At 44.8% G+C, this 72,089-nt stretch overlaps 1 protein-coding gene across 1 annotated transcript; it reads left to right on the top strand.

The window, feature by feature from the left end:
- Nucleotides 1–9,027: 9,027 nt before the first annotated feature.
- On the top strand, nt 9,028–46,644 carry LOC141134662 (interleukin-1 beta-like). Its single transcript, XM_073624105.1, has 5 exons — nt 9,028–9,175; nt 14,432–14,632; nt 26,644–26,817; nt 31,670–31,788; nt 46,006–46,644. The coding sequence occupies exons 2-5, from the start codon at nt 14,452–14,454 to the stop codon at nt 46,375–46,377; spliced, it is 846 nt and encodes a 281-aa protein (XP_073480206.1). The 5' UTR covers nt 9,028–9,175; nt 14,432–14,451; the 3' UTR covers nt 46,378–46,644.
- Nucleotides 46,645–72,089: the final 25,445 nt, after the last annotated feature.

Here is a 72,089-nt window from a genome sequence, read left to right on the forward strand (position 1 = left end):
CCTTAAGATAGGCTTTAATTTTCTCCTGTTTCCGATCTACCTCTTATTTGGTGCCTAGTTTGTTTACTGAGTAGAGTCTACTATAGTAATCCTGAAAAGTCCTGGCAATCTCTACTGTTTTGTGTACCGGTTCCCCTGTGCTTATTTGGATTTTCTCGATGTAGTTAGCAGCTTTTTTTTCCCCCCTAACAACCTCGCCAGATGTTTCCTGGGCTTATTCCCATATTGATACCTTTCTCTCTTAACTAGGTTGTAAGCCGTTCGCGTTTCCTGTTCTATTAAATCTCTCATCGCCTCTCTTTTACTACTGAGTTTCAGTAAGAGTTCTGTATCTCTTTTGGTTTTATGCAACTGTTCTAACTTGTGGATTTCTTCCATTAAGGCTGATTTATTCTGCTTCATTCTCTTCTTTCTCTCTGAGCCGGCCATAATCAGGATCCCCCGATATAGGCCTTATGGGCCTCCCACACTGTAGCCTCTGAGATACCCTCCGTGTTATTAATCCTAAAAAACTGCACTAGTTCTTCTTTAATTCGCTCTTCTATTGCTTTGTCTTGTAAAAGGTCTTCATTTAACCTCCACTTATTACTCCTCACTTGGGCTACTCCTGACTTCAGCTGTAATGTCACAGACGCATGATCTGAGAAGGTCATTATGCCGATGTTGGTGCTGACCACAGCCTCCAGCATCCTGTGCTCTATCAAGAAAAATCCCAATCTGGAATACGCCCCATGCACAGGGGAGTGAAATGAGTAGTCTCTTGCTTTAGTATGCTGCAACCTCCATGCGTCCACCATTTGATATTGATGTAATTTCTTTTTTAATGTGTTCCTTAATCGCATTCCAGTCTCCCGTACATGTGACGTACTATCCATCCTTGGCTCCATCCAGAAGTTGAAATCTCCTGCCATAATGGCCCCCCCTATCTTAAATTGCATAAACTCCACCATGACCCCCAATAAGTATCCAATGGGGTTTTTATTAGGGCAATAGATGTTTGCCAGGGAATACTCGGCCCCATTTAATTTGCCTCTCAGGAAAAAATAGCGCCCTTTTGGGTCCGTCTTTCTCTCGTCCAAATCAAACCTCACTCCCCTGGCGAATCCTATGGCCACTCCCTTGGCTCCTCTAATAGGGGAGTCCCCGTAGTACCACGTCGGATAATCTCTAGAGGATATTCCAGTATTTGAGCCCTGGAAGAAATGGGTCTCCTGTAGCAAAACCACGTCTGCTTTAAGATATTTTAGTTCATTAATTATATTCGCCCTTTTTAAAGGAGCATTCAAGCCTCGTACATTGTAGGAAATTATATTTAGGCTAGACACCATTACCCAGTTTTATTTATGAGAGTTCTTGTGTCACACAGCGGGCAGACAAGTGAGCGTGAGTGGAAAAAGGAATCCGAGCGTCCTGTCATACGAAAGCCCGTAGATGCCCCCTATTACCCGGATACCACCCACCTCCCCCATCCCACCCTCGCCCACCTCTCCCACCCTCCCCCCCTGTCCCCCCCACAGTGGGGCAGCTGGCCTCCCTATGGCCCCTATGACCGTGGCCCTCCACTCTCCACGTGGCCCTATGATCCACCCCCTAGAGGTTGAGCTCAGAATATGATCGTCAGGCGGGGCCAGTACTCGCCCCAAATTGTTCGGGGGTGCCCTTGCTTACACTACTCCCTCCGCCCCCCTCCTCCCACCCCCCCATCCCCGATCAATCTCCCCCAGTCCTATTGTTTTCGATCATCTTTCACTATTAATTTTTCCTGTTCTCTTAAATCTTATTCCTCTCCACTATCATCGTTTTTGGTTTAATAACTGGTTGCCATAGCTGCTGTTCATCTATATTTTCTGTATTCTCTCGTTTTTCCCACCAGCCAGGGATTTCCATCAATGGAACCTCTAAGCAGTTACAAAATTTAGGCGTGTCTTCGGAGAATCTTAAGATTGCCGATCGACCCTCTCTACGTCCAATAAGACAAGCAGGAAAGCCCCAAGTATATTGGATATTATGCATCTTCAACTGTTCCAGGAGAGGTTTAAGGGTTCTTCTTCTAGCCAAGGTCTCCGCGGACATGTCTGGAAAAATTTGTAGGGTAGTCCCTTCATAATTGACGGGTTGGTTAGATTTCATGTATGCCCTGATCTGATCTTTATCCTGAAAATTATGGAATCTAGCGATAACGTCTCTTGGGGCATCTCCTGTCACTTCAGCTGGCTTCCTGATCCGATTAATTCTGTCAAACTTGATCATAGTGGTTACTCCAGGTGCGTTTACAATATGGCCGATGATTTTGTCCGTTTTTCTTTGTAGTTTTTCTTTTTCCCCTCGCATTTCCGGTAGACCTCTAATCCAAAGGTTTTTCCTTCTGTCGATTTTCTTGGTCCTCGATTTTATATAGTATATTCCTTTGATCTCTTTGCATCTCAGCCATCTGTACTTTAAGCTTTTTTATCTCGTCACCCTGTATGACCAGCCTTTCTTCTGTATCCTCGACTCTTTTCAGCATGTGGTTCATACCTTCGTGAAGGGATGCTATCTCGCCTTTTATTGACGTTTTCCATTTCATCCTTTGTTGGTAACTGTTTTTTTTTGTCTAGTTTCCATTGTGTCTTCTTCCTCAGTCACCTCCCTTCCTCCCGTAGGGTTGTCTATTTCATCTGACTGTTTGCTCTGTCCGTTCTTTTGTATGCTATTTGAGGTGATACTCTTAGTCCCAGTATGTCTCCCCGGGCTTACTCTTGAACCCTCCTGAGTCATATATTTTTTAATAGTTCCCGGACTGGTGCTTACTCTGGGTGGGTTTGCTACTGCCCCCTGCGCTGATTTATCCCTCATTTCCCCCCCGTACTATGCGCTATGGTGATCGATGAAAATCGCCAGACTTTTCTATATATGCAATTCAGATATTTTTTAATAAAAATATATAAATATATATTTATAAATATACAAATATATAAATATGTAAATGCGACCCAACTGGTAACCAAATAGACTTTCAGCAGTTTGCCTTCTGTGTATTATATACTTCCAAACCTTATTAGCTACAGCAACTTATCTGCTACTACTTTCTATACGGTTTACTTGTTATGTGTCACAGTAAATCACACATTAGATCACAGGAGAGAAAAAAAAGCCCCAAGTACATTATTGCAATACCAGATCCAAATTTGGGGTTCCTATCCCTAAGTGGCCCCAAGATATGGGGCCCCAAAGTCGGGTTGCAGAATGTCAAGCACTTCTGCAGCAGAGAATGACATTTTGTGGCCCGACTTTGGGGCCCCATAGTGCTAGGAACGCCAAATTTGGTGTGCTAACACAGTGGAACTAGCAGTACAACATATCCAAATTTGTTATTTTGTTAGTCCAACTGTGTGAGCACACCAAATTTGGGGTTCCTAGCACCAAGTGGCCCCGAGATATGGGTCCCCAAAGTCGGGTCACAAAATGTCAAGCACTTCTGCAGCAGAGAATGACATTTTGTGGCCCGACTTTGGGGCCCCATATCTCGGGGCCACTTGGTACTAGGAACCCCAAATTTGGATATGTTATATTGTCAGTCCAACTGTGTTAGCACACCAAATTTATTTGGGGTTCCTAGCACCAAGTGGCCCCGAGATATGGGGCCCCAAAGTTGGGTCGCAAAATGTCAAGCACTTTTCTGCAGCAGAGAATGACATTTTGTGACCCGACTTTGGGGCCCCATATCTTGGGGCCACTTGGTGCTAGGAATGTTTGGCTGCATTTGGCGTCTGGAACTTGGAAAACGTTTGCGTCTGAACCCATTTTTTTGCTTCTGGAAAAAAGAGGTTAAACGCAACTGCCTAAAAATGCCAAAAAACGAGACTGTGTACATGGACACATAGGATAACATTGAATGGGTTCAGGGGCAGTTGAAAAAAGTCTCCAACTGTCTCTGAACACAAGTTTAACAGCGTTTCGTGTGCATGAGGCCTAACAAACAACTGGCCACTGCCACCACCTATAACTGGCCTTCACAGCAAAGAGCACACGGAAGGGCAATGCAGACAAAACCAGAGAAATTCCCAGCTCAACTCATTAACCAGTCTGCTTACCAACCAAATTAACCTGTTTAATGCCATGTACACTCGGAATTTCCGTCAGAAAAAGTCCGATGGGAGCTTTTCATCATATATTCCGAGAGTGTGTATGCCCCATCGAACTTTTTCTGTCGAAAATTCAGACGGACTTAGATAGAGAACATGTTTTCAATCTACACCTCTTCCCTGGGTCAGCTGATAGCCTCTCATGGCTTTCAATATCATTTCTATGCTGATGACACACAAATCTATCTCTCCACCCCTCAACTCACTCCATCAGTCTCCTCACGCATCACTAACTTACTAACCGACATATCTGTATGGATGTCACACCACTTCCTCAAACTCAACTTGTCCAAAACCGAGCTTATAATATTTCCTCCCCCACGTGCCTCTTCCCCTGACTTCTCTGTGAAGAGCAATGGCAAAACCATCCACCCGTCCCCACATGTCAGGGTGCTAGGTGTTATTCTAGATTCTGAACTCTCCTTTCAGCCCCACATCCAATCACTTTCCAAAGCTTGCCGCCTCAACCTCCGCAACATCTCTAAACTACGTCCCTTTCTAACCAGTGAAACTACAAAGCTCCTGATTCACTCCCTGGTTATCTCTCGCCTTGACTACTGCAACTCACTCCTCATTGGCTTACCTTTAAATAGACTATCCCCCCTTCAGTCCATCATGAATGCTGCTGCCAGACTCATCCACCTTACAAACCGATCAGTGTCTGCTACCCCTCTCTGCCAATCCCTCCATTGGCTGCCACTCACCCAACGAATTAAATTCAAAATACTAACAATAAGTTACAAAGCCATCCACAACTGTGCCCCCAGCTACATCACTAACCTAGTCTCAAAATACCAACCTAAACGCCATCTCCGTTCCTCCCAAGATCTCCTGCTCTCTAGCTCCCTCATCACCTCCTCCCATATCCGCCTCCAGGACTTCTCCCGAGCCTCACCCATCCTCTGGAATTCCCTACCCCAATCTGTCAGACTGTCTCCAAATTTATCCACTTTTAGGCGATCCCTGAAGACTTTCCTCTTCAGAGAAGCCTATCCTGCCTCCATCTAACAACTGCATTATTTTCTCCATTAGCTCATCCCCCACAGCTATTACCCTTTTGTATAACTTGACCCTCCCTCCTAGATTGTAAGCTCTAACGAGCAGGGCCCTCTGATTCCTCTTGTATTGAATTGTATTGTACTTGTACTGTCTGCCCTAATGTTGTTGTAAAGCGCTGCGTAAACTGTCGGCGCTATATAAATCCTGTATAATAATAATAATAATAATAATGTTCTAAATTTTTCTGACGGAATAAATTACTATCAGAAAAACCGCTCGTCTGTATGCTGTTCCGATGAGATTAGCAGAAGGAGCCCAAAGGGTGGCGCACTGGCTATTGAACTTCCTTTTTCTAGTTCCATCGTACGTCACCGCGTTCTTGACATGGTCGGAATTTGGTGTGACGGTGTGTATGCAAGACAGCTTGAGCGGAATTCCGTCGGAAAAACCTTCAGAGTTTATTCCGACGACAAAACTGGTCATGTGTACAGGGCATTACAGTATGCGTTAAAACATATACTGTTAGGTTAATTCGGTTGGTAAGCAGTCTGTATACATACTATGCACAGTAGCACTTCTATTTTTCTGTATTCTGGGTGTAATTATCAGTATTTGTTCTTATTCTGTATGTATTTACTATGCATGATAGCATTTCTCTTTTTCTGCATGCTGGGATTGATTCTCAGTATTTGTTCTTATACTGTGCGTATGTACTATGTACCGAAGCATTTCTCTTTTTCTATATGCTGGATGTCATTTTCAGCATTCATTCTTATACTATTTGTATGTACTATGCCCAGTAACATGTATCTTTTTTGTATGTTGTGTGTAGTTTTTAGTATTTGTTGTTATACTGTATGTACTATGCACAGTAGCACTTCTCTTTTTTTTTGTATGTTGTGTGTAGTGGCGGCTGGTGCTCAATATTTTTGGGGGTGGGGGGAGCAAACAAACCTCTCCCCCTCACACCGCACCGCTGCTGCCATCACCAACATCCCCCGGGAGATGGGAGGCCGCGATACACTGTGCCCCATGTCCACCGTTTTTCAAGCAAATTAGAGCCTCCAGCTCTAATCACATACTTAAAAAAAAAAGTCATTGAAATCCATGCGTCAGGTGCCCTGCATATAGATTGGGGGCCGGATGCATGGATAGGGGGTGCAGCGCCTGTGCGCCCCCTATGGATGATCTGCCACTGGTTGTGTGTAATTCTTAGTATTTGTTCTTATACTGTATGTATGTACTATGCACAGTAGCATTTCTCTTGTTCTGTATGCTGTGTGTAATTCTCAGCATTTGTTCCTTTACTGTATCTACTATGCATTTCTCTTTTTTTGTATGCTGGGTGTAATTCTCAGTTCGTTCTTATACTGTATGATTAGACGATGCAGAGTCACACTTCTCTTATTACAGCTGAACTCTGGATACAAAAACTTAATATATTTGTCAATAATCACAAAGAATTTAAATCGATTTTGTGTGCACCAAATGTCTTTTCAAACCCAGATATAACCTTGTAAAAGCAGCGGTGACATCATTATCATGTTGAATATGCCTGTGCAGAGAGCAGAGCTGTGGGAGGGGCCAGCAGGCTCCACCCACTGCAGGCTGCCTGCAGAAAACTTCAGAACGGGGCGGATACAAGACCAGTCTGTCTGCACAAGGAGAGAGAGGAGCAGCAGTGACTGGTCTTTATTACTGGAAGCTTGGGCACAGAGGCACATTTTCACACTGGATTACTGCACAGGTCTGGAAGAATAACACAAAGTACATCAAGATTCAACTAAGAATACACATAACTCTTGTATTTAGACAATATTTGCTTATTCCAGATTTCAGCTTTAAATATGCTGGGTGTAATTCTCAGTATTTATTCTTATACTGTATGTATGGATGTTGCAAAATCCCATTTACCTTGTTGCGTATGTTGGATTTATTCTTCAGTATGTTTGGCGCGATGTGAGTTTTCATGGGTAATTTGTCAGGGCAATTGCTGGTGTTGGTTCTTGAGACATCATGGCACCATGGTTGTTATGGTGTCAGGAGGATTGAAGCGCATTATTTCTATTATTACATTGTAATATAGAATGAAATAGTTCAACTCACCATAATGTAGAATCAGAGATAGCTCTGATCATGTTACTTGCCACCATGGCCTAACACCAGATGCAGCTTGACACTTGCCACATCACTTGCCACTAGATGCAGCTGGTCACGTCACCTGCCACCAGATGCAACTACTTGTCACATCACCTGCCACCAGATGCTGCTTGTCCCTTGCCATGTCACCTGCCACCAGATGCAGCTTGTCACGTAACCTGCCCCCTAATTCAGCTTGTCACTTGCCACCAGATTCAGCTTGTCACTTGCCACCTTACCTGCCACCAGATTCAGCTTGTCACTTGCCACCTTACCTGCCACCAGATTCAGCTTGTCACTTGCCACCTCTCCTGCCACCAGATTCAGCTTGTCACGTCACCTGCCAGCAGATGCAGCTTGTCACTTGCCACGTCACCTGCCGCCAGATGCAGCTTGTCACTGTTACCTGCCACCAGATGTGGATTGTCACTATCCTGCCACCAGATGTGAATTGTCACTGTTACCTGCCACCAAATAGCAGTTTGTCACTAGTTTATGTAAATGTAAAAATCATGTCCCCCCCCCCAGCATTGCAGAGTACAGTACAGGTGCCAACAGCCTCTCCTCAGGGTGGGTAAACTAGCTAGTGGTACTGTCCCAGACTTAGGGTGGGCAGTGAGAGGTGACAGCATTCTCTCTGTGCTCGGCCGTGGCTACTCCTCTGTGTAGAGCAGTCTTCACAGCCCTTTAAGTAAGGGCGGAACATCGGTGCGGGCAATGAGACATGTAGTTATCTCTCTGTGTGGCCGCCGCACCACTGACAGAGTCTCTTTCACTGCGCGGCCGTGGCTCAGGGGTTGACGACTTCTGTTGTACATTATCTGCACACAATGAAAAATATTTCACTAAGGCCCCTTTCAGACAGGTGGAGTCTTCCAGCGGATCCACCTGCTCACTAAGGAATCTGTCTATCCATGTTCACTCACTGATGCAGAGGTCTGAAGAAGGAGCCGCATGTGCTCCGAAACGCGTTACCTCCCCTTCTCCCCACTGACACCATCAGCCTTGTGTCCCGCAGTGAACCCGGAACACAGGCTTCCCTGCTGCCTCCTCTCTCCAGCACGTACGAGAACGCTTTACAGCTGCTGGACGGCTCTACACTGCTCTCTACCACCGTGCTGAGGATGGACACTGGCCACAGATGAGGACTCCTGATTTTATCATGTTTTTTAACACTCAACAATCTTGTAAGTGCTTTTAACCCTTTGTACACTTTATTAAATTTTGCACACTGCACTTAGAGGCACCTTTTTCCTTTTTTTCCCCGATTTCCTTTATGGGTGGTTGGATGGAAACGGACCACCTGTCTGTCATTCGATCTGCCAGATGGATGGGAAATCCCATCCGTCTGTTTTTAGTGGACACAATCTGATCGGATATCGATGGGTGTCAGCAGACACATGTTTGTTTACATCCACCGCTCAATAGAGGGCAATGGATGGTCCGATCGGTCCACCTGTGTAAAAGGGGCCTTAGGGGTTTTGTTTTGCCCCTGGACATGCTGACAGTAGTGTAGAGGCAGAAAACAAAATCCACTATGTGTACATAGACACATAAGCTAACATGGGAGGAGTGTTTAGAGGAAGAAAAAATGCTTTAAAAATGTGTATGCATGAGCCCTTAGGCATACATAAATATTATCAATAAGGTTCTGGTTATAAGTCACATATCTATAATTAGGTGTGACTTTATGAATAAACTGCCTCCATAATTATGGAAGTTACAGGAAGACAATAAACCGGTAAGACACAAGTTTTTCCGGGCAGAATTGGGCTGTGTGCATTCTTACATGGCAAAATAATTTCCAGCATGAGGTGTCTCAACATATAAATGGGTGTGTGTACACCCAATAGTACAGGTGATTGTCTTCCCAGCAAAGGATCAGACGGTTCAGGACGCTCTCTAGTAAACAGGTAGGTGTCTGATTTAACATTGTTTTTGTTTGTACATTCAGCAGCAATGGTGATGATTTACTAAAGTAGTAAAGTGAATGTTGGCTTTGAAAACTGTATATTCAATGTGTAAAGTGTATTCCTATTCTTAAAGGGTAATGCCACTTTTGTGGGGAAAAAATAGCTAATAAAAACAAATATATAATATAGCACATACATTTTCTACACAAGCCATGTTGTAACTAAATGTTATTAAAAATGACCTTTCTTTTTTAGTCTGCAGTGCTGTGATTTTCGATAAAATTCAATGAAATATGGCAACCTGCAGGCAGTCTATACAAAGTTGGTGTATAGAACTTCCCCAGATATTTATTTCCTGCTTGTGTGATTGGCTCACTGATTTTCCCAGAAGTCTGCACTTCAGCCTGTTTCACATGAGCTTCAGTTTCTACAAGAGCAGTGTGAACAGCAAGCTTTGATAATGTATTGGCAGAGCATTCAGCAAGGTTTGTTGAAGCCATTCAGATCTGGCTTGTAAATGCTGAACACAGATACACCTCCCTTCGATAGCTCAGTTGGTAGAGCGGAGGACTGTAGTGGAAAATGTTGAACACAGATCTAATGGGCGTGCTGATTGCCACTTTAAGCAAGCTGCTAGGCTTTCAGCAAGCTTGAACAAATGCTAAAGCCTGCTAGAAGCTTGCTTAAAGTGCCAAATCAGCACTCCCATTAGGATCTGTTTTCAACGTTTACAAACTGCCGCTGTATGGAACTTTAAATGCTTCAACAAAGCTTGCTGAAAGCTCTGCAAATGCTTTGTCAAAACTTGCTGTTCGCACTGCTCTTATACGCTGCTCAGAAGCCCGTGTGAAACAGGCCAAAGATACAAGTCAGATTTTAGGCACCCCTGCAATAGAAATGCAAGTTTTGATGAGATGCTCCCCAAGGATCAATCACTTCTAAAGGGATGCAGAAACTGTAACTTTCCTCATTACAACACAGAAAAATCAACAGCTGATTAATAATGAATCAGACCCTCTTAAAGAGGAATTCTGGCCTCCCTCCAAAAAATTTAAAGTCAGCAGCTACAAATAATATAGCTGCTGACTTTTACTATTAAGGCACTTACCTGTCCTGGCATCCAGCTGTGTCCTCACCCGCGTCTCCATCTTGAATAACGGAAGCCTTGTGGCTTCACTGCCGGTTTCCTATTGCGTATGCGCAAATCACACTCCGCTTTGTGAATGGACCGAACTTCTGGCTCACTTCGCTGTAGCAGTCAAAACCAGGTACCCTCTTCCCCCCCAAAAAGTGCGAAATGTGGCAGAAGAGGGGAGGGGGGGAGGCAGACAAGCAGAGCTTCCCCTTTTGGGTGGAGCTCCGCTTTAATTGAACAGTCTGGTGAACCAAAAAGCTTTTTCTTCACAGCTAACAAAAAGTTTAGACTCTTCTAAAAAACTTGTTAAAATCTTTGCAATGTACATTGATTACCCAGAGGGGTTTGTATGTTAACAACAAAAGCGGAGTTACACTTTACCATATAAAATCATTCACCTTGAATAGGAGTGATTTCTAAAGCAGGCTAGGTTCTATGACACCAGATATTCCATGATTAATTCAAACCATATTATGTCACTATATTTCATTCAATCTATATTTTTAACAAAATCTTTATTACTTATAAATTGCAAGCCAAGCTCCCACTGTTAGCTTAAAAGCTGAAGTTTAGTAAAAATGTTTTGGGGACACGGCATCAGGGAAATATATTACATCATAGTTCAGAAAGCATCTTTTCACATATTTAACCATTTTATAAAATCTCATAGGATTTGAGTTAGAGTTAGACAGTCATAACGGTGATCACACAATCATTTCTATGTATCCTTATTTCATATGCACATGATACATATTCTCAACTTGTGGTCAGAATGTTTTTCCAGATTCACAAACCTATACAGTGTTTTCCCCAAAGTTTAAATGCCTTTGTCTCGCCTTACAATCCCTATAGAACAGGGGTAGGCAATCTTTCAGAGGTTGAGGAGATCTACCTGGGCAGCATGTGGGAAATCAAAGCTCCCCAGCAGGGGGGGACGGGGTTGGGGCATTGGCGTCATCCTTTAAAAAAAAAAAAAAATAAAACATTCAATAAAAACACTAAGGGCCGGTTCCCACTGCGGTGTCAGACATCGCATGTGATTCGCATTGCACTGCTGTGCAAATCACATGCGATGTCTGTATGATGCGAATTCAGCCAGAGTGTATGGCTAAATTTGCATCGCATTCATGCAGGAAAACTCGTGCAGGACCCCTTTTTGGTCCGCACCAGAATCGGATCGCATGGGTGTTCACACCCATGCGATCCGATTCCTGTCCAAATTGACAGTTCGCACTGCGATATGTGAACCAATCTGGGGGTGTCATTATCTTTGTATTGAGACTCCCAGCGGTTCGCATAGGGCAGTGTAAACTGCCGGCGGGAGACATGCGATGCAGGAACCGTACTGGATGCGCAGGGTTCCCGCATCGCTGCAGTGTGAACTGAGCCATAGTGTGTCACAGTAGTGTCTTGTGCCCCGCTTCAAATCACTCACCCCCATCACAGTTGTATCCTCTACCATCTCCTCCTCCACAGCGGTGTCCTCTGCCTCCTTTCACATCACCCCCCCCTAGTAATATACAATGCCCCCCCATAGCAGTGCCCTCTGTCCCCCTACAGCAGTGTCCTCTGCAGCTCCCTACCCCCCCCCGCAGTGCCCTCTGCCACCCCATAGCAATGTCCTCTGCCATCCCCCCAGTAGTGCCCTCTCCTCTGCCCCCCCGCATAGCACTATCCTCTGTTTCTATCCCCCAGTAGTGTCCCCTGCCCCTCTATAGCTGTTTCCCCTGTCGCTCCCAACACACAGCTGTGGGTAGCTCTCTCCTACCTTACAGGGTCTGTTCATCACAGAGGAGTTGAGAGGCTGCACAGTGCTGAATGGAGGGCAGGACCAGGAGCTGCTTTAGTCAACTTTTCATGCTAACAAGCTCATGATTGGTTGCTAGGACTGCCTAGCAAACAATCATCGGCTAGTTAACTTGCAAAAGGTAACTAAAGCACCTCCCAGTCCCGCCCTCCATCCAGCACGGGTTTGCCTCTCGCTCCTCTCTGCTAGTGAAAGGAGAGCAACGTCAGTGTTTCATCAGATTAGGCGACCCGTCAGAATTTGTAACGCAAGTTACGTTCTGTCGCCGCCATCTTGCTACACCCCGCACACCTCCATAGTAAGGCTACACTGAGAAGGGGCTGTTCTAACAGATAGCCGCTACCCGGCTTACTGCGTATGCGCAGCCGAAAAGACGTTGCCTTGTGGCCACCTTGGTACACCCGCACTCGTCCGCAGTAAGCCTAGAGTTCGAAGAGTTCGAAGTCGGCAAGTGGACATCCATATACTGGAGTCTTGCTTTTCACAGTTATTTTTAAACGGTAAACTCAGCTTATATAGTGAAATGCAGTATTTAGAACGCCGTAACACTGTTTTGATGTTAGATTTTAAAAGCAGCAGTGTTCAGTCACATCAGCAAACCTGAGAGATCAGCAGGCTTGCTGCTGCTTTTACAATTCAACATCAAAACAATGTTACAGACTTCTAAATACTGCATTTCACTATATAAGCTGAGTTTACTGTTAAAAATAACTGAAAAGCAAGACTGGGTGTGTGTATAAAGATGTCCGTTTGCCGACTTCTAACTCTAGGCTTACTGCAGATGAGTGCAGGTGTACCAAGATGGCCACGAGGCAACCTCACTTCGGCTGCGCATCGCGTATGCGCAGTAGGCTGGGTAGCGGCTATCTGATAGAACAGGGGCAAGCAGACAACTTGTTACACCCACCAGAGTTTTGCATGTCACACCTTTTTTTAACAGTAAATGGAGCTTAGAAGGTGAAATACAATATTTAGAAATCCGACTGACTTTTTACATGTTCAATTTTAAAAGCAGCGGCAACTCTGTAGATCTCACAGGTTTGCTAATCTGACAGAACACCTCTGATTTTATAATTCAACATGTAAACAGTCTATAAGGTGAAATACAGTATTTAAAAATCCGACAGCTGTTCTGTCAGATTAGCAAACCTGTGAGATCTACAGATTTTACATGTTCAATTTTAAAAGCAGCAGGCAAATCTGTAGATCTCACAGGTTTGCTAATCTGACAGAACAGCTGTCGGATTTTTAAATACTGTATTTCACCTTATAGACTGTTTACATGTTGAATTATAAAATCAGAGGTGTTCTGTCAGATTAGCAAACCTGTGAGATCTACAGATTTGCCTGCTGCTTTTAAAATTGAACATGTAAAAAGTCAGTCGGATTTCTAAATATTGTATTTCACCTTCTAAGCTCCATTTACTGTTAAAAAAAGGTGTGACATGCAAAACTCTGGTGGGTGTAACAAGATGTCCGCTTGCCCCCTTCTCAGTGTATCCTAATGCCCTGTACACACGATCGGACATTGATCGGACATTCCGACAACAAAATCCATGGATTTTTTTCCGACGGACGTTGGCTCAAACTTATCTTGCATACACACAGTCGCACAAAGTTGTCAGAAAATCCGATTGTTCTGAACGCGGTGACGTAAAACACGTATGTCGGGACTATAAACGGGGCAGTAGCCAATAGCTTTCATCTCTTAAATTATTCTGAGCATGCTTGGCACTTTGTGCGTCAGATTTGTGTACACACAATCGGAATTTAACCGATCGGATTTTGTTATCGGAAAATTTTATATCCTGCTCTCAAACTTTGCTTGTCGGAAATTCAGACGGAAAAAGTACGATGGAGCCCACACACGATCGTAATTTGTGACAACACAATCCGATTGCACTTTTTCCATTGGAAAATCCGACCGTGTGTACAGGGCATTACTGTGGAGAAATGCGGGCTGCAGCAAAATGGCAGCGACGGAACGTCACTCCCGTTACAAATTCTGAAGGGTTGCCAAATCAGGTGGAAGCATCGGCACAGCCCTGATCGAGATCTGCCATGTTTCTGTCCGGCACAATGTACACTCAGGGATGCATGTTAAGACCCACGAAGATCTGTGCGGTTGTCTGCTTGTCATGGATTTAAACAGGCTGGCTACACGCATCACCTGTGCATCCTGGGTGGGTAAATGCGGCACTCTGCATCGGTGTACTGACCAATATGTCCATGTGAATGAGGCCTTACAAAAGGGTTTTTGGAAGACAAGTCTTATTTTAAAAAGCTAACAATATTTTCACTTTTCCCTTTAAAGCTTTTTTTAGCAATAGAAAAATGTCTTCCGTTCAGCTACAGCTCGAATATTTGATGGCCTACTGGAATATGCCTCGTGTAATCACATACCCAACTCCTCCATACATAACACTTCGGATGAACATAGGTTTTCATCAGGGTCCTCCGTTGCCAAGACCTAGATTGTTTTTGGATACGATCAGGAAGCTTTCGTCAGCAGAAGGTAATATAATGACTTATACCATATATATACACACACACGCACACACACACACACACACACACACACACACACACACACACACACACACACTTCTGCAAAATATTACCACACAAATAATGCTATGCTTTTTAGTGTTATTGTGAATTTTAAATGAAATTCCAGCCAATGACATTCTTTTGTCTTACAGTGTAAAGTGAATTCATAAATACAAATAAAAATACTCAATGGGCAATGAAAAATTTAAAATAATAAAGCTTAGCCATGGTGTCCTCTGTCATACAATCCATTTAGTGCTAAGCCTCGTACACATGATCGAATTTTTGTCCGGTAATTGTGTGATGACAGATCGTTTGCCTAAAATCCGTCCGTTAGTACGCTCCATCAGACAGTTGTTGTCCAACTTTCCAGCCGACAAATGTTGGTTAGCAGGCTAGTAAATTTTCAGCAGACAACGGTCTGTTGTCAGATTTTTGTATCGTGTGTACACAAGTCCGTCACACAAAAGCCCAAAAGTACAAACACGCATGCTCGGAATCAATGCTCAAACATGACATTAGCAGAAGGTATCCAATGGGTGGCGCTCAAGAGCTGAAATTCCACGTAGTATGTCACTACCTTCGTGTTTGTTGGCCAACAATTGTGTACCGTTTGTATGCAAGACAAGTTCACGGCACACGCCCTTCGGGCAAAAGTCTGATGCAAGTCTGATCGTGTGTACCAGGCTCAAGTCTCCAAGCACTTTTTGAAAAAACATGGGATAGAGATTGTACTAATCACAATTGGAGAGGAGGGGATAGGGTGAAGAGATCTCAAAGAAAGAGACTAAGTGGATTCATGAATTAGAAACTCTACAACCTGGAGGTATGAACATCGACATTGGTCCCAATTGTTTAAGTAGTTTTTAGAGACCATTTAGCGTTTCAATATTTAATACTCAGTTTAGTAATATATTGGGGTAGATCAGAGCATAAGTTTTTATAGTATTTAGGTTCATATTTACTCTTCGGACAATTTTTAGATAGGTAGAGTTCCCCTTAGGAGGGTATGTCTCTTTAAAAGTTTGTGATTTTTGCTAGCAAGAGAAGAGAGGTGTTTTTAATAGATTTAGGTAGGATATACTTTGTGTAGATAGGCTGTTGCTTTATTGAATAGTTATATTAAGCTACAGTTGTAATATATGTAAAATTAATAAAAATATAAGACACGGGATGAGCCACCTCCATTCCATTCCTGATGACGACATCACATCGAAACGCATAGGGTGGGGCTTGTCTGGAGTGATGTCATTCCATTTGTGCTTGTCCGCTCGCAGCCTGAAGTGTGTGGATACCGGAGAGGAATTTTTAATTTTTTTTATTTTAAGTAAAGCCTGATGCATTATTAATCTGGTGAGTGGTAAGTGTGACAGTTAAAGGAGGCTGGCTGTGGTGAATAAGCAGTGAGGAGGATGTCCTTTATGGACACGTTATTTTGGATGCACTATTGCACTTTATGTATGTGTTTCACACAGGATATATTGCAAATATTTTGCACGGGACACTTAATGCATTTGAATTATGAGATGTGGACACTGATGGATGAACTTTATTGCACAATATGCATTTTATTGCACTAAATAGATTGCACGACAGTGGACACCTTAATTCATTTTTATTATTAGTTTACATTTTTCATTGCACATTGAGTATCTTTATTTGTATTATAGGTGCTCTGTATTTCCATCCTTATCATTATGCTTCATTATGCTCCATGATTTTTATCAACAAGTTTATATATATATATATATTTTACCTCTTATATTTATTAAAAGGACTAGCGTCAAATGTTGAGCTTTAAGGACACCGCCACTCATTGTTTTGTTTCTTCTTTTTAAGGACTTTGTTTGCCCATTTTTATTAAAAGCAAGTTCAGCAAACACAGGTTTCCCTCGCAGGGGTTTCAGCATTCTTTTTTCCATGAACAAAACGACATTCAGCCTAGTTGGCTCTCACTTGCAGCACTGCTGCTCTGGCCTTACACTCCAGGCCTTTGTCTGTCTCGTATAGACTGTTTTACAGACCATCTTGGTGCATATAGCTAGCAGCCTCTTGCTGCATTGGCTCCCCTGTGGAGCCTTCCTGACTCCTGGTACTCAGACTTCCTATCTGCTGGGATGGAGCCCACAACTATGGTCAGGTTACTACTAAAAGCCCAGCACACACCTGACCAATCAGTATGCTGGCTATTTTCAAAATCAGGACCAAGGACTTGGGGATTTCCTCTCTCCCGGTTCTCTCAGACATCCCCGGGCTCCAGGTCCCAAAGTGGACTTTTCTAAAAAAGGAGGAAACTGAAAAGCCAGTTTCCTCTTCATGTTACAAGCTCCCTGGAGCCCCTCAACCCGTTCAATTGAGAATTCTGGGTCACAACCTCCTTCTAGACCGTGGCAGGGCAACGCTCTGCCACATATCCCCCCCCCCAGTTTCGACCCCAGAGGGGGCGTAACACACCAGCCAAACCTCTTCAAATTGGCGCCTCTGTGCCAGCTATCACCCACAAGGGCTAACCCCAGTTTTATCAGGTGATTTTCCCTATGTCCCCCTGCTACACTGACTTGGGTACTTCAAAGACACCCCGGAGACTTTTTACAGGTGCGCTTCCAAAAATGCCATCTGCCCATTTTCTTCGGGTCCACATCTTCAAACACTTTAACACTAGACAGTGGCAGCCCCCCAAGGCTAGTCACCATAAGAAAGAAAAAAAGTCCTTTAAGTGCACTGTGTACGGGCGCCGGACACAGTGCACTATGAGTAGCATGACGTTTATGCAATCGCGTGATTGCATGTAAGACGCTTCATTTGCAGGGTTTTGTGAGTCATTGCGGCGCAAAGCACTGCGCCACAACACTTCCGTCCTTCAGGCATTCCCCTTGCTGTGGGGTTTTCTATTGGCAGGTGGGCCGTGCTTTCCCCGGGCAGCAGTCTCACTTCCGGGTTCTGTGCCAGTGGGAAACTGTAACCCTGACTCCGCAGCTCCATGGATGGAGAAGCCACACTGCCAAAGGTGCTATCTATCTGCCTGTAATGTGATGATCTGACACCCTGTCCATAGCAGCAGTATCCTGTGATCGGACTGAAGGTGGAGGGGGGGGGGGGTACGTCCTGCTTCACCTCTGCCCCCATCTATTCACTCGCAATCAGACAGTGACATGTGCCTGGCAGGAGAGGAGAGGGGACTGCTGATCGGAGCAAATGCTTCTCCCATTCATCACTAAATCCCTCTCTCATCCGTCTGTCCATTCTATCTATCTCCCTCTCCCACCCAGTGTCTGTCTGTCTATCCCTCCCAACCAGCGTCTATTCATCTGTCTCTCCCTCTCCCTCCCTCCCAGTCTCTCCCTCCCTCCCTCCCTCCCTCCCTCCCAGTCTCTCCCTCCCACCCAGTCTCTCCCTCTCCCTCCCTCCCTCCCAGTCTCTCCCTCTCAGTCTCTCTCCCTCCCAGTCTCTCCCTCTCTCTCCCTCCCAGTCTCTCTCTCTCCCTCCCACCCAGTCCCTCTCTCATCCAGTGTCTCTCACCATCTCTCTCATTCCCTCCCTCCCACCTTGTGTCTCTCTCTCTCTCTCTCTCTCATCCAATGTCTATCTATCCCACCATCTCGCTCTCTCATCCTCCCCATCCCACCCAATATCTATCTATCCCTCCCACCCAGTGTCTGTCTATCTCTCTCTCACCCAGTGTCTATCTAATCTCACCATCTCTCTCATTCTCCCCCTCCCACCCAATATCTATCTATCCCTCTCATTCTCCCCCTCCCACCCAAATATCTATCCATCCATCTATCCTTCCCATCCAGTGTCTGTCTATCCCACCATGTCTCTCATTCTCCCCCTCCCACCCAATATCAATCTATGTGTCTGTCTGCAAGCCGAATCTTTGCAGCGCTGTAGGAGCGGTGTATACATCGCTCCTAAAGCGCCCCTGCCAATTTAAAACAATGGGGCAGTGCTGCCAAAGCACCGCTTTTCCGGCAGTTTTAACCCTTTTTCAGCTGCTAGCGGGGATTAAAACCGCCCTGCTAGCGGCCAAATAGCGCAGCTAAAACGGCTACAAATAGCGCCGCTTTACTGCCGACGCCCGCCCCAGTGTGAAAGTAACCTTACTCTTGCAACTTGGGAGGTTCCTGGACCACTGGAAATCTTTCCCAGAATTACACTCCTGAGCCTGTAGGGGGCCTAATTCTACTGCACCTATTCCCTGTTCAGTGTCTGTCATACCATTATTCATCTTCCTGTATTTTTCAAGATTAACAGCAACCACGTCACCTTGACCATCAGGTCTACCCTTATTTTTGTTGTTACCCATGGTAAACGAAACATTTACCAGTGCGTTGCACTTTTCTTCATTGTCCGAAATATAACCACATTTATCAGAACTCATTTCACTAGTGTTCTGCAAGGCAGTGTCTGGAGGAGAATCGCACAAAGTGGAGTGGTTGTCTACCATGGCAACGTCACTAACCACCAACTCCATTGCCACATGATCCTCTTCCAGCAACTGTCCTGATACCTGATCATCATTATCCAATGTCACCTTTGGGTTGATAACCACATTACATATACTTGTGCCCTCTGGCACGACCGCCCAGACTTCTGTCCTGTCCAACAGTACTCCAGAGTGTCTCTTATACACAACCTCTGTATGACGCAATCCAGCACACTGTGAGATGACTTTCCATATTAACGATGATTGCATTAAAAGAGAAGCACCAGAGTGGGACGCAGGATTAATGGAGGGCTTACATGACATGGGAGCCGAGAAAACCGACAAGGATATGGGTTAATAGAATGGGAGGGAATAGACTAGAGGAAAGGGGGGTGGTAGGTTTAGTGTTCCTGGAGGGGGTAGGAGGAGCTAAGGGCCTTTGCTCAGTCTCTTGCCACCGGATGAGGAAGCAGCTCCCGCCCTCCAGCTCCTTTTTTAAGTTTTTTGTGGGTTGTTCTTTTGTATATGCAATAGGTTTGCGTGGCGCTGGGGATCTTTGGAGGCATTGGAAATTAAGAATAAAGTGATGGAAGTGAGGAACCATATCAGTATGGTATCCTTGGTTGATGCCAGTTAATTAAGGTTTAACTGCCATTGGGAGATGGGTATCAGCGGGTAGGTTTGAGTAATGTCGTTTGAGTCAGACTCGCCGCGACTGATGGCCGGGTGTGGACACGCCGATACGGTAAAATGTGGTCGGTGCCTCCAGAGATCCCTGACACTGGTTTAAAATGTTTCTGATGGAATATCGTGTTTTTACCTAAGAAAAAGTTATGGTTAAAGAAATGTTTAATAAAGTGGCCAAGTGTGGCCAATTTACTCCAAAATGGGTGGTCTGGGTATTTTAGTGGTTAAGTACGTTATTGGGTATTTAGAAGTTTAAGATAGGTTTGGTATAGGTCATATCTTAGTCATGCTTCCAACATTGGCAATCTCTGCATAGTACAGCCTGTAATATCCAGCTCCATTTCTGCACACCCCGTGGTACAAGTTCTCCAAACGCAGGAGAGGACGGCAGGATATACACCGGCTGTACACTCCAACATTCTAACATTTATCTCAGCATATCTGTCATAAAAAAGGCACCGTGATTCTACACCTAAGACCTTCCTGGGGTCCTTCGTGTTCCCGGGGATGTGGAAAGACTCATTTACTGATGCCTTAGAGGTGGTGCTTCTTAACCACTTGTCGACCAGCAGCGGTCACTATACTGCGGCAGGTCGGCACGATCCCGCAAACCGTCACAGCTATACATCGGTCCCTTTAAGCGGGATAGCAGGTGCGCGCTGCACAGCGGGGGTGCCAAAGCTGATGACCGTCGGCCACGAGTGATCACGGGCATGAGAGACAGAACAGGGACGTGTGTGTGTGTGTGTGTGTAAAACACACACATCCCAGTTCTGTGAAGAGAGGGAAAGGGAGAGATCGTGAGTTCCGACGAACTGGGAACCACGATCTCTCATCTCCTATAGTCAGTCCCATCCCCCACAGTTAAAACACACACATAGGGAACACAGTTAACCCCTTGAGCGCCCCCTAGTGTTAACCCCTTCCCTGCCCGTGACATTTATACAATAAAGGATGCATTTTTATAGCACTGATCGCTGTATAATGGTCAATCGACCCAAAAACGTGTCAAAAGTGTCAGATGTGTCCGTCATGTCACAGTCTCAACAAAAATCGCAGATCGCCGCCATTACTAGTAAAAAAAAAAAAAAAAAAAATATAATAATATAATAATAATAATAATGCCATAAAATCTATCCCCTATTTTGTAGACGCTATAACTTTTGCGCAAACCAATCAATATACGCTTTTTGCGATTTCTATTACCAAAAATATGTAGAAGAATACATATCATCCTAAACTAAGGAAAAAATTAGCTTTTTTTAAAAAAATTGGGGCTATTTATTACAGCAAAAAGTACAAAATATTGTGGGGTTTTTTTTCAGAAATTGTCGCTCTTTTTTTGTTTATAATGCAAAAAATAAAAACTGCAGAGATGATCAAATACCACCAAAAGAAAGCTCTGTTTGTGGGAAAAAAAAAAAAAAAAAAAAAAAGAAGAAGGGACGTCAGTTTTGTTTGGGTATATCGTCGCATGGCCGCGCAATTGTCAGTTAAAGCGACAGTGCTGTATCGCAAAAAATGACCTGGTCATTGAGCAGCCAATTCTACTGGGGCTGAAGTGGTTAAAGGGGCTTCCTCCCCGCTGGAGGTATCCAACGCAATAACCTGGTGCTCTCTTAGAGCGCAGCCAGGTGCGGGAGTCACCACAAAATTCTCAGGCTCAGTGTCAATGATCTGTTCCAGGTCTTCTCTGTGGATAACATTAGTTTGGTATACCTCCTTTATGGGTTGTGGGCACAACCTCTGCTATGTGCTCAATCTCTCTTGGCCCTTCCATCTCCTGAGGAACATCCTCTGCAACAGCAGCAAGTGAGCCTTTGTCCAAAAGCTGCTCTGCAGTCCTTCCATTTAGCACAGCAGAAATTGTGTCCACTCCATTGTTACACACTGAGCCTTCTTTTAATAAAGCCTACAGACTTGTCGCCCATCTGTCCCAGTCTACTTTCTCTATGCTCCCAGAGGTACTACGCAGTACCGCTCCAACTGAGACACAGTACAGAGTGGCTTCACAGCAGACACATTGCACATATCACTTTTGTTTAAACTAACCTATGGCAAAACATTTTTAAATACAGCAGGCTGCAATACCATAACTTCACCACCTTGCTGGGGTGGCGCTTCATTAAACTCATGAAGACTTTTGCTGTCAGCAGTGACAGACCACAGTAACCCATTATTTCCACAAGTAATTTGACACATTTTAGTTTTACCATTTGACACATTCTCATCACCAAGGTCAAGTACCCTCTTATTCATCAGAGCGGCACCACAGTTGTCAAGGGGAAACTTCTGGCTCCAACACACAGAGGTTTCTAGAGACACCTCTGCAGCCTTATATATTGTGGCTAAGGGGAATAGCATATCTTTCCACTTCAGTGTGAGCAAATCACACAGTCAGTCTTTCCCATGACTTCAACATCAACAGCCTTACCATTCTCTTTGGCAGGTGTTAAAAGCTTCAATTGAGGGCGTCGTCCCTTCTTTGCTGTACTTTCATAAGCTGATGCCCCCTCATGGACATGGGGTAACATTGCATCCTTCTTGGATTTTCCAACATCTCCTGCAGGCCAAACAGATTTCCTGTTGCCAGGGGTAATAGCAGACCCACACACCTGGTCATAACCCCTTGCAGGATGCCGGATATGATGCCCTCTTCACACAAGCAGCCATAAGATGAAATCACTGGTTTCTTGTGCTCTCTGTCACCCCCTGCAGGCTGAACACAATTTTTACCACGGTTGCCAGGGGTGACAACAGACACTTCTGCACCAACATCTTCACTCAAAATTTGAGCCACATCTCCGCTGCGGCTCCTTTCTGCAAACACACTTTCTCCGGTTGCTATGGGATACCACATTCTCCCCACTGATTTTTTTCCAGCACTCCTTAGATTGGAATGCTCCTGGGAAATTGTCGTAATCCTCAATTATGACCCATTCAGCGGTACACCTCTTGGTGTTCTTCCTCCAGAAAAGGCTGTACCAACTCAACCCAGCGACCTTTGGGCCATCCTCTGTAGGAAGCAATCATCGCAAACTCACCCAAAAAGTCTTCAACATGTTCAAAAGGCAACATAAGCCGTATGAAGTCATTAGCACAGATTTCTCCTTTGTTGCCATGGGCAACCGCAGCCATCTGTTTGCTCCTTGCACTGAGTGATGGTTTCCCAAACACAGATGCAGACTTTGGTGGACTCTCCATACTCATAGTCACCTATGCACTCATTGCACCAGTGTTGCTATGGACAACTCCAGTCCTCTTTCTCCTTAGCAAACTCTATTCGGGCATGTATGGGGTTTGATCAGGCGGTAACAACCCCTCCAGCCACAGAGCTCTGTCTCTCATTTCAGTGATCCTTGCTTCTTTTAGGATCTTTGATCACCCCATGCTCACAGTCACTCCAGAACAACTTTGCACAATTAAGCAACAAATTGGAGCACTGTCTCTTTAAGGCTAGTTACCTTTCTCTTGCAGGTTCTGCTCACCTGCACACAGATTATGCAGTCTCATTCACCAAAACACAGTTCATATAACAGATGAACTTAGTTGATTGCAGGGATCTCAGATTGTGCCCACAGCACTTCTCCACCACCTGTAAAGGACTAGTGTCAAATGTTGAGCTTTAAGGACCCCACCACTCACTGTTTCTTCTTTTTAAGGACTTTGTTTGCCCATTTTTATTAAAAGCAAGTTCAGCAAACAAACACAGGTTTCCCTCGCAGGGGTTTCAGCATTCCTTTTTCCATCAACAAAACGACATTCAGCCTAGTTGGCTTTCACTTGCAACACTGCTGCTCTGGCCTTACACTCCAGGCCCTTGTCTGTTGTCCAGACTGTTTCACCGACCACCTTGGTGCATATAGCTATCAGCCTCTTGCTGCACTGGCTCCCCCCGTGGAGCCCTCCTGGTCCTCAGACTTCCTATCTGCCGGGGTGGAGCCCAGAACTATGGTCAGGTTACTACTAAAAGCCGAGCACACACCTGACCAATCAGTATGCTGACTGTTTTCAAAATCAGGACCAAAGACTGGGGATTTCATCCCACCCGGATCTTTCAGAAATCCCCGGGCTCCAGGTCCCAAAGTGGACCTTTCTAAGAAAAGGAGGAAACTGAAAAGCCAGTTTCCTCTTCATGTTACAAGCTCCCTGGAGCCTCTCAACCCATTCATTTAAGATTTCTGGGTCACAACCTCCTTCTAGACCCTGGCAGGGCAACACTCTGCCACAATATATATATATATATATATATATATATATATATATATATATATATATATATATATCCTTTTCCTACTGTATAAAACATTTTGCGGGGGACCCCACGCCTTTTTTTAAAATTTTGGCTTTGGGGATCCCCTTAAAATCCATATGAGACCCGAAGGGTCTGGTATGGACTGGGGGGACCCCACACTGTTTTGTTTTTTTTTTAAACATTATTGTATTGCTGGCATTCTTTGCTTTACATTCATCTGTCAGTGGGGAAGCCCGCTGACAGATTATGACTCATCGATTGTTAAGGACTCGGGCGGCCAGCTTCCCAGCCCACTGCTTAACAACCAGCTATTCTTCACACAGAGTTCTAATTGTTCTGAAAAGTTGGAATTCATTAGAAAACGAATAAACAAAACTAATTTTAATGGATTTCAACGAAATTCGTTACTATTCTTTCCTATTGCATTCTGAGATTCAGATACATCCGAATCTCTACATGACCAAAAATTTGTCTGAATTTGTATTTGGACAGAAACTAATTGCACATGTCTTATTTCTAACACACAGCATGTACAAACAAAAAATGACACCATAACATACATTCTGCTACTCCTCCTGGTTATGGCGATACCACATGTGTGAGACTTTTACACAGCCTGGCCACATAGAGGCCCAACATGGACGGAGCATCGTCAGGTGTTCTAGGGACATAAATTACATATCTAATTTCCTGACTACCTATTACACTTTTGAAGGCCCTGGAGCACCAGGACAGTAGAATTACCCACAAAATGACCCCATTTTGGAAAAAAAAACATTCCAATGTATATTCTATGAGGCAATAATAAATCTTCTGAACATGTAATTTTTTTCCTTACATTTTTTGAAAATGTGGAAAGAAAATGGAAATGCTTTTTTAAAACGCATTTTTAAAAAAAAATTACACCACTGATGAGCACTCACTGATGGGCACTGTAGAGGCACTGATAAACACTCACTGATGTGCACTGATGAGCACCCACTGAAAAGCGCTGTAGGGCACTGTAATGGCACTGATGAGCACTGTAGTGGCACTGATGAGCAATGTAGTGGCACTGATGGGCACTGTAGTGGCACTGATGAGCATTGTAGTGGCACCGCAGGGCCCTAATGAGCACTGTAGCGGCACATTTGAGCACTGCAGTGGCACTGATGGACACTGTAATGACACTGTAATAGCACCGATGAGCACTGTGGTGGTACTGATTGACACTGTAGTGGCACTGATGGCACTGTAATTACACTGATGAGCACTGTGGTGGCACTGATGGACACTGTAATGACACTGTAATTACACTGATGAGCACTGTGGTGGCACTGATGGACACTGTAATGACACTGTAATAGCACTGATGAGCACTGTGGTGGTACTGATTGACACTGTAGTGGCACTGATGGCACTGTAATTACACTTAAGAACTCTGTGATAGCACTGATGGACACTGTAGTGGCACTGTAATGGCACTGATGGGCACTGTGATGGCACTGAAGGGCACACAGGATCATGACAACTCACGCTGCTGCAGTGTTTCTTCTCTCCTGTCCTTACACTGATACAGCATATAACGGTGTCCCAGAACTAGCCGGCCGCGCTGTAGGCATCATAGTACAGTCAGGAAGTGGTTAGATAAAAAATATTACAGAGCTGTGTTAAATTGTGTCTAATATATGTTTTTCTTGCGTCTATCTAGCAAGGTTACTCTGTGCTATAAGCAAGGAAGCTGAGACTTCTGCAGTGTGTAAATTGTGCTTTTACTATACAAAGATGCTGTACATACAAAACTATTACAATCTTAGGAATACAATACAAGACTGACAGATATCTATAACAAGCAAAATGCCTAGCACAGCTTATGCTCTATAACAGTACAAATACACTTAAAAGTTACTTATCTTCTGTTACTGTATGTTCGTGATCTCCATTGGCAACAATGCTTCTTGGACACCAGGCACCTTTCTTCTATCATGAGTGCCTTCTGATCTTAAAACATGATGATTTGTGTGTGTCCCAGTCTCTACTCATCCCTTTTTATTTGTACAAGTTTGTTACCAAAAGTTAATGGTTACAAACTTGTTTCCATAACAACCGACTAACAGTCATTCTTTCAGTTTGAGAGTGGAAAGAATCTCAAACAAGTTGTTTACTGTAGCTGTAGAAACAATGGACTGTTGAAAACCGTCAATTGAAAACAACAATGGTATCTATGTAAACCATTGTCTACTCAAGCCAAGACAGTAATCTATGAGCAACCACTACTGTGTAATGTTATGTCTGATTAAGTGAAAAAAATCATATTTTTTAACAAACGCAACACAATATATCTGCCTACAGTTCAGCTTTAAAGTGTCATGATTATTACTGTTGTTTTTATTTATTTTTTAAATGATGGCTATCGTCATCATATTATTTGCAAGGGCCCCATTTGAAGCAGATTCCTGTTGGATTTTGAAAAATGTTTAAAAATTGTTAAGATTTATAAATTTGTTACTAAAAATATGCCATCATAATGTGGTATTATTAAACTGAGTACTATAACTATTGCATGTACAGTATGTATTAAGAGAATATTTACCTAAATGACCACTGTTTCTTGCTCATTTCAATTTAGATAGAAGATATTATAGGCGAGACCGAGGCGAAGAAGAATCTCTATTAACTAAAGGGGAAGTCTATAAAATAGGAACCAGTCAAACATCTCAAATTCATGATGATGGAAGCAAATGGATATTTTATAACCCCTCATCTGGACTGATGGCCTTGCCGAAACAAAATCCAGAAGGAGGTCAGTTTCTTTTTTCTTTTAATTGCTTTAAAATATGAAATTAAAGTGGTTCTAAAGATATAAAGTGGTTGTAAAGTCTCCACAATAAATTCCCACGATAGGTTCTCTTATGGGGCAATGTGTGTTTGTTTTTCAGCAATATAATCTCTAAATACCTTTTCCCAGCAGTCAGGGCCACTGATAAGGCAGTACAGCCAGCCCTCCTGTCCCGGGCCGTATCAGTTTAAAAGGGGGGCCCAGGAACCTGCTGAGCAGGAGGGCCAGCTGTACTGTCTTATTGCAGACACCAATCCTCTTCTGCCTCTCCTGCAGTACTGCCAGCTTCTCCTACTCTTTCTCCCTCCGGCTGCACTGCAGGGGGATTGGTTCTAGCACATGTGCCCCTTCCATCTGCTGTTTGGGCCCCCCTGTGTGCCCCTTTCCCCCGCAGCACTGCCAGCTTCCTTTGATCGATCACAGAAAGAAAGGAAGGATCGATCAATCACAGGAAGGATTGGTTGATCGATCGCAGGAAGGAGCGGCCTGTCGATCGTAGAAAGGATCAAAGTAAGGAAGGACCAGTTGATCAAACACAATAAGGATCGGTTGATCGCAGGAAGGATCAGACGATCGATCGCAGGAAGCGTTGGTCGATAAAAGGAATGATCAATTGATCACAGAAAGCATCGGTTGATCGAAAGAAAGATCAGTCGGTCGATCGCAGGAAGGATAGTTTGATCACAGGAAGTATCGGTTGGTCAATCGCAGTAAGGATCGTCGATCGATCACAGAAAGGAAAGGAGTGATCAGTCAATAGCAGGAAGGATTGGTTGATCGATCGCAGGAAGGAGCAGCCAGTCGATCGCAGAAAGGATCAAAGTAAGGAAGGATCAGTTGATCAATAACAGGAAGGATCGGTGGAATGATCGCAGGAAGGATCGGCCGGTCGATCACAGGAAGGATCAAAGTAAGGAAGGATCAGCTGATCAATCACAGGAAGGATCAGTCTATCGCAGGAAGGATCAGTCTATCAGTCGCAGGAAGCATTGGTCGATTGAAAAAAGAATAAAAAATTTGTCAAAGGATGAATCAATCGATTGCAGAAAGCATCGGTTGATCGAAAGAAGGATCAGTCAGTTGATCGCAGGAAGGATAGTTTGATCAATCACAGGAAGGATTAATGTAAGGAAGGATCAGTCGATCAATCGCAGGAAGGATCGATCGATCGCAGGAAGGATCAAAGTAAGGAAGGATCGGTTGATCAAACACAGGAAGGATTGGCCTGTCAATCACAGGAAGGATCAGAATAAGAAAGGATAAGTTGATCAATCACAGGAAGGATCGGTCGATCGCAGGAAGCATCAGTCGATCGAAAGAAGGATCAGTCGGTTGCAGGAAGGATAGTTTGATCGATCACAGAAAGGATTAATGTAAGGGAGGATCAGTCAATCGATCGCAGGAAGGATCGATCGATCGCAGGAAGGATCAAAGTAAGTGTGAATCCCAGACAGGTGGCAACCCTAATGTAAACCCTCAAATTGTAAAACGACCTATTCAAGTTAATACAGAAAAAGGCAAAACATTTGTGTAAATAAATACACTATATTACCAATAGTATTGGGACGCCTGCCTTTACACGCACATAAACGTTAATAGCATCCCAGTCTTCCCATTCCATAGGATTCAATATTGAGTTGGCCCACCCTTTGTAGCTATAACAGCTTCAACTCTTCTGGGAGGGCTGTCCACTAGGTTTAGGAGTGTGTCTATGGGAATGTTTGACCATTCTTCCAGAAGCACATTTGTGAGGTCAGGCACTGATGTTGGACAAGAAGGCTCACAGTCTCCGCTCTAATTCATCCCAAAGGTGTTCTATCAGGTTGAGGTCAGAACTCTGTGCAGGCCAGTCAAGTTCCTCCACCCTAAACTCGCTCATCCATGTCTTAATGGACCTTGCTTTGTGCACTGGTCCAAAGAGATTTTGGACAATTTCATGCTCCCCAACTTTGTGGGAACAGTTTGGGGGTTTTAACATTATTGCGCATTCAGTGCACAAAGCAAGGTCCATAAAGACATTCAGAGCAGGAGAGGGAGAGGAAATTAGGGGTGGAGAGCTGCTATTTGAGCAGAAAACTATGGGGCCAAAATTGCTTATAATCTGCCAAAAAGAAGCTCATGTACTTTTTTTTTGAGCTTCAGGCATTTTGTTTCAGGTGACAGAACACTCATATGTGAACAAGGGCCATTGAAGTGAATGGGATTTGGCTTGTTGAGAGTTTTAGAGCTACAAGCTTCAAGCAGAAAGTCGCTCAGGTGTGAAGGGGGTTTAAACGTTAAGTTGCAGTGAATTCATGACCATAAGTTATGGCTTGGATGAAAAAAAAATATACAACCTTTTTTAAAAACACAGAGCCTCATAACACATGGTGTATGTGTTGTGGGGGACTCTAGTGTACAATGGGTGGGGTGACTAGAATGACACCGCACATAGAGCAGGTGCTTTGCAGTAAGGCACATTGTCACAAAGAACAAGTGTGAACAGGCCCTCATACTTTAGTATTCTGGTGCATTGCAATGAAGTGGACGCTCCGGCTCTAACGAACTAACCCTAAATGGCTCCTATTCTAACTACCCTGTAGAAGAAAGATGTGTATACTTACCTATTCTAATGCCCTGTACACACGGTCGGACATTGATCGGACATTCCGACAACAAAATCCATGGATTTTTTCCCATGGATGTTGGCTCAAACTTGTCTTGCATACACACGGTCACACAAAGTTGTCGGAAAATCCGATCGTTCTGAACGCGGTGACGTAAAACACGTACGTCGGGACTATAAACAGGGCAGTAGCCAATAGCTTTCATCTCTTTATTTATTCTGAGCATGCGTGGCACTTTGTGCGATCGGAAATTCCGACAACGGATTTTGTTGTCGGAAAATTTTATAGCAAGCTCTCAAACTTTGTGTGTCGGAAAATCCGACTCATATGTCCACTCATATGATCTCCCTAGCGGCCGGCTTCAGGGGAGAGGAGAGATCACCAACAATGGCTGGAATGCCTGGACAGTGATGTCACCCAAAGGCTTACTATGGGGCATTTATTTTCGGCTGTCCCTCCTCTCCCCTGAAGCCGCCACTGGGAGCGGATCGTGTGACTGGACCAGAAATCCCTGAGAATAGGTAAGTATAAGCATCTTATTTCTATAGGGTAGTTAGAATAGGAGTAAGGAAGGAGGGTTGTTTTTTTTTTTTTTTTACTTCTAGTTAGTTAGAGCCTGGACTTGTACTTTAAGGCTATATTCACACAAGAGTTTGTGAGCTGCCGGCAAGGATCAATACATCTTGCTGGTGATTGCAAACGGCAATGCAGTGTATCAGAGAAGTGTAAACGGGTCCTTAGTGTTCAGTGCTATAACAGCTAAAGAGATATTTGTGGTCTAGATCAGTGTTTCTCAACCTTTTTTCAGCCAAGGCACCCTTTAAAATTCTGCACAATCTTGAGGTACCCTATTCTAAAATGTAAAAAAAACTAACAGTTTTACATAACACAACAACATCCACACATATAGGACACCATGTAAGAGTTTTCCAATGTTCCTCTTCTCCCTCTGTTTCCCTCCCTCAGGCTGGGTTCACATATGCTGCAGACACGGCTCACAGCAGGGGGTCTGATGCGTCCCTTTTCGATTCAGGTGAGAATCAGGTCCGCATTTTTGCATAAATCCGCACCTGAATCAGAACCAAAGACGAACAGGACCATTTTCCAAATGCTGACCATAGTCGCCCTGGAGATGTATGATCTGGCTCCATTGAGAGACGGGCATTCTCTCCTGTCATGCAAATTGGATGTGGGGAAAGCCACATCCAATTCGTATGTATGAGAACCCGGCCTAACTCACCTCATGTGATCCCAGTGCTGGCAGGAGCAGGGGAGGGGCAAACAAGGGTGCTGTGCAGGGGCCCAATGTCCTCCTTACCAACCAATGACATCATTGATTGTTAAGATGCTGACAGCTGGAAGCTTATAATGGTGCACAAAGAAAACCTGTGGCTTTGGGGTGTATTTTCTTTTACAAATAGACTGCGTGTTCTTTGCAAGTGCAGTTGCACTTATCTTCCTTAGTATATGTAAATGTGGTAAAGCTTCACTTTGTAAAGAATACCCAATCAGGTGCAAGGAACAAATGAAATTTTTGTTTGCATATGATTGGATGATGGAAATCAGCAGAGTTTTTTTACCACATTTACTAAGCTCAGAGAAAAATAAGTGTAACTGCACTTGCAAAGGGCACTGTCTATTTGCTGTTAGTAAATCCACCAAACAGTGTAACTAAATCGCAGGCCTGGTCCACCCACTGGTTTGTAAACAATTTTGGGGAAAGTTTTAGGCATTTTTGCCAAGGCACCCCTGAATAAAAGCTGAAGGCAGTCTGGTTGAAAAAGGTTGATCTATAATATGTACAAAACACAAAGATGTGGATCCAAAATCTTGAGAAAATGCGCCCCTGAACACATATATGGAGGGAATGTTATCATTAGTAAAGTAAGACTAATAAATTTGTTTTATATTTAGTCAATTTACTTTACTAATGGTTTGTATTTTCTTATATATTGATGTAACTGTTTTTTTTTTAAGTTTTAGCTGGAGTTGGGCTTTAATTTCACTGCAGAAAGAACAGCACTGTCACCCTGTTATGGGACATTGAAAATCAACAGATCTCTAATGCACTTTGCCAATGATTTCACATTTTTAATTTCCGGTGCTCACAGTAGCAAATGTTTCAAAGTAATTGCAGATACTAATATATAGATCATATATAGATCATAAAGAATTTAACATTTTTGTGCATTTGTTTTTTACATATTTAGCAAGATTTGTAATTACAAAGTATAGTACAGAATCCGATACAGACAAAGTGCCAGTTACTTTGAAAATCAATGGAACAAACCTTTACCTCTCCTGCAGTAATGGAGAACTGATACTAGAGGTGAGTCTTAACAGCCTTTTCTATCCATGGATACAGATGATTGCATGTTCCAACTGCCAAACAATCTGCTTTCTTAAAGTGAAACTGAACTCAAAAAGTGAAAATGTGCTATGTTATAAAGAACATATTGAAAAAGTAATTGTGCCTAAACACTATCCTAAAAAAAATGTACCGTATCGGCGTATAACACGCACTTTTTTCCCCTTAAAATCGGGAAAATCGTGGGTGCGTGTTATACGCCGATCCCCGCTGATTGTGAGGGGAGAGGAACGAGTGTACTCTGCTAGGCTCGGCTCCTCCATTGGACCTGTGTTATGTCCATCATAGGAGCCGGGCCAAGGGGCGGGACTGGGCTGAGAGGAGCTGGGATACACAGGACATTCGGCTCTGTGTATCTTGGCGGCGCCAATTTTAAACAACCACACTGGCAAGGTTGCAAATGACACTGGGCAAGATTGCAATGACACTGACAAGGCTGTAAATGACACTGGGCAAGGCTGCAATGACACTGACAAGGCTGCAAATGACACTGGGCAAGGCTGCAATGACACTGGGCAAGGCTGCAATGACACTGACAAGACTGCAAATGACACTGACAAGACTGCAAATGACACTGGGCAAGGCTGCAGATGGACACTGGTCATTCTGCAATGATGGACAAGGCTGCAGATGGACACTGATAAGGCTGCATTAATGGGCATTTAAATGTAAGTTTTTTTCCCTTAAACATTCCTCCTAAAAGTTTTTTTCCTTAAAATTCTCTCCTAAACTTGGGGTGCTGGTTATACGCCGATAAATACGGTACTTAAAATTCCCAATGAAAAATAGCAGTGCACCTTCTAGTATGTGAGTGTGCCTAGGCACGCCTGTTCATACAGCCTCATAGCTGTATATCTTCATTATGAGATCTAAGGCACTGCTGCTTCTGACTGCTAGTCTCAGAAGCTTTGGGGTGGGATTTGGTTAAAGCAGAACTCCGGACAATTTTTTTCCAGGTCTTTGTTGCTGATCTCCTACCTATACCAGCTTTGCCATCCATGTTCTTCTGAGCTCTGTAGTTCCTCTGTAATAGGCTGCTGAACTACTTGCTGAAAAACTGTTATTGCCTGCTGACATCCTGTTTGTAAGACCACTGGCTGCTATCCCTCTCCTGAGCTCAGCCAGCGGTCTGGCACGCCCCGTTGTAGTCCTCTGAAAGAGCAGGGAGGAAGCAGATATACTGTGGGCGGAAGGGGTCTCCCAGCCCCCGCTCTGTGCCGCCCATGGATGGGGTGTCCTCCTTCTCCTCTCTCCTCCCTCCTCCCTGCCAGCAATCCACCTCTCCACTGTCCCCGCCTGCTATCTCCGTGCAGAGCGGGGATTATTATTAGAAATTACTTGTATGACACAGCGGGGATGTCCGCTGTGTCAGGTATAGTATATCAGAACACGAACGCTGATGTCCTGCCTTCCTCCGGTATTGGCACAGTGCGCTGTCAGTCATAATACTGGAGGAAGGCGGGACATCAGCGCTCGGTGTTCTGATATACTATACCTGACACCAGGGGCGGACTGATAACTCATGGGGCCCCCGGGCAATAGGAGATTATGGGGCCCCCGGGCAATAGGAGATTATGGGGCCCCCAGGCAATCAGAGATTATGGGGCCACACAGTATACACACACACAGTATACAATCACACAGTATACACATACATATATACACAGTATACACAGACAGATGTAAAAAAAAACACAGATTTATACATACTGTCCCTGGTTTTACTCAGGCTGGCAACCCTGATGGGGCCCCCTAGTGACCCAGGGCCCTCGGGCAGTGCCCGAATGGCTCAATGGTCAGTCCGCCCCTGCCTGACACAGCAGACATCCCCTCTGTGTCATACAAGCGATTTCTAATAATAATCCCCGCTCTGCACTGGTGCTCCCTGACAAGCTGCACTGGTGGGACAGACATGCTGCACTTGTGGTCCCTGACATTCGACACTGGTGGTGGTCACTGGCATTTGGCACTGGTGGTGGTCCCTGACATTCGACACTGGTGGTGGTCCCTGGTATTTGGCACTGGTGGTTGTCCCTGGCATTCAGCACTGGTGGTGGTCCCTGACATTCGGCACTGGTGGTGGTCCCTGTCATTCGGCTCTGGTGGTCCCTGACATTCAGCACTGGTGGTGGTCCCTGACATTTGGCTCTGGTGGTCCCTGACATTCGGCACTGGTGGTGGTCCCTGACATTTGGCTCTGGTGGTCCCTGGCATTCAGCACTGGTGGTGGTCCCTGACATTCGGAACTGGTGGTGTTCCCTGACATTCGGCACTGGTGGTGGTCCCTGACATTTGGCTCTGGTGGTTCCCTAACATTCAGCACTGGTGGTGGTCCCTGACATTTGGCTCTGGTGGTCCCTGGCATTCGGCACTGGTGGTGGTCCCTTACATTTGGCTCTGGTGGTGGTCAATGACATTTGGCTCTGGTGGTGGTGGTCCCTGACATTCGGCACTGGTGGTGGTCCCTGACATTCGGCACTGGTGGTGGTCCCTGACATTCGGTACTGGTGGTGGTCCCTGACATTTGGCTCTGGTGGTCCCTGACATTCGGCACTGGTGGTGGTCCCTGACATTTGGCACTGGTGGTGGTCCCTGACATTTGGCACTGGTGGTGGTCCCTGACATTCGGCACTGGTGGTGGTCCTTGACATTTGGCTCTGGTGGTCCCTGACATTTGGCACTGGTGTGGTCCCTGACATTTGGCACTGGTGTGGTCGCTGACATTTGGCTCTGGTGGTCCCCTATCATTCGGCACTGGTGGTGGTCCCTGACATTTGGCTATGGTGGTCCCTGACATTCGGCACTGGTTGTGGTCCCTGACATTTGGCTCTGGTGGTCCCTGGCATTCGGCACTGGTCCCTGGCATTCGGCACTGGTGGTGGTCCCTGACATTCGGCACTGGTGGTGTTCCCTGACATTCGGCACTGGTGGTGGTCCCTGACATTCGGCACTGGTGGTGTTCCCTGACATTCGGCACTGGTGGTGGTCCCTGACATTTGGCTCTGGTGGTTCCCTAACATTCGGCACTGGTAGTGGTCCCTGACATTTGGCTCTGGTGGTCCCTGGCATTCGGCACTGGTGGTGGTCCCTGACATTTGGCTCTGGTGGTGGTCCCTGACATTTGGCTCTGGTGGTGGTGGTCCCTGACATTCGGCACTGGTGGTCCCTGACATTCGGCTCTGGTGGTGGTCCCTGACATTCGGCACTGGTGGTCCCTGACATTCGGCTTTGGTGATCCCTGACATTTGGCTCTGGTGGACACTGACATGGAGCACTGGTTTGCATTTATAAGGCTGCTACCCTTAATACCGTGTGTTATGTATGGCTTGCTGGCTGCAGAATGAGGGGTGTGATTTATGTTGTAGCAGGCGAGTTCACATTTACATGTACAAGCCTTGTGTACCTCCCACATTCACTCACATCCCAAGGATTCATGGGAAATGTAGGCTGATTACAGTTTAGAGAGGGAGAAGAAGATACGATGCAATCACTGTTCTAACACCTCCTCCCTGCCAGAATACAGGCTGCATTTTTTGAATCATAGAGCTGACTTCCTGAAAATGTAATCATTTAGGAGACATATCTCCTAAACGGTAAGAAATTTCACAAATGTAATAACTGTTTAGTGTTTTGTATTGGGGGGAGAGGGTGTACTAATGGGGGATTTTTTGAAAATCCCGGAGTTCTGCTTTAAGTCAATCTGCTGCTCATTATTCTCCTTGCTGGAGGCTCTGACATGAGGAAGCAAAGCCCTGTCTCTTCTCTTTTCAATAGATTTTTATTTATTTTTTCTAAAGTAAGAAATACAAGGGTATGGACAAATGGTAAGTCGAACGTAGCTCAAACTATCATATAAGGGAAATGGGAGTACAACATAAAATTATTCATATATGTTATGGAGACCATTCTTATTCAGCCAGGCTCAAAGATAGGGTAACTCTCAGGTATACCATCAGGTGGACTACTTTTGACCAAGTGCCCCCATTATAAGAGCATATAAAGACACTTGGTTAAGGAGAGTAATAAAGCAATCAAGGAAGAATCTTCAACAGAAAGAGTCAGTAGTCCGTTTATATACATCCGATGCGTTGCTGCCTTAGTCTCGAGTTCCCTTCAGAATGTTTCAACACAACCTGATAGAAAACAACAGAACCCCCCCATTCTTGGGGAATAATGAGATATGCTTCCTACTCAGGGAGGTAGTTGGAAAAGGTAAAAGCAGAAAAAAAGGGTAAAGAAGGCAGGAAAAGAAAAGGAATGGGTAAGATTAATTAGAAAGATGTCACAACGAAGGTTGTAAATATTGTATCCATGATGTCCAGGTGCTCTTAAAACATCACTGTTTGTCATGAAACACACTGGCGATTTTTTCTAGTGCACCATTAACCAATTAAGTTTGCTTTTAGATACATTATTATCTACTATGGGGCTTTTTCAGGATGTATCTCAGTTTTTTGCTGCCAGAAACATACAGAAACTGTTTACAGGTTGATTTAAGAGTGCCGTAAGTGGGATTTTGACCACATTTATCATAGTAACTTTGGGACAAGTCTACCATCTACCTGTGAAACATAGTTCTCATCTGACCGCATCCTCAAAAACATAACAGAGAGGAGTCAGGGTACATCTTGGACAGTTTGTGTACCAGTGTGACCGAATTTTAAAGTTTGCTTCCATAAAGTTGACATTAAGTATGTCCTTATAAATCCTAGAAACCTATGTAGCACTGACCCCCTAAGGACCTGCTGATGATTGATTGGGCCTGCAGTCTGCCTCTCAACCCCAGATAATGGCTCAACCCCCTTGGCACAACTGTATAGCAATGTTAATGTAAGTCCCAATGGTAAAGAGAAACACAGTAATAACACACTGTACTGTATATTTACAGTCACATCTGGTCTTCATCACTCCACCAGCTGTAGTAATAGAGTCTCACACAAATTGTAAATTAACCACATAAACAGTTTACTGAAAGAAACTTGTTTAACACATTAGAAACAGGGGTAATTCCAATATAAAGAATGAAAGTAACAACAATCAAGGTGTATGTGAAAACCAAAACTCAATGGTCACCTGAGGAGTATATGCAGACAGACAAAAGAGTGGGACTTGTGCTCAATATGATAAAGCCCTGATATTGAGCACCTTCCCACTCCAACCTCAGAGAACCCACCAAACCTGCAGCAAAATATTAAGTACAATGCAGCAGTGAAATACAGTACATTTGTCCATATCATGTACTCAAGGGCTCCCCCTAGATTGCAATACACTGTTCACGCTGCAAACCCAAAGTTGTGATGTTGTATAGAAAATGACAAAGTCTCTTGTCTTCTTCCTCTTCAGCTAGCTTAATTATTTTAGACTGCAGTGTTTGTAAATCTGGGTAAGAAACAAGTAGATAGCAAATTATAATGGAAAGGACGTGCTGGTAACTGAGGGTTTGCACATAGAAGACACCTGTAGAACTTCTTCTTTAATAAGGGTTGTAACTCAATATTAACTTTGCAGTACAGGGGAAAACAACCCTGAAGTTCCACTATACACAGTCTATGTCTAAGTGAAATCACTTCTGTGGGACTACAGATCCCAGCAACAGTCTGGAACTAGTTTAAACAGCAACAGTGCACTATATTGATTAAGGCAAGTGCCCGCTCACCACACCAGGTCCAGATGCTTGCAAGGCTCTTCTCCTGGTATCTCAGTCCGATCCAAGCTGGCGTCGTCACACCTACTGATGGCTGATGTAACTGTAATGCAGGAATCCTTTAGAAATCTTGGATTCTCTGGTCCATCTGCACACTGGTCCAGCTGACTGTGCTCTGGAGCTCCTCAGAGGCCAAACAATATCGCTCCGCGCCTTCAAGGCCGCAGTCTGTCCATCACACGCAGACTTCCCTGCAGGCAGGATTTCAATGGCGTCCCAAGAGGCTGGAAACATGCCATGCCTGTCCCTTTTATCTGCCTACCCAGCAGGCTGTTCTGTGACTTGGGCTTGTGGGTAGGTGAACTGGGCATTGTGGGTCAGTAGTTTGCAGACTGAGATTTAGCACGAGTCACTTCCTCATTCACTACATCTCCCACAATGCATTGGAGCGTGGCTTTGCAGAAGCCAAACAAAAGTCTTAATAGCATTAAATAGAAAGGACACTTGAGGGAGCCAAACTCTCACTTAAAGAATATCACATTATTTACATAGTAACTTAGGTGGCAAAAACCTCTGCGTTACACCTATTTATTCCAATCCTTGTCATTGATCTTGATAGCATCTTTTCCCAGGCTACCTTATAAGATGATTTAGCAAAGTTACTAGCAGTTTATATAAAGCAGAGATGCCACGACGCTGGGAAGTCCTTTGCGAACATCAGTTTTCATAAAGGGTATGCACCACAATGTCATTAGTACTTCTCTGCAGTGATCTTAAATAATGTAGAATTTGTTGTAGTCTGAACATCTTAGTCAGTGGCATCTTTAACTAACCAGTTAAGTAATCATCGGACAGATGCCCTTTCGATCTATTAAAGGAGTGCAGCCAAAGCTCCTCTGGCTGTAATTCTCCTGTGGATCACAGGAGTGCAGTCCTTTCTGCACTCCTGTGACCCATTTTCAGCTGCTGAAGCCCGCTGTGGGCTGATGTCACAGAACCAGCCCAGGCTGGGGAAAGATCGCAACCATATGGTCGGGATCCACCTACATGCCTGGACTGGCACTCGGCTCATGCCTGGACAGGCACTCGGCTGCATCCACCCAGGTAAGTATCATTCTAAAAAAAAAACCCATACTTCTCTTTTAAATGAAAGCTTTGCCTCTTCGGAGATGGCCACCTCCACCCAGGGACAAAATGCAGGACAATACATTGTAAGTCAGTAAAAGAAAAAAATATCAGCTGCATGGAGATTACAGGAATACTGGTGACTATTCTGTTGCCATCTACCAGTTTATTTTGGGAAAGATTCCTCTTTAGGGCTACTTGCACTTGAAATAAAAATTGCGAAGAAGCTAGGGGGTAAAGAGGATGGATCGCTCAGTGCAACACAGGAGAAAACTGATGGAATTCCCCGCTGTAATTTAGGTCTCCAGTTCTACCATTAGGGTTTCATACTTGAGAGTAGGGATGAGCCGAACACCCCCTGGTTCGGTTCGCAGCAGAACTTGCGAACAGGCAAAAAATTTGTTCGAACACGCGAACACCGTTAAAGTCTATGGGACACGGACATGAATAATCAAAAGTGCTCATTTTAAAGGCTTATATGCAAGTTATTGCCATAAAAAGTGTTTGGGGACCTGGGTCCTGCCCCAGGGGACATGTATCAATGCAAAAAGAAGTTTTAAAAACGGCAATTTTTTCAGATGCAGTGGTTTTTAAAAATGCTTAAAGTGGAACAATAAAAGTGTAATATTCCTTTAAATTTCGTACCTGGGGGGTGTCTATAGTATGCCTGTAAAGGGGTGCATGTTTCCCGTGTTTTGAACAGTCTAACAGCAAAATGACATTTCAAAGGAAAAAAAGTCATTTAAAACTACTCGCAGCTATTAATAAATTGCCGGTCCGACAATACACATAAAAATTAATTGATAAAAACGGCATGGGATTTCCCCACAGGGGAACCCCGAACCATAATAAAAAAAAATGTGTGGGGGTCCCCCTAAATTCCATACCAGGCCCTTCAGGTCTGGTATGGATTTTAAGGGGAACCCCGCGCCAAAATAAAAAAAAATTGCATGGGGTCCCCCCAAAAATCCATACCAGACCCTTATCCGAGCACGCAACCTGACAGGCCACAGGAAAAGAGGGGGGACGAGAGAGCGCCCCCCCTCCTGAGCTGTACCAGGTCACATGCCCTCAACATTGGGAGGGTGCTTTGATGTAGCCCCCCCAAAGCACCTTGTCCCCATGTTGATGGGGAGAAGGACCTCATCCCCACAACCCTTGGTCGGTGGTTGTGGGGGTCTGCGGGCAGGGGGATTATCGGAACCTGGAAGCCCCCTTTAGCAAGGGGACCCCCAGATCCCGCCCCCTCTGTGTGAATTGGTAATGGGGTACAAATGTACCCCTACCATTTCACAAAAAAAGTGTCAGAAAGGGTAAAAAACACAAGAGACGGTTTTTGACAAGTCCTTTATTAATTTCTTCTTCTTTCATCTTCTTTCTTCTGGTCTTCCTTCGGTGTTCTTCTTCCTCCATCTTCTTCTTCCTCCATCTTCTTCTTCCTCCGCTCTTCTCATCCCGCATCTTTCTCCAGGCTTCTTCTCCACTTCGTCCGACCACAAAATTATAGAAGGGAGCGCCAGACCAAAACTGAATGAAAGAGTCCAAGATCATTTTAAATGTTGGTAAAAAAAAAAAGTGATATACAGTCCCTGGGTGACAAAAATGCCAGAGATTTTACATCTTAGCACACAGGAGCCACTAAGCAACTGTGCATGAAGCCTAAAGACAGGATTCCTACACTAACCTTCATGAAAATAACAGCTGGTGATGCTGATATAAAGGTTCATTGTTTGGGCGCATTGTGTTATGGGGTGACAACGCTCTTCCCCCTGTCTCCCAAATGAGTCCCACAATATCCTGCCAGTAAATCACCATCAAAGGAATCTTAACGCTAGTGTGCTGATGCCCAGGCATTTTCCACTGTTGTCACTATAAAAGAAAAAATAAAAGACCTGCAAAAAACAATTGCAGCCAGCAAAAATTAGGAAATATGCCCTATGAAAAAACATATGCAGCCTATTATCACTGTAGTGATTGTGGACTGATACAGGTTGTATAAAGGCTGCAAGACGTCAGCAGCATTAAAATGTAACAAAGAATGAAAAAAGGGTAAAAAGATATCCCTTAAACTTTTTGAGATGTTAACGAGGGACACCTATTAGCAAAAGTATGTAGGCATAGGACACCCCCCCTGCCACATCCCCTTAAAGCAGAATTTTAAAAAAGTACTTTTTTTTTTTTACCACAGCCAGTATTACTTTATAATGGGTTTTGACATTTACAAATGCAGTATTTTAGAAATTAGATGAACAGTTTAGCACTGGGAAACACTTTTTGAAAGTTAAATAGTGCATTTTATATATAACTATATAGATCAGACCAAAATGAGGGACAAATAAGGAGGAAAGAGGGACAGAGGGACTTTGTTCCAAATCAGGGACAGTCCCTCGAAATCAGGGACAGTTGGGAGCTATGGTTCTGTACTATTCTGGGTGAACCTGGATATTTCAAGGGGCCCCTCCAGGGGTGAGCACAACATATTCAATCACATGAAAAGCTTATTCCTGTTTACTTATTTAATGAGCACATGACTGGGTTTCCAACGTGAACAGGAATGTGCTAGTCATGCAATTAGATAACTGAAGTTAAAGTGGATGAAAACCTAATGTCATCCTTTCTAAACTACTGCCATGGGGGTTATCTATAAGGATATACATGTCTCCTGCATGTATCTTTACCTGTCAAATGTCTCCCCTCTGTCTGTTATGAGACCCGAAACACTGCAGATTCTGTGGGTGGGTCTGTTGTCTGGAGCTCGGTGGGTGGAGTCGTGATGTCAGTAGACTCCCCGCCCACCTCTACACTCCCCTTGTCAATATGCATTTTCTCCTGTGTATTTCTTACACTGAACTTCTGCTATGATCTCTAACATCCAGTGAAAAGACAGGAAAATAACCACATGACTTCAGCATGACAAATCATGCTGAGGCGTGGAACAGCCAATCCTTGCAGAGCTGCTGAAGAAAGGAGTGGGAAGAATTTAAAAAATAATGCATGTCTTAGGCTAGTGCACGAGATATGTAAATCACCTGTCACTCACAGCAAGGGGGAGGATTTGACAAAGTTTTTCTCAGTTTGTCAAGATTTATCTCACTGAACAATAAAATAGGATTGCTCAGAGCTGGATTAACTCTGTGTGGCAAGACTGGGCTCAAATGATAGGAAATCTTATACTCTACAGCAGGGATATGCAATTAGTGGACCTCCAGCTGTTGCAAAACTACAAGTCCCATCATGCCTCTGCCTCTGGGTGTCATGGTTGTGGCTGTCAGAGTCTTGCTATGCCTCATGAGAGTTGTAGTTCTGCAACAGCTGGAGGTCCGCTAATTGCATATCCCTGCTCTACAGTATGATATAAAAAAAAAAAAAAATTCGGGTTTATATCCACTTTAATACTCACACAATTTTTTAGGTAAAAATTCTCAAATCCATTAGTAAATCTGCCTCCCGGCCTCCAACTCCAGGAAGATATAAAAGGCACAAGTTGATGTAGCTCATTATTCATGAATACAATATCAAATGTATTCAATTTATTGCAGGCAGTGTAAGTACCTGAAGTTGACAGTGGTTCCATTTTCTTGCAGTCTACTGCACAGTCCGTCCAGCAGAGTTCAGAGAGGAGGAGATAAAAGCAGCACAAGGAGACAGTTATGTGTGCTACAATCAGGGCTTTTTTTCAGCGGGAACACAGGGAAACGCATTGCCAGAACCTCCTGCACTGAATGTATATGCCAAGGGTGCTGGGATATGCTGAGGGATCTATTGATGTTGGCTGCTGGGGACACTATTGGCACTAGGGAGATCTATTGTTGCTGGGGAGCTCTATTGCTGCTGGTGATAGATCTATTGTTTCTGGGGAGTCAATTTTGATTGGAGGTAGGGGTCTATTGTTGCTGGCTGCTGGAGAGTCTGTTTATGCTGGTTACTGGGAGATCTGTTATTGCTGGGGTGAATCTATTGTTGCTGGGGGATCTAATGTTGCTGTGAGAGTTCTATTGTTGCTGGTTGCAGGGGACTTATTTTACTGCCTCTCATTAGCAAATTCAACACAAGTTACTTTGCACGAAAAAAGAATACTTTTCTGTATTCCCTAGGTAAAGAGTGGAATCAAAAGGCGGTGCTCAGAGGTGGGTAGGGGCGGAGAAAAGGGGGTGACTGGGAAAGAGGGTGACTGGGAGTACCTGCACCTATTCTCTGAGGAAAAAAAGCCCTGGCTACAATGCAAGGAGCCATGTTGATAGGAGAAAAAAGCATAATGACTATGATAAGATCATGAGTGTGCTGCTTCTTTTGTCACTGTCCAGTCGCAGTACGAGGGTGGGAAGAGGTGTCCTGTAAATCAAAGTGAAACTGCAGCAGATTAAAAAAAGATCAGATCCACTCTTCTGCTAAACAAGACTGTGCAGTGGGGTAGAATTCTGTAATGCATTGTATTTTATCTGTGTATTTAGCTGTTTGCCTGGATTTCAGCTTTAAGTGTTTGAAAACTGGTCTGAGCTGTTTGCAACATCTTCCTAGGCAGGAAAGCTGACAATCTGTTGTAGTCGTATGACAAATCAGAATATACCATGATTTCCAGTCCCCACTTATAACATTATTTTCTGAAAAATGGAATATCTCCTACAACTTTGAGACTCAAACCTCATTATTACTTTTCACAAAACTGTGTTAAAGTGGTAGTAAACTCGGTTACACCACTTGTACCTACAGGTAAACAGCGGCTCCCGCACACATGCCCGGGGGTGATGTCATCACGCCTCCGGCCACTCATGTAGCCAGAGGCCGTGAACCCAGAAGGAGGACCAGGGGAAGATGTCAGCCCTCTCAGCTGTGACAGCACAACGCTGGAGGGCTTCGTTCTAAGGTAAGTTTCTAATATTGTGCTAGTATGCGATGCATACTAGCACATTATGACATTGCTTTTTTTAAGTTACTCTTTTTTTAACCAACTGCTGTTTACTACCTCTTTAACCACTTAAGGATCGCCCACCGCATATATAGGGTGGCCCTATTGCACGAAATGACGTACCCGTATGTCATTTTGTGCACGAGACACTGCGGCCTGGTCATTAAGGGGGTAAATCCTTCTGGGGCTGAAGTGGTTAAGGTAGAATTCCAGAAAAGACCTAACTAGTCTTAAAATGCTCCCCCCCTCCCCCAACACCTATTCTGACTACCCTCTGTAAGTACCCTCTGTCACCCAGTGGCAGTTGCAAGGTAAAGGAGAGAGTGCTGACAACGGATGGGCCAACGGAGCCTATGGGTGACGTCACCACACTCAGGCATAACCAGCCATTTACAGGCATTCTCTCCTCCCCCCTGCAGTCACAGCTGGCTGACATGGGGAGATCATGTGACTGGAACGGAGTGGCCTAAAAATAGGTAAGTATATAGATCTTTCTTACACAAATTAGTCAGAATAGATGTTAGGAGGGGGAGGGAGCATTTTAAAACTAGTTAGGTTTTGCCTAAAAATTCTAAGTTGCCTGAAAGTCTAAGTTGTGTTTATTATTTTACCTTGGCAGAAATATATATAATCTTTTAAAAGGGTTAGGAAAGGCTGCGCTAGAGAAATGACAGAGAGGGGAGCAACACATGCAAGAGTATAGAAGATTCTCTATATATATAAGTGCAGCGCTACACCCAATTTTTTATATATCTGTATATCACAAACACAAAATTCAACTATGATTGTGAAGTGACAAATCGAATTTCTCATGCAATATTACACAAAAAAATATAATGTGAATTAAATAAATAAATAATAAAATAATAAATAATAAAATAATAAAATCAGTCCCACGTGCTGAAATATATACATATATATATAACACTTTCGCTTATAACTTGGGGAAGTATCTCCAGTGGTACACTCCGCTCCTCCTACGCCACTCAAGAAGTGCTTTCACATTAAGACCCAGTTCACACTGCTGCGATGCGGGAACCCTGCAAATCCACTGTGGGTTTCCCGCATCGCACCCGACTCGCATGCCAGTTCACACTGCCATAAGCGAACTGCGGGGAGTGTCAATACATTGTTAATGACACCCCCATTTCAGCTCGCATATTGCACTGCGAACTGTCAGTTTGGACATGAATCGGATCGCATAGGTGTGAACACCCATGCGATCTGATTCTGGTGCAGACCAAAAAAAGGGTCCTGTGCGAGTTTACTCCAAATGCGATTTCAGCCATACTATCTGTATGGCTGAAATCGCATTGCATGGACATCGCATGTGATTTGCACTGCAGTGTGAATCACATGCGATCTCGCACCACGCAGCAGTGTAAACCAGCCCTAAAAACATGACCTGCACATTACAGAGGTCATTTAAAGCCTTTTTCTCCTCCCTGTTTTTCAGATATCTCAGTATCCACTTCCTCACAGTCACTCAAGGCAAGCAAAGGCATACTTCATAGTGTTTTACTGTTTAAATAATCACTTTTATCAAAAACTCTTTAAAACACACTCACATTTGTCAGTGCACCATCTCCTAAGTGCACCCTGGTAAATCACAATGTTAAACAAGCATCACTGTTTGATATACAGCTTGTATCAGCACATAATCCTGCAATTCCTGCTACTTCCTGGCCCGTGCGCAATGACGTCACCAAGCCTGTCCAACGTACTTTGTCATGGTCACGTGTCTTCATCAGGGAATTTGGAATAAGTAATTGATCCATCTTTTTATAGTCCATCATTCAATAAAAAAATTACCCTGACACCATTTTGTTGAAGATCTCCCTATACACCGTGCACTTATTCCTCCATTCGTCAGATATTTTATAGCTGCATAATATTCCTTAATTATATTACCCTAATTTTATAACTAAATCTAAACATAAAAAAATCTATCTATATCAGTCTATAAATTATTAATGGGGAACCTCTCCTGCAACAGGGAAGGGAGCAACACATGCAGGAGCAAAGAGAGAACAGGGCCCAGAGCCATAGAGTAGTGGAAAGGGCAGCAGTTGGCTGGAATGGGGACAGGAACAGGGACCATTCAGGTGGATCATTGATCATTGGGAGAGCAATAACTGAAAGTACAGACCCAGAGCAAGGGCCACGAAGTAGGAGAAGTGGATGGAGATTTGGGGGTTTCAGGCACATAGAAGAACATATACAAGGTAAGATGGCATGTAGGTACTAGAGCAGATATAGGTGATGGGACTGCATGTGATGGACAGGCAAGCACATCTATAGCACATTCTTTGAGTGAAACACATTTCACAGTGCAGTGTTTCACAGACAGTGAAATTTCTGGAAGAGGTGAGATTAGGTTCTTGATATGTGTCTTTGAGATTAGTAGTTTAGTAGTTAGCATTGTAGTTAATGCTAGTAGAATAATTCATTCTCCATTGTCTTAACACATATTGCCTTCTCTCTTTATACATACTACGACCAGAACAATGATGAAAACCTTGACACAATACAAGGCCCAACAAAAAGATTTCTGTTTTTACGAACAAGAAGCTTAAACCATGTTACGTTTGAGTCAGTTATGTCCCAGAAAATGTACATCTGCACCAACAGCAGTGGACCATCTCCAGTAAATATGTCAAAAGATTCGGATCCCAAAAAGATCGTCGGTTTTACAATTGATGCAGAAGTAGTTGGCATATTTGTTATGGTTGGAAATAATCGATTTTCTCTGCGTATACCAAAGGAGACACTGAAACGCTTACAAGAATATAACCAACTGATGGCAGAAATACTTATGAAAGGTTTACTTACAGACCGCTATGGAATTCTGTTTGTTGATAGACTGGACATTTAAACATAATTGCACTGCTTTATTAAATCTGTGAGGAAAGCAGCTAAATCAACAAACCATGAACCATCAAATTTAGACGATTTCTCATCTTTATGGACAGATCTGTGAAGAATAAAGTTTTTCTTAATTCTGTTTTTATATTCTACTATATATTATATTTTATATAAGTACTTTTTTTAATCAAGAAACAATAAGGTTATGCTATAACTAAATCAAATAGCTCATTTTTCATCCTTATGTATGTAATAAAACTACAACTATAACATGTAACTATGGCCTTAGAAACTCATGCAACTGCTATGGGACTCTGCACTGGAGCCCAGCACTATCGACCTACATAATATTATGTATAGGTAGCAATAGCATTTGCAAATATATTTGGACACATTAAATGTATATTAAAGTGGAAGTCCACCCCGACAAGTTAAATTCTCACCCTGCAATCATTAATGTGAGCTACGTTCAGCCTTGTGTCTCAAAATGAAAAACTCCCAGCTTTTCTACCTTTATTTTGCAGAATCCAGTGCCGTCACATGACTTCAGTTCTACGTCCTTCTGAGACTAAAATCAGCCAGTGGGTGTGGTTACTGAAAGCTAGTGACATCACTTCCTGGGACGGACATTGTTCCTGAGTAGCCAGTGGATGGGAGGAGCTAATCATAAGTTCCTAAAATAAGATACCAATTGTGCACAATAGTATATATAATATAGTATATAATTGTTATCACATACTATCAGTCTTTATCATGAAACCAAAACCAAACTATGCTTCAACATAACACCAATATAAACATCCAAAATCTGTGTATTTAATTCTATGTTATAATGTCCAGTTATTATACAATGTGACAATTTGCACTGGGAATCCCGTGTGGACTGTCCACTGTGGAGATATTATTTCTGTGCTCTTAATTACTCATCCGTGATTACCAAGCTTAATCCAGCAGTTTGAATGGATGTAAGATGGCTGCTGGGAAAATACACTACATCACTTCCGGGCCGGGCGAAAGCGAGGTTTGATCCACACGATGGCATAGAAAGCACACGGCGACATCTTACATCCATTCAAACTGCTGGATAAGCTTGGTGCCGGCTCATGGGCACTACAGTATGTGAGTTTATAGTCTCTTTTTTAATCATTTTAAAATAAACAGTGTAAGCATAATGAGCAATGATCACTGTCTGTTCTTTATGAGGACAGATATTACATAGTCATAGTTTATTGGGGACAGCAAGGACAAACACCACAAGTGGAGTGGTTATCCCTTCTTAATGAACCTAAGGCGCATTTTATACCATTATCTGGTGAGTGGCTGATCTATGTGGTGGTGTTGTCACTGAAGTGGTGGAGTAGTCACAAGTAATCACGGATGAGTAATTAAGACATACATCAGAGTCCGCACAGACCCCCCTTACATCAGAGTCCACACAGACCTCCCTTACATCAGAGTCCACACAGACCTCCCTTACATCAGAGTCCACACAGACCTCCCTTACATCAGAGTCCACACAGACCTCCCTTACAGCAGAGTCCACACAGACCCCCCTTACATCAGAGTCCACACAGACCTCCCTTACATCAGAGTCCACACAGACCTCCCTTACATCAGAGTCCGCACAGACCCCCCTTACATCAGAGTCCGCACAGACCCTCCTTACATCAGAGTCCGCACAGACCCCCCTTACATCAGAGTCCGCACAGACCCCCCTTACAGAGTCTGCACAGACCCCCCTTACATCAGAGTCCGCATAGACCCCCCCTTACAGAGTCCGCACAGACCCCCCTTACAGAGTCCGCACAGACCCCCCTTACATCAGAGTCCGCACAGACCCCCCTTACATCAGAATCCACACAGACCTCCCTTACATCAGAGTCCGCACAGACCCCCCTTACATCAGAGTCCGCACAGACCCCCCTTACATCAGAGTCCGCACAGACCCCCCTTACATCAGAGTCCGCACAGACCCCCCTTACAGAGTCTGCACAGACCCCCCTTACATCAGAGTCCGCATAGACCCCCCCTTACAGAGTCCGCACAGACCCCCCTTACATCAGAGTCCGCACAGACCCCCCTTACATCAGAGTCCGCACAGACCCCCCTTACATCAGAGTCCGCACAGACCCCCCTTACAGAGTCTGCACAGACCCCCCTTACATCAGAGTCCGCACAGACCCCCCTTACATCAGAGTCTGCACAGACCCCACTTACATCAGAGTCCGCACAGACCCCCCTTACAGAGTCCACACATACCCCCCTTACATCAGAGTACGCATAGACCCCCCCTTACAGAGTCCACACAGACCCCCCTTACAGAGTCCGCACAGACCTCCCTAACATCAGAGTCCGCACAGACCCCCCCTTACAGAGTCCACACATACCCCCCTTACATCAGAGTCCGCACAGACCCCCCTTACAGAGTCCACACATACCCCCCTTACATCAGAGTCCGCACAGACCCCCCTTACAGAGTCCACACATACCCCCCTTACATCAGAGTCCGCACAGACCCCCCTTACAGAGTCCACACATACCCCCCTTACAACAGAGTCCGCACAGACCCCCCTTACAGAGTCCACACATACCCCCCTTACATCAGAGTCCGCACAGACCCCCCTTACAGAGTCCACACATACCCCCCTTACATCAGAGTCCGCACAGACCCCCCTTACAGAGTCCGCACAGACCTCCCTTACATCAGAGTCCGCACAGACCTCCCTTACATCAGAGTCCGCACAGACCTCCCTTGCATCAGAGTCCGCACAGACCCCCTTTACATCAGAGTCCGCACAGACCCCCCTTACATCAGAGTCCGCACAGACCTCCCTTACATCAGAGTCCGCACAGACCCCCTTACATCAGAGTCCGCACAGACCTCCCTTACATCAGAGTCCGCACAGACCTCCCTTACATCAGAGTCCACACAGACCCCCCTTACATCAGAGTCCGCACAGACCTCCCTTACATCAGAGGCCGCACAGACCCCCTTACATCAGAGTCCGCATAGACCCCCCTTACATCAGAGTCCGCATAGACCCCCCCTTACAGAGTCCGCACAGACCCCCCTTACAGAGTCCGCACAGACCTCCCTAACATCAGAGTCCACACAGACCCCCCTTACAGAGTCCACACAAACCCCTCTTACATCAGAGTCCGCACAGACCCCCCTTACAGAGTCCACACATACCCCCCTTACAACAGAGTCCGCACAGACCCCCCTTACAGAGTCCACACATACCCCCCTTACATCAGAGTCCGCACAGACCCCCCTTACAGAGTCCGCACAGACCCCCCTTACATCAGAGTCTGCACAGACCCCCCCTTACATCAGAGTCCGTACAGACCCCCCTTACATCAGAGTCCGTACAGACCCCCCCTTACATCAGAGTCCGCACAGACCCCCCTTAGATCAGAATCCGCACAGACCCCCCTTACAGAGTCCGAACAGACCCCCCTTACATCAGAGTCCGCACAGACCCCCCTTACATCAGAGTCCGCACAAACCCCCCTTACATCAGAGTCCGCACAGACCCCCCTTAGAGTCTGCAAAATTTCCACTTACTGTAAGGGGGAGCTCTGTGGACTCTAATGTAAAGGGAGCGCTTATTTAAGGGGGGATCTCATGTAAAGTGGTGTTCTGAGAACCCTGATTTAGGGGGGAATGCTGTGGACTCTGGTGTAAAGGGGAACTCTGATGTAAGGGGGTCTCTGATCACCAAATCCCCCCTCTTGCATCAGAGTCCATAGAGCACCCCTTAAATTTGTTTTATATATACACTGGGAGGCAAGAAAGAGGGTGAGCTTACTCACACCAGGATGGAGGCTCAGGCGCAGGCTGCCTGCAGCTTTTAATTTTGTGTTAAATTTTCCCTGGGAAAGTGTGGGCGGGGCAGACACAGGGGCGTGGGCAGGGCAGACACCGTGGGCATGGGCAGGGCAGACACTGGGGGCATGGGCGGGGCAGACACCAGGGGCATGGGCGGGGTCGACACAGGGGTGTGGGCGGGGCAGACACAGGGAGTGTAGGCGCGGCAGATAGGAGTAGAGGGGTTGGAGGAGGAGGAGCAGTGTCCGAGCAGATGACTTTAGCGGCTGATTGGCTGAGCTGTGTGCACACACAGCTCAGTCAATCAGCCGCTAACGCATTTGTAGTTGCGCCGGAGCCCGGAGATGACACAGGCTTGACCGCATAGCGCTAGGTGAGCGGCGGCCACGGCCTGTGTTAACCCTCTCCAGGCCGCAGGCGCCGCTTACCTCTCGCTGTGCGGCCTGGTCATCAACAGGCCACGGAGCAGGCGGCCCCGGCCCACCGGGCAAATACCCGATCTACCCTATGGCCAGTCCGGGCCTGATCATAGTACAGGAAACTACACCAAGGCTGTTTCCACTAGTGCAACTTGTCATGTGACTTTGGACACAAAGTTGCATGACAAGTCACAGCCCATTGATTTCAATGGCACCTGTTCCCATCTATGTGTCTTTGAAAATCAGCGACTTTGAAAAAGGTACCTGCAATGGTTTGATGCGACTTTTGATGCAGCTTTGATCCAGAGAGTGTAAAGTTGGATCAAAGCTGCACTCAAAGTTGCATCAAAGTCACACTCTAAAGTCACATGACAAGTCACAGCCCATTGATTTTAATGGTACCCGTTCCCATCTATGCAACTTTGAAAATCAGCGACTTTGAAAAGGTACCTGCAATGTTTCAATGCGACTTTGAGCCAGAGAGTGTCAAGTCGCATCAAAGTCGCACTCTAAATCGCGCAACTTTGTGGTCACAATAGTGGAAATGTGACTTGTCATGCGACTATGTGTCCAAAGTCGCATGACAAGTCACAGCCCATTGGTTTTAATGGTACTCATTCTCATCTATGTGACTTTGAAAATCAGCGACTTTGAAAAGGTACCTGCAATGCTTGGATGCGACTTTTGATGCAACTTTGTTTCAGAGAGTGTAAAGTGGATCAAAGCTGCACTCAGTTGCACTCTAAATCATGCAACTTTGGGGTCGCAATAGTGGAAACGTAGGCTAAGGCTCCATTTCCACTAGTATGGATTGTCATGCGACTTTGGATCTATAAAGTCGCATGACAAGTCACAGCCCATTGATTTCAATGGCACCCATTCCCATCTATGCGACTTTGAAAATTAGCGACTTTGAAAAAGTACCTGCAATGCCTTTATGTAACTTTTGATGCGACTTTAATCCAGAGAGTGTAAAGTTGGATCAAAGCTGCACTCAAAGTCGCACTCTAAATCGTGGAACTTTGTGGTTGCTCCCTCAGCTGGGTGTGCGGCACACCATGCAAACAGTGCCCATCACACTATCCACACAGTACCCATCACAGTACCCATCTCTCTCACACACAGTGCCCATCACAGTACCCATCATACCATGCACACAGTGCCCATCACACCATGCACACAGTGCCCATCACGCCATGCACACAGTGCCCATCACACCATGCACACAGTACCCATCACACCATGCACACAGTGCCCATCACACCATGCACACTGTGCCCATCATACCATGCACACAGTACCCATCACGCCATGCACACAGTGCCCATCACACCATGCACACAATACCCATCACACCATGCACACAGTACCCATCACACCATGCACACAGTACCCATCATACCATGCACACAGTACCCATCACACCATGCACACAGTACCCATCACACCATGCACACAGTGCCCATCACAGTACCCATCACACCATGCACACAGTACCCATCACAGTACCCATCACACCATACACACCGTGCCCATCACAGTACCGATCACACCATGCACACAGTGCCCATCACATCATGCACACAGTTCCCATCATACCATGCACACAATGCCCATCACACCATGCACACAGTACCCATCATACCATGCACAGTGCCCATAACAGTACCACACCATGCACACAGTGCCCATCACAGTACCCATGATACCATTCACACAGTGCCCATCATAGCATGCACACAGTGCCCATCACACCACGCACACAGTGCCCATCACAATACCCATCACACCATGCGCACAGTGCCCATCATACCATGCACACAGTACCCATCATAGCATGCACACAGTGCCCATCATACCATGCACACAGTACCCATCACACCATGCACACAGTGCCCATCACACAACACACACAGTGCCCATCACACCACGCACACAGTACCCATCACACCATGCACACAGTGCCCATCACAGTACCTATCACACCATACACACAGTGCCCATCACAGTACCCATCACACCATGCACACAGTGCCCATCACACCATTCACACAGTGCCCATCATACCATGCACACAATGCCCATCACACCATGCACACAGTGCCCATCATACCATGCACACAGTACCCATCATACCATGCACACAGTGCCCATAACAGTACCACACCATGCACACAGTGCCCATCACAGTACCCATGATACCATTCACACAGTGCCCATCATAGGATGCACACAGTGCCCATCATACCATGCACACAGTACCCATCACACCATGCACACAGTGCCCATCACACTACGCACACAGTGCTCATCACACCATGCACACAGTGCCCATCACACCACGCACACAGTACCCATCACACCATGCACACAGTGCCCATCACATCATGCACACAGTGCCCATCACACCATGCACACTGTGCCCATCACACCATGCACACAATACCCATCACACCATGCACACAGTACCCATCACACCATGCACACAGTACCCATCACACCATGCACACAGTGCCCATCACAGTACCCATCACACCATGCACACAGTACCCATCACAGTACCCATCACACCATACACACAGTGCCCATCACAGTACCCATTACACCATGCACACAGTGCCCATCACACCATGCACACAGTGCCCATCATACCATGCACACAGTACCCATCATACCCTGCACAGTGCCCATAACAGTACCACACCATGCACACAGTGCCCATCACAGTACCCATGATACCATTCACACAGTGCCCATCATAGCATGCACACAGTGCCCATCACACCATGCACACAGTGCCCATCACACCACGCACACAGTGCCCATCACACCATGCACACAGTGCCCATCACAATACCCATCACACCATGCATACAGTGCCCATCATACCATGCACACAGTACCTATCATAGCATGCACACAGTGCCCATCATACCATGCACACAGTACCCATTACACCATGCACACAGTGCCCATCACACAACGCACACAGTGCCCATCACACTATGCACACAGTACCCATCACACCATGCACACAGTGCCCATCACAGTACCCATCACACCATACACACAGTGCCCATCACAGTACCCATCACACCATGCACACAGTGCCCATCACACCATGCACACAGTGCCCATCATACCATGCACACAATGCCCATCACACCATGCACACAGTGCCCATCATACCATGCACACAGTGCCCATCATACCATGCACACAGTGCCCATAACAGTACCACACCATGCACACAGTGCCCATCACAGTACCCATGATACCATTCACACAGTGCCCATCATAGCATGCACACAGTGCCCATCATACCATGCACACAGTACCCATCACACCATGCACACAGTGCCCATCACACCACGCACATAGTACCCATCACACCATGCACACAGTGCCCATCACACCACGCACATAGTACCCATCACACCATGCACACAGTGCCCATCACAGTACCCATCACACCATGCACACAGCGCCCATCACATAATGCACACGGTGCCCATCACACCACGCACACAGTGCCCATCACACCATGCACACAGTGCCCATCACAGTACCCATCACACCACGCACATTGTACCCATCACACCATGCACACAGTACCCATCACACCATGCACACAGTGCCCATCACACCACACACACAGTACCCATCATACCATGCACAGTGCCCATAACAGTGCCACACCATGCACACAGTGCCCATCACAGTACCCATCATACCATTCACACAGTGCCATGCGGAAACAACAACGTGCATCTACACTGTAGAAAATCTGCAGCATTGTAATCTATATTACAGTTTCTAACAAACAGAACATACTTCCAAAGCTTGCCCTCCCCTCCCCCTCAGTCTCTCAGGAGAAACTGCTATCCAAAACGAGGCTATGAAGACAGGAGGAGATTTAAGAAGGAGGGATGGGGGCGGGGCTGGGCGGGACTAGGCATGTCTGTCTAAAAAGGAGAGGAGGGATGGGGGCGGGCGTGTAGAAGAGAAGAGAAGGACAACGTTTTCAGGAAGTGAGAGGCCCCATGTAGAATTCAGAAATAAGGGAGTAAGGTTGTCCCTGAAGATCAGAAAGAAGCTGATTGTCTGGCTTTGATAAGACTTTCTAAGCTCGGCAATACAGAAAATGAATAATGTCAAAGATAAAGATATTTTACATAGGATTAAAAGAAAAATGTTACATTTTTGACTGGACTTCCACTTTAAAGGGATTTCCTTGAGGACTCAAAGTAGACAATCAGGGGCCCTTTAATGGTCTTACTAAGGTGCCCCATCATGCACAGTTACACCCCCAGTTGTATTCGTTGTAATTTCACTTTTACATTGATTTTGTTTATTAAACCAGTTGTTGGAATTACACTGACTGAGAGGAAGTTAAATAAAGAGAGCTATTGTGAATAGAGCCTTTAGAAATTTGATGTATGCAAAGTTCGATGTCAAGAAAATCATGTCTCAAAAAGAGTAAAGCAGCGTTATGAACTGAGCCCATATAGTTGCACACTGAACAGTTCTGTTATGTATATTGAGATGTTTTCTAAGTTGCTTGTGCCACGGATAGCCGCTGTGTTGAATAGATATCACCATCTCAAAGTCTTCTACAGAAAAAACAGCTTCTTGGAGAGTCAATCATCTGATCCCCCACCACATTTAATGGTTCTTCCCGCTGCATGCTGCAGGCTTTTAGGAGATTGGCACTCCCCAAAATGTCACATATGGATCAGGGACGTGCAGTCAGGGGAGGCAGATGAGGTGAAAAAATAACTCATCGAGCTTCGAGGGTCGTAGCTCGGTGACCTGGGGTCACAGGTCACTGGTCAAAATTTGGGGCTCCTACAACCCATGGTTCCGGAGATACGGGGCTCCTTGCGCAGCCTGTCAGAAGCTACATACAGAGCGGCCAGTTTAAATACAAGCTGACACACTCTGTTTGCAGCAGACTGAGAGGATGAGCTCACAGTGCCTCTAATCACTTCTTGTCAGAGGCACTGAGCTCAACGGGCAGCTTGGAGCCTTGGACCAATGATAAAGTACCATTGGCAAACCTGTCCAACAAAAATGCTGCAGTGGAGGCACGCCTCTCACTGCAGTGTCATAGAAGGGGAAATGTGTCTAAAAGACAAATGTTTCCTTCCAGCCCAGCCCTCTTAAATAGAGAGAAAAAACATGTGTTTATGGGTATAAGATTTACCCACAATCCCATGTTTTTCTCACACAGTTAAGGGGGAGAATTAGAATCTGCTGATGAAAAGGTACAAGCTAAATCATATATTATTATGCTATATGTTAAAACATAATCATTTATTATTTATCTATTTACTGTGAAATTACTGGTTGGAAGTTATAACTTCAAACTTCAGTAATTTGTCCATTAAGCCACCTGCTTGAGAACAGTTTTTGAAAATATAGCAAATTACCTTAAAAACAATATATAATAATTATTTGTATATTACTTACTTATGGTAATTAATCCCTTGCCACCCAGGCTAATTCTGACACTTCTCTCCTACGTGTAAAAATCATAATTTTTTTTCTAGATTACTCAGAACCCATGTTCGACTCGAACATCGCCTGTTCGACTGTTAGTCAAATTGCGAACATTATGGGCCGTTCGTGCCAAATTCGTGTGGCGCGTCGCGACCCATAATTCACTGTGGCATCGCAGTGCATTGCTGGCTGATGATTGGCGAAGCATGCACTATGACCTGCATGCTTGGCCAATCACAGCGCTGTCTGTACAGAGAGCCGTAATTGGCCAGAGCCAGGCTGGCTTTGGCCAATTATGGCTCAGGGGGTTTAGTACACGCCCCACACTATATAAGGCCGCCTGCGCGGCGGCCTTGTGTAGTGTGTTGCAGCGGCGGAGAGAGTTAGACAGAGAGAGAGACAGTGTCATTTGATTTAAGTTAGATAGAGTAGGCAGGTGAGTCAGTTAGCTGCACTTACAGTGTATTGTGTATATACAGTGGGGATGGAAAGTATTCAGACCCCCTTTAAATTTTTCACTGTTTGTTATATTGCAGCCATTTGCTAAAATCATTTAAGTTCATTTTTTTCCTTATTAATGTACACACAGCACCCCATATTGACAGAAAAACACAGAATTGTTGACATTTTTGCAGATTTATTAAAAAAGAAAAACTGAAATATCACACGGTCCTAAGTATTCAGACCCTTTGCTGTGACACTCATATATTTAACTCAGGTGCTGTCCATTTCTTCTGATCATCCTTGAGATGGTTCTACACCTTCATTTGAGTCCAGCTGTGTTTGATTATACTGATTGGACTTGATTAGGAAAGCCACACACCTGTCTATATAAGACCTTACAGCTCACAGTGCATGTCAGAGCAAATGAGAATCATGAGATCAAAGGAACTGCCTGAAGAGCTCAGAGACAGAATTGTGGCAAGGCACAGATCTGGCCAAGGTTATGAAAAAATTTCTGCTGCACTTAGGGTTCCTAAGAACACAGTGGCCTCCATAATCCTTAATAGGAAGACGTTTGGGACGACCAGAACCCTTCCTAGAGCTGGTCATCCGGCCAAACTGAGCTATCAGGGGAGAAGAGCCTTGGTGAGAGAGGTAAAGAAGAACCCAAAGATCACTGTGGCTGAGCTCAAAAGATGCAGTCAGGAGATGGGAGAAAGTTGTAGAAAGTCAACCATCACTGCAGCCCTCCACCAGTCGGGGCTTTATGGCAGAGTGGCCCAACGGAAGCTTCTCCTCAGTGCAAGACACATGAAAGCCCGCATAGAGTTTGCTAAAAAACACCTGAAAGACTCCAAGATAGTGAGAAATAAGATTCTCTGGTCTGATGAGACCAAGATAGAACTTTTTGACCTTAATTCGTATGTCCTGTACACACGGTCGGACTTTCCGCCGGAATATGTGCGATCGGAGCTTGTTGTCGGAAATTCCGACCGTGTGTGGGCTCCATCGGACTTTTTCCATCGGAATTTCCGACACACAAAGTTTGAGAGCATGCTATAAAATTTTCCGACAACAAAATCCAATCCTTTAAATTCCGATCGTGTGTAGACAAATCCGACGGACAAAGTGCCACGCATGCTCAGAATAAATTAAGAGACGAAAGCTATTGGCTATTGCCCCGTTTATGGTCCCGACATACGTGTTTTACGTCACCGCGTTCAGAACGATCGGATTTTCCAACAACTTTGTGCAACCGTGTGTATGCAAGACAAGTTTGAGCCAACATCCGTTGGAAAAAAACGATGGATTTTGTTGTCGGAATGTTCGATCAATGTCCGACCGTGTGTACAGGGCATAAGCGGTATGTGTGGAGAAAACCAGGCACTGCTCCTCACCTGTCCAATACAGTCCCAACAGTGAAGCATGGTGGTGGCAGCATCATGCTCATCATGCTGTGGGGGTGTTTTTCAGCTGCAGAGACAGGACGGCTGGTTGCAATCGAGGGAAAGATGAATGCGGCCAAGTACAGGGATATCCTGGACGAAAACCTTCTCCAGAGTGCTCAGGACCTCAGACTGGGCCGAAGGTTTACCTTCCAACAAGGCAATGACCCTAAGCACACAGCTAAAATAACGAAGGTGTGGCTTCACAACAACTCCGTGACTGTTCTTGAATGGCCCAGCCAGAGCCCTGACTTAAACTCAATTGAGCATCTCTGGAGAGACCTAAAAATGGCTGTCCACCAAACTGATAGAACTGGAGAGGATCTGCAAGGAGGAATGGCAGAGGATCCCCAAATCCAGGTGTGAAAAACTTATTGCATCTTTCCCAAAAAGACTCATGGCTGTATTAGATCAAAAGGGTGCTTCTACAGTACTAAATACTGAGCAAAGGGTCTGAATGTGATAGTTCAGTTTTTCTTTTTAATAAATCTGCAAAAATGACAGCAATTCTGTGTTTTTCTGTCAATATGGGGTGCTGTGTGTACATTAATGAGGAAAAAAAATGAATGATTTTAGCAAATGGCTGCACTATAACAAAGAGTGAAAAATGTAAGGGGGTCTGAATACTTTCCATCCCTACTGTATATGCATTCCAGGTGTTGTGTGTATATATATATATATATATATATATATATATATATATATATATATATATATACACACTGTATTCAGTTTAGCTAGATCCGTTCCTGTTATTCTCTTCCTAATATACTGAAAGGTAGGCAGGTGTTTTTACAGTATTTACAGTTAGTGTACTGTGTACCCTGCACAGTTGCACCTATAGCTACCTGAAGACAAGTGCTGGTGTTCTTCTTCTGATCCTATTAATACCACAGGCAGGCAGCTTGAAGTATTTACAGTTAGTGTACTGTGTACCCTGCACAGTTGCACCTATAGCTACCTGAAGACAAGTGTTAGTGTTCTTCTTCTGATCCTATTAATACCACAGGCAGGCAGCTTGAAGTATTTACAGTTAGTGTACTGTGTACCCTGCACAGTTGCACCTATAGCTACCTGAAGACAAGTGCTGGTGTTCTTCTGATCCTATTAATACCACAGGCAGGCAGCTTGAAGTATTTACAGTTAGTGTACTGTGTACTAGGGCTGCAACTAACGATTATTTTCATAATTGATTAGTCGGCCGATTATTGTTTCGATTAATCGATTAATCGGTTAATAAGCTTAATAAAAAAAAAAAAAGTGTGGTGTATAATTTAGTTAATATGTAAAGTTTTAAAAAAAAGGCAATTTATTCTTAAATATCTCTATGCAGTGGTAAATATAAATAACTATATGGTTAGGGAGCAAAATATCTAATCCACTCTGAGAATAACAGACAGAAGAAATATACTATTAGAGGAGATGTACTGTATATACTATTAGAGGAGAGATATACTGTATATGCTATTGGAGGATATATACTATTAAAGGGTGAATCTGGTAAATAACATCAGACTCAGAGATCATTTTTTTTTATTTAAAAAACAAACAATGTCTTCCTTAAAAAAAAAAGGCATTTTAAAAACGTTAGTTCGATTTTCTAATTGTTAGTGGGGTCAAATCGACGTTCATTTTCAACCATGGTGACAATTTGGAAATAGAAAACTTCTTGGTCAAAGGAATTTTCAGACGGTGTATGTGGTTTTCCTTCATTTTAAAAACAGAATGTTAAAAACAAGTGAAAATTTCAAACATTCTTTCATTCAGCGAATGTACAAAGATTTTCCGTCTGAATATTCTTGTCTGAAAATTGATCCGTGTGGCCAGCATAAGGCTCAGTACACACCTATGCAAAAAGTTGTCACTAAATGATATATTGCTGACACAGGCCATGGGCATATGTGGAATTGCACCCCAAAATACATTCAGCTGCTTCTCCTGAGTACGGGGATACCACATGTGTGAGACTTTTTGGGAGCCTAGCCGCGTACGGGGCCCCGAAAACCAATCACCGCCCTCAGGATTTTTAAGGGCGTAAATTTTTGATTTCACGCCTCACTACCTATCACAGTTGTGAAGGCCATAAAATGCCCAGATGGCACAACCCCCCCCAAATGACCCCATTTTGGAAAGTAGACACCCCAAGCTATTTGCTGAGCGGCATGTTGAGTCCATGGAATATTTTATATTTAGACACAAGTTGCAGGAAAGTGACAAATTTTTTTTTTTTTTTTTTTTTTTTGCACAAAGTTGTCACTAAATGATATATTGCTCACACAGGCCATGGGCATATGTGGAATTGCACCCCAAAATACATTTAGCTGCTTCTCCTGAGTACGGGGATACCACATGTGTGGGACTTTTTGGGAGCCTAGCCGCGTATGGGGCCCCGAAAACCAATCACCGCCTTCAGGATTTCTAAGGGCATACATTTTTGATTTCATTCTTCACTGCCTATCACAGTTTCGGAGGCCATGGAATGCCCAGGTGGCACAAACCCCCCCAAATGACCCCATTTTGGAAAGTAGACACCCCAAGCTATTTGCTGAGAGGCATGGTGAGTATTTTGCAGCTCTCATTTGTTTTTGAAAATGAAGAAAGACAAGAAAAAAATTTTTTTTTTCTTTTTCAATTTTCAAAACTTTGTGACAAAAAGTGAGGTCTGCAAAATACTCACTATACCTCTCAGCAAATAGCTTGGGGTGTCTACTTTCCAAAATAGGGTCATTTGGGGGGGGGGGTTGTGCCACCTGGGCATTCCATTGCCTCCGAAACTGTGATAGGCAGTGAAGAGTGAAATCAAAAATTTACGCCCTTAGAAAGCCTAAAGGCGGTGCTTGGTTTTCGGGGTCCCGTACGTAGCTAGGCTCCCAAAAAGTCTCACACGTGTGATATCCCCGTACTCAGGAGAAGCAACAGAATGTATTTTGGGGTGTAATTTTACATATTCCCATGGCATGTTTGAGCAATATATCATTTAGTGACAACTTTGTGCAAAAAAAATAAAAAATTTGTCTTTTTCCCGCAACTTGTGTCACAATATAAAATATTCCATGGACTCGACATGCCTCTCAGCAAATTTGAATTGAATTGAATTTTGAACTGTTCTGGCATTTTATGCATAACATTTGGAAGCTTATGTCACACATCACCGACTCTTCTAACCACTTGAAGACAAAGCCCTTTCTGACACTTTTTGTTTACATGAAAAAATTATTTTTTTTGCAAGAAAATTACTTTGAACCCCCAAACATTATATATTTTTTTAAAGCAAATGCCATACAGATTAAAATGGTGGGTGTTTCATTTATTTTTTTTCAAACAGTATTTGCTCAGATATTTTTTAAACGCATTTTTTTTGGAAAAAACACACTTTTTTAAATTTTAATGCACTAAAACACACTATATTGCCCGAATGTTTGATGAAATAAAAAAGATGATCTTAGGCCGAGTACATGGATACCAAACATGACATGCTTTAAAATTGCGCACAAACGTGCAGTGGCGACAAACTAAATACATTTTTAAAAGCCTTTAAAAGCCTTTACAGTTTACCACTTTAGATTTACAGAGGAGGTCTACTGCTAAAATTACTGCCCTCGATCTGACCTTCGCGGTGATACCTCACATTCATGGTGCAATTGCTGTTTACATTTGACGCCAGACCGACGCTTGCGTTCACCTTTGCGCGAGAGCAGGGGGGGACAGGGGTGCTTTTTTATTTATTTATTTATTTTTAATCTTATTTTTAAACTGTTCCTTTCATTTTTTTTTTAATCCTTTTTTTTTGTTATCTCAGGGAATGTTAATATCCCCTATGATAGCAATAGGTAGTGACAGGTACTCTTTTTTGAAAAAATTGGGGTCTATTAGACCGTAGATCTCTTCTCTGCCCTCAAAACATCTGACCACACCAAGATCGGTGTGATAAAATGCCTTCCCAATTTCCTAATGGTGCTGTTTACATCCGGCGAAATCTAAGTCATGAAATGCTTGTAGCTTCTGGTTTCTTAGGCCATAGAGATGTTTGGAGCCACTCTGGTCTCTGATCAGCTCTATGGTCAGCTGAATCACTGGCTGCATTTTCAGGTTCCCTGTTGGAACAGGAGAGCCAGAGAAAAACATGGAAGACGGTTGGGGGGGGGGGGGGGGAATTCCCTCCCACTGCTTGTAAAAGGAGTCTAGAGGCTAACTAGCCGCTAGGATTGCTTTTACATGAAAGCCGACCGCTGGCTGAAAAGAATGATACCAAGATGATACATAAACCGGCAGGCATCATTCTGGTATAACCACTCAAAGTCCAGCAACATACCAGTACGTTGCTGGTCCTTGTTGGGCATATATTGTAATCTTTTTTTTCATGCAGCCTGTGGGCTGAACGAAAAAAAGAGATTGATCGGTGGGTATGCCCACCATTAGAATACTTCCCTTCATCCACCCACTTCTAATGATGGGCATACATGCACCATTTATATATGCCGAAGCATGGGGGCATCCTCCCGCAAAAGGTAGGAGCAAATCGCTCCTCCGCCCCTGCTGCCCCCATGCTTCGGCATATATCACCTCCGCTGGAGTCACGGCTTTATATATCGTGGGAGCAAACGCTGTTGCTGTCAAGATAAATAAATCCGTGCTGCAGCTGAATGGCGTACCTGAAGACAAAAAAATGGTTAACAATAAAACACAGTAAACAGTAAAGTATAAAAAATTGCATACCTGAAAAGTAAACATGATAAAACATAACAATAAAACATTGCAGAATAGAATACAGTAAAAAAGAGCAGAACAATAGAGAGAGAATAGAGAGAGAGAGAACAATAAAACAACAACTATTTTTTTTTTTTTTATATATTTTTTTGTGTTTTTTTTTTTTTTTTTACACTTTTTTTTGTAACTGTAACTTTTGTAACTGTAACGGGTTCCAGGTTCAGGTCTTTCAATATGCGATGGCATCTTGGGAGACCCTGTGAAAGTGTGCCTAGTCTGTGCAATGCTGTACCCTACGCTAATACTCAACTAGTGAATGGTAGCGTTCAAAACATTCACCAATGCAAAGACCAGGATTGTCAGGACAGAAGGGACAATAATAGCGGGTGTCACACCTATATCCACGCTTGCTGCAGACACAACATCTTTTTTGGGTGGGTTTGTTGGGTAGGGGTATTCGGGAGGAAAATGCTTCTCATGCAGCCGACTGCATTTGGTTGGGGATGTGAATGGGGGAAGTACGGGCGCTGCAGAAGTGGTGGGTTCCCAATTAGGATTGGCGAATGCAGCAGGAAGGGCATTATGGGCACGACGGGCCTGTGTTTGTCTTCTTCTTGGTGGCAGCGGGACACTACTTGTGCTTGCCACCTCACCAGCTTGAACTGCACTTATGGGACTCGCCACGTCACCAAGTGTTACTGCAGTGCTGGTTTGACTACAACCGGGGTTTACTAGGCCGGTGGTGCTTGCCAGTTCAGCAAAATGCTACCAAAAAAACTGTTAGCGATCGCAGGAATCAGGCCTGACTCTGCGAATGCTGTAGTTATGCGTTTAGTGTTTTGTAAGTGACAGTGATCGATCGATACTGCACTTGGGTGGGCTGGGCTGGGCCGGGCGGAGGGGCAAAACACAGGTGCTAGCAGGTATCTGGGCTGATCCCACTAACACTGCGTTTTTGGGAACCCTAAACTGCTGGGGACGCTAGTAGAGATCTGATCGGATCAGATATTGATCCGTTCAGATACTATACCACTAAGGGAAGTGTATGCTGCGTGCGTGGGTGTTAGCGGTACTGGCGCTAACCTGACGCTGCCTGGGGCAACGCAGACCCTATCTGACCCTAAAACCTAACTTATATCACCGCCGGGCGATCAGGGGGCTAAACCTTTATTAGGTAATAAACGGCAGGTGCCCTGACACTATAAAAAATAAACTAACCAGCGTCACCCGTAACAGTTATACGGTGATCACTGGTGAAAGGGTTAACTAGGGGGCAATCAAGGGGTTAAAACCTTTATTAGGTAGTATATGGGGGTCCCTGACGCTATAAAACGCTGACGGCGAACCTATATATTTACCTCCCTAACTAGCGTCACCAGTGACACTAATACAGCGATCAGAAAAATGATCGCTTAGTGACACTGGCGATGGGGGGTGATCAAGGGGTTAAAACTTTATTAGGGGGGGTTAGGGGGGTATCCTAGACCTAAAGGGGGCTAACACTAACTGCCCTACCACACTAACTGTCACAAACTGACACCAATGCAGTAATCATAAAAAAAAAAACTGCGTGGTGTCACTGTGACGGGGGGGTTAGTGATCAGGGGGTGATGAGGGGTGAAAAGTATGCCTGGCGTGTTCTACTGTGTGTGTGTGTTGTGCACTCACAACAATGTCTTCTCTCCTGTTTACTATACAGCAGCAGAGGAAGGATTTCATTGGCTGGGAGCGATCGCGAGGGGGGGCACGAATGGATGGCCTCCCCCTCACCTCTCATCGCTCCCGGACAGAAGCCGACCGCCTTGGGCACCGGGGATTGGACCCCCCGCCCGCGGGAGGCAGATGACGTACAGGTACATGATTCTGCCTGCCCGTGCCATTCTGCCGCAGTATATCTACGTGAGGCGGTCGGCAAGTGGTTAATTGGTTTGTGTGAAAGCTATAGAGTCTACAAACGACGGTACACTGAGATATATATATATATATATTTGAAAATGGATCAATCCTAATGTACTTACGGCCCCCAAATGACCCCTTTTTGGAAAGTAGACAGTTTGAGGCATTTAAAAAAAAATTTTTGATCCATCAGTCAGCTGCAGCAGCCCTAACAGTCTTTAGCGCATTGATATTCAGTTGCCCTCCACCTCTCCCTGCCTTCATAGGACAGCCCTCCCTCTGTTTTGGTGTCAGTAGCAGCCTGCAATAGTGCTTTGCTGCCAGTGCCCACTTTGGGTGGGCTAAGTGTACTCTTTTCAGTTTCTGGTAATTCAGGCTGCATTCACACCAGAGCAGAATGATTTTCAGGAGTTTTTATACAGTATGTGCTTTTTGGAAAGTGTATACAAGAATATTACATGCGTATTCAAGCTTTAGGCTTTTTGTTTTAGCCAATGGAAATCACAAGGGGGAAGAGATCAGTTAATATAGGCTACAAAAAAAATGCTCAAACCAAGCATTTTCAGGCGCTCAATTCTGCCTGAAAATAGTTCTTGGAGCAACAAGTGTTTTGCTACAAACTACAGAACACTCAGATGTGAGCAGGGGTCATTAAAATGAATGGGATTTTGCCTGTAGAGCATTTTTTGAGCGTCAAACTACAAGCTAGTGTGTGTTTATATATAGTATGTGTGTATGATATATATACAGTCAGGTCCATAAATATTGGGACATCGACACAATTCTAATCTTTTTGGCTCTATACACCACCACAATGGATTTGAAATGAAACAAACACAATGTGCTTTAACTGCAGAGTTTCAGCTTTAATTTGAGGGTATTTACATCCAAATCAGGTGAAAGGTGTAGGAATTACAACAGTTTGTATATATGCCTCCCGCTTTTTAAGGGACCAAAAGTAATGGGACAGAATAACAATCATCCATCAAACTTTCACTTTTTAATACTTGATTGCAAATCTTTTGCAGTCAATTACAGCCTGAAGTCTGGAACACATAGACATCACCAGACGCTGGGTTTCATCCCTGGTGATGCTCTGCCAGGCCTCTACTGCAACTGTCTTCAGTTCCTGCTTGTTCTTGGGGCCTTTTCCCTTCAGTTTTGTCTTCAGCAAGTGAAATGCATGCATTTGGCTGAACATGAGCAGATAATATTGCCCGAAACAGAATTCATCCTGCTGCTTTTGTCAGCAGTCACATCATCAATAAATAAAAGAGAACCAGTTCCATTGACAGCCATACATGCCCACGCCATGACACTACCACCACCATGCTTCACTGATGAGGTGGTATGCTTTGGATCATGAGCAGTTCCTTTCCTTCTCCATACTCTTCTCTTCCCATCACTCTGGTACAAGTTGATCTTGGTCCCATTTGTCCATAGGATGTTGTTCCAGAACTGTAAAGGCTTTTTTAGATGTTGTTTGGCAAACTCTAATCTGGCCTTCCTGTTTTTGAGTCTCACCAATGGTTTACATCTTGTGGTGAACCCTCTGTATTCACTCAGGTGAAGTCTTCTCTTGATTGTTGACTTTGACACACATACACCTACCTCCTGGAGAGTGTTCTTGATCTGGCCAACTGTTGTGAAGGGTGTTTTCTTCACCAGGGAAAGAATTCTTCAGTCATCCACCACAGTTGTTTTCCGTGGTCTTCCGGGTCTTTTGGTGTTGCTGAGCTCACCGCTGCATTCTCTCTTTTTAAGGATGTTCCAAACAGTTGATTTGGCCACACCTAATGTTTTTTGCTATCTCTCTGATGGGATTGTTTTGTTTTTTCAGTCTAATGATGGCTTGCTTCACTGATAGTGACAGCTCTTTGGATCTCATATTGAGAGTTGACAGCAACAGATTCCAAATGCAAATAGCACACACACACACACACACACACACAGTTGTGCTCATAAGTTTAAATACCCTGGCAGAATTTATGATTTCTTGACCATTTTCAGAGAATATGAATGATAACACAAAAAAAAACATAAAAAAAAAAAAACACAACAACAACCTTTCACTCATGGTTAGGTTTTGGCTGAAGCCATTTTTTAATCAATCAACTGTGTTTACTCTTTTCAAATCATAATTGCAACAGAAACTACCCAAATTACTTTGATCAAAAAGTTTACATACCCTGGTAATTTTGGCCTGATAACATGCATTCAAGTTAACACAAAGGGGTTTGAATATCTATTAAAGGTAACCACCCTCACCTGTGATCTGTTTGCTTGTAATTAATGTGTGTGTAGAAAATGTCAATGAGTTTCTGGACTCCCGACAGACCCTTGCATCTTTCATCCAGTACTGCACTGACGGTTATGGATTCTGAGTCAAGGGGAAAGCAAAAGAATTGTCAAAGGATCTGTGGTAAAAGGTAGTTGAACTGTATAAAACAGGAAAGGGATATAAAAAGATATCCAAGGAAATAAAAATTAGGGATTCTGTTGAAACCAAACCACAGTCAGGTAGACCAACTATAATTTCAGCCACAACTGCCAGGAAAATTGTTCAAGATGCAAAGAAAAACAAAACCCACAAATAACTTCAGGTGAAATACATGACTCTGAAAACATGTGGTGTGGCTGTTTCAAGATGCACAATAAAGGAGGCACTTGAAGAAAGATGGGCTGCATGATTGAGTCGCCAGAAGAAAGCCTTTACTACACAAATGCCACAAAGTATCCATTTACAATACGCTAAACAGTACAGAGACAAGCCTCAAACCTTCTGGCACAAAGTCATTTGGAGTGATGAGACTAAAATTGAGCTTTTTGGCCACAACCATAAACGCTACATTTGGTGAGGAGTCAACAAGGCCTACGATGAAAAGGTACACCATTCCTACTGTGAAACGCGGAGGTGGATCGCTGATGTTTTGGGGATGTGTGAGCTACAATTGCACAGGAAATTTGGTCAAAATTGATGGCAAGATGAATGCAGTATGTTATCAAAAAATACTAGAGGAACATTTGCATTCATCAGCTAGGTGTCAGGGCCGGGCTCAGCCCTTCCTTCTCTGAGCTGGCCGCTCAGCTGTCAGCTAATTGCCAGCTCCTATCTCTCTAAACCAGGGGTCTCACCCACCTGATCTGTCGAGAAATGCCCCCATTGAATAGTGCCCGGGCTGAAGGTGCATGCGCCGCACGTAACATCACAACAGCTGATTTTAGCATCAGCTGTTGTGACGGCGAGACGGCGCAGGCACACAATAGCCGACAGAATTTTTTTCCTGTCAGCTTGTGCTCCACGCTCACCCGCGCTCCCGTGGCGAGTTCATGTCCACGATGGGCGGCTTTATGGGCACTTGGGGGTGGAATTAGATGGCCAAAAAAAAATTCTATCAGCTATTGTGCACCTGCGCCGTCTCAACAGCTGATGGTAAAATCAGCTGTTGTGATGTTACGTACAGCGCATGCGCCCTTCAGCCGGGCACTATTCGATGGGGGGCATTTCTCGATAGAACACCTGGACGAACTGCGCATGCGCCGTATGTAATACCACAACAGCTGATTTTACGATCAGCTGTTGTGTCTGTGAGACAGCGCCTGCGCACAATAGCAATGTAGGTGAGGGACGGAATTTAACATGAGGTGGGCAGATGTTTTCATTGAAGGCCAGTGCTGATCTAATATGAAGGGGTGGATGTTTTCAAGGATGGCCACTGCTGCAAAGATGGGGGCAGAATTTTAAACGTTTAGCTAGCTAAATAGGCCCTCCAGGAAGAATAGCAGATCAAGATTTGTTTAGCAGATTTGTTTGGGCATCGTTAAAAATTCTGCCCCCATCTTTGCAGCACTGGCCATCATTTAAAACATCCGCGCCCTTCATGTAAAATTACTATAACACTACTACTACTACATGAACACTCCTCGGCAGCACGAGGCACAATCTGACTGAAAAATATCTTCAGGCGGCTATTGTGTGCAGGCGCCGTCTCGCTGACACAACACGGCGCATGCGCAGTTCATCCCTGGCACTATTTGATAGCGGGCACTTCGACAGAACGCTGGCCCCGGATCCAGGGTCCTGCTGTCATCTCAGGGCGGAAGATTGTGTGTTCTCAAGGTGCCCTGCCACTAGGCCTGTGATGAAGCCAGGACCTGACAGGAGGAGAGGACTCAGAAGGCAGAAGATCAGGCCACCAGCTGACTGCCAGGAGGAGAGGTAAGTGAGCCATCACACAGAGGCTGAGCAAAGTCCTTAGTTGCGTGACTTGGGTTGAAATTTGTGAAGAGGGGGTATTTGTGGAGTGTGTGTGTGTGTGTGTGTGGGGGGGGGGGGTTTGTGGAGTGTAGGGGGTAATGCTGGGGTTTAGTATTGCATCCGCTGACACCAGTGCTGGGGTTTAATATTGCTTCCACTGACACCAGTGCTGGGGGTTTATATTGCGTACGCTGACACCAGTGCTGGGGTTTAATATTGCGTACGCTGACACCAGTGCTGGGGTTTAATATTGCTCCCGCTGACACCAGTGCTAGGGGTTAATATTGCGTCCGCTGACACCAGTGCTGGGGGTTAATATTGCGTCCACTGACACCAGTGCTGGGGGTTAATATTGCGTCCACTGACACCAGTGCTGGGGGTTAATATTGCGTCCACTGACACCAGTGCTGGGGGTTAATATTGCGTCCGCTGACACCAGTGCTGGGGGTTAATATTGCGTCCGCTGACACCAGTGCTGGGGGTTAATAGTGCGTCCGCTGACACCAGTGCTGGGGGTTAATAGTGCGTCCGCTGACACCAATGCTGGGGGTTAATAGTGCATCCGCTGACACCAATGCTGGGGGTTAATAGTGCATCCGCTGACACCAATGCTGGGGGATTATATTGCGTCCGCTGACACCAGTGCTGGGGGTTAATAGTGCGTCCGCTGACACCAATGCTGGGGGTTAATAGTGCATCCGCTGACACCAATGCTGGAGGTTAATAGTGCATCCGCTGACACCAATGCTGGGGGATTATATTGCGTCCGCTGACACCAGTGCTGGGGGATTATATTGCGTCCGCTGACACCAGTGCTGGGGGTTAATATTGCGTCCGCTGACACCAATGCTGGGGGAAAGGACAGTTTGCATGCGGCCCCCATTGGATGTGAAAAGTTGTCCTGTGGCCCTCAGGTAATTTGAGTTTGAGACCCCTGCTCTAAACAGTGACTCATCTGTTGATATCCTGCTCATCAGTCCTGCCTACTTAAGCCGTCCAGCCCAGATGATCTCTGCCTTCGCCTTGGTCACATCTCTAGAGATGCACTCCTGTGTTCCTGTTAAAGACTTGCTTAGCCGACATTCCTTCTGGCTCCAGATCCTGCCTGCTGTTCTACTACGCCCATCTCTGTCTCTCTGACGTTTTGGCTTGTCTGACTATCTGTCACGGTTTCTGAACTCTATGGTTTGACTACGTTTACTCTGTTTACCTTTTTTTATTTTTAAACAAGTGAGATTTAACTATACTTCTGTCTCAGTCTGATTCATGGTTTCTGACAGTAGGCGAAGGCCATGAATTCAGAAGATTCAGTCAATCCACTTGTTAGTAATATTTTTTCCAGATTGGATGAGCAGGATCACCGCATGGATCAGTTTGCCATGGTGTTATAAACGCTCCTGAGTCACACGGCTCACCTGGAATCTCCTACTGTGGCTGCTCTGGTACAACCTGAGTTGCAGGCCGTCCCTGCTGCTGCTCCAGTCTCTGTGCAGGCACCCGCCTTGAGTATTACCTCTATAAGAGGTATGTCTGGTTCTGCTCTGCTTCTCCAGCGATTTGGGGGTGATCCAGCCCAATGCAGAGGGTTTCTCTACCAGGTTGAGATATACTTTGAGATGCTGCCCCAGGCGTTTCCCACGGACAGAAGCAAAGTAGGTTTTGTGATATCTTTGCTTTCTGAGAGAGCCTTGGCCTGGGCAAACCCTCTATGGGAGACGCAAAAACCTGTTGTCTTGAGTTACCCTGAGTTTGTGGCTTCCTTTAATCACTTCAGCCCCGGAGGATTTGGCTGCTCAATGACCAGGCCATTTTTTGCGATTCAGCACTGCGTCACTTTAACTGACAATTGCGCGGTCTTGTTACGTTGTACCCAAACAAAATTGACGTCCTTTTTTTCCCACAAATGGAGCTTTCATTTAGTGGTATCTGATCATCTCTGCGATTTTTATTTTTTGCGCTATAAACAAAAAAAGAGCGACAATTTTTAAAAAAGCAATATTTTTTACTTTTTGCTGTAATAAATATCCCCCAAAAATATATAAAAAAACATTTTTTTTCTTAGTTTAGGCCGACATGTATATATTTTTGGTAAAAAAAAATCTCAATAAGTGTATATTGATTGGTTTGTGCAAAAGTTGTAGCGTCTACAAAATAGGGGATAGTTTTATGGCATTTTTATTATAATTTATTTTTCATTAGTAATGGCGGCGATCTTTGATTTTTATCGTGACTGCGACATTATGGCAGACACATCAGAGATTTTTGGGACCATTGTCATTTATACAGTTCTATAAAAATGCATTGATTACTGTGTAAATGACACTAGCAGTGAAGGGGTTAACTACTAGGGGCGGTGAAGGGGTTAAGTGTGTCCTAGGAAGTGATTCTAACTGTGAGGCGGCTGGGCTTGAGCACACAGGGCAGTGATCGCTGCTCTCGATGACAGAGAGCAGTAGATCACTGTCCTGTCACTAGGCAGAACGGGGAATGCTTTGTTTACATCTCCCCGCATCTCCCCGTTCTACCTCTCCGTGACACGATTGCCGGGAGACTGGCGCACAATGAGTCTGTGGGACCCGCGGGCGTGATCACAGGTACGCCCATTTGCCCAGCCGTGCCATTCTGCCGACGTAAATGTACATGAGGCGGTCGGTTGCTGCCAAGTGCCTAATGTCCATAAAACAGTACGGGAATTGTTGTCCATTACGCCACTGAATTCTGTACTCTGGCAGCAGAGGTTGCTTGGAACAATGAGGCCCTCGTGGCTGCTTTTTCTCATAGTCTCTTGGATACCAGCAAGGATGAGAGAGCAGGCCGAGATACACCCACTGAGCTGGAGATGTTGATCACGTTTGCTATCCTCATTGACTCCAGACTCAGAGAAAGACACTCTTAAGGAGCGCTTGCGGAAGCCTCCTGTATATTTGTCTCCGAGCTTTGCAGTCCCACCCTTGCCTCCCTCACCTCCCATGCCTCCTGGTACCGAGTCGGTCAGTGAAGATGAACCCATGCACTTGGGCTTCACGCATCTCTGCGGATGAGAGAACCCTTAGGAGGAGGGAGAGATTGCGCCTTTATTGTGGCCAGGCAGGTCACTTTTTGAAGTCTTGTCCTACTTGTCCAAGGAACGCCCGAACTTTGAAGTCCTGTCACAGACAGACCTTAGGTGGTGTTGTTTCGTCCACAGTTATCGAGAAGGATAAGCCCCTGGTTTCAGTT

This window comes from Aquarana catesbeiana, linkage group LG03 (genome assembly GCF_042186555.1).
Source record: "Aquarana catesbeiana isolate 2022-GZ linkage group LG03, ASM4218655v1, whole genome shotgun sequence".
In the NCBI taxonomy this organism is placed as follows: domain Eukaryota; kingdom Metazoa; phylum Chordata; class Amphibia; order Anura; family Ranidae; genus Aquarana; species Aquarana catesbeiana.

Coding starts and splice junctions, on each gene's coding strand:
- LOC141134662 (XM_073624105.1), top strand. CDS start 14,452: ATGTCTTCCGTTCAGCTACAGCTCGAATATTTGATGGCCTACTGGAAT. Junction 26,818..31,669: donor GAAACAAAATCCAGAAGGAG/GTCAGTTTCTTT, acceptor TTACATATTTAG/CAAGATTTGTAATTACAAAG. Junction 31,789..46,005: donor ATGGAGAACTGATACTAGAG/GTGAGTCTTAAC, acceptor TACTACGACCAG/AACAATGATGAAAACCTTGA.